The following is a 71688-nucleotide window of genomic DNA, read 5'->3' on the forward strand; positions in this document are numbered from 1 at the left end:
TTCCGGAAAGACTGATTCCACCATGTCGCTTCTTTCTTGCTCCCGTTTCTCTGGCTGAAATTCAGCCTCTTTTCTCCACTAATTCTCCTACTACACTATCTGTTTCTAAACTCTCTCTATATCTGTAATTAAATATGTATTTTTCCAAAGACGCCAACGCCGTCTCCACCTTCGAATTCCCTGGATCCACAGGGGCTGGACCCCGGCAAATCCATCCAGGCCATGGGTCTCAGTCCTGCTCACTAAATGTGGATGATGAAGAATTTACACTAGACTCATAAGAGGAAGAGACAAACAGCTGGAGCCTTGGGCCAGAGCAACTCCATAGGCAGGAAAATTTTAAAAGTCAATATTCTGGGTTCTACAATGTTAACTTCAAAGCAAGGATTCTGAAGGTAGCTGAGTTGAATGAGCCTCCAGACTGGTAACTCCCCGGGGTGATAGCTCTGTCCCCTTCCCTCCCGCACAAGCCCAAAAGCCCTGCCTCCCCCTGCCTCCTGGTCCAGCTCTGGGAGTCCCCTGAGGGTTGCTGTGATGAGTGATGCAGTTCCCCCAGCTCCTTCCTTGGGGTCCTTGCCATCAAGCCCTCAGTGTCCTTTCCACATTAAAGGTTTGATTCCTAATCTCTGAAGGAGAAATAAAATACAACAAACCGGGGGCAGGGAATAGTACCTTAACATACTACCTTAAGATGCTACCTTATCCCAGACATAGATCATGGTCTAGGGCAGTGATCCCCAACCTTTATGGCACCAGGGACCAGTTTCATGCAAGACAATTCTTCCACAGGTCTGGGGGGCAGAAGGGGGATGGTTCAGGCCATAATGCTCACCATCTACTGTTAGGCCCAGTTCCTAACAGGCCACAGACAGCTAATGGTCCAGTCAGCCTCCCAGAGGGTGGAGACCCCTGTCCTGGATGATGCCTGCAAATCTGACAGCCGCCTCCTCCTTCCTTCCTGAAGACGGTGGTCACCAGTCCTCTATCACAGATGCCAAGCCTTCCTACCTGTGCAGGAATGACTTCCTACTGGTGGAGTTTAGAAAGGCTCAAAGTAAATCATCTGCATTCATTCATTTGAAAGATATTTACCCACCATTTTCCAAGGGCACGTGCTAGGTCAGGCTCTGTGGGTGCAGCTGTGAACCCTCCACCTTCCAGAGCTTTACTGTCCATCAGGGAGCCACTAGTGGTCGGGGGATATTTCTACTTAAAGTAATTGAAACCAAATAGAAGTTCAAGTAGATTTCCTCACTTTCACTAGCCACCTTTCAAATACTCAAAAGCCACTTGTGGGACTTCCCTGATGGTCCAGTGGCTAAGACTCCATGCTCCCAGCGCAAGGGGCCTGGGTTCAATTCCTGGTTAGGGAACTAGATCCCACGTGCTGCAATTAAGACCCTGTGAGCCAAATAAATAAATAAACGCCACTGTGACTCTTGCCCACCACGTTGGGCAGTGGAGGTATAGAACATTGCCATCGTGGCAGAAAGAGCTATTGGATGATGCTGGTGTAGAAAAGGAAAGAGGCACTGAGCAAATACACAAAAAAAAAAAAAAAAAAAAAAAAGGATTAAATAATTGCTTCTCAGCATCTCCAGAAAGGGTGGCATCAATCTTAAAGGGCCCCTGACCCACACAGGAAAAGCTGTGCCCAGTTCTCCTCCTGGGTCTCCTTACACCACTTGGGAGCACCATTTCTTGGGAGCCCCTTCCCCTCCTGGGCTCTGGGCTCCGAGTCTCAGGACTGGGGCCGAGATACCTGCACTGATACAGCTGCCGGGGCAGAAGCTGAGAGAAGTTACACCGAGGGGAAGCTGAGCTGAAGTCTCGCAGAGCCAGGACTTGAACCTGGGTTTGACTCCAAGCCTGGGCTGCCTCCTGGCGGGGTTAAGAGCTCTCTTCCAGGAGGCAGAAGGTGCTGACAGAGAGAATCCGCAGATGGCTCCTGAATCCCAGGGCCCCGCTGCATTCAAGTGGATCCGTATTCTCACTGTTATCCCTCGGATGGTAAGGTTTCTTGGGCTTCACAGCCTCAGCTCAGTTCAGTTCAGTTGCTCAGTCGTGTCCGACTCTTTGCGACCCCATGGACTGCAGCACGCCAGGCCTCCCTGTCCATCACCAACTCCTGGAGCTTACTCAAATCCATGTCCATTGAGTCGGTGATGCCATCCAGCCATCTCAACCTCTGTCGTCCCCTTCTCCTCCTGCCCTCAATCTTTCCCAGCATCAGGGTCTTATCCAAGGAGTCAGTTCTTCACATGAGGTAGCCAAAGTATTGGAGTTTCAGCTTCAGCATCGGTCCTTCCAGTGAATATTCAGGACTGATTTCCTTTAGGATGGACTGGTTGAATCTCCTTGTAGTCCAAGGGACTCTCAAAAATTCACAGCCTAGGTGACTGCATTCCAGCCTGGGTACCACTACGTATTAACTGTAACTTGGCAATGATTTAGCCTTTCTGTCCATCAACCTTCTCACTTTTAAAATGAAAGAGAACAATAGTTCTTACCTCATGGGTCTTAAGAGGTTTTCTTTTTATAAGTATAATTGACAAATAAAATTATTCGATATTTAAAGTATAAAAGGTGATGGTTTGTATACATATATAGTGTGAAAGTAAAGCCGCACAACTCACATCTGGGATTTGAACCCACACAGCAGGACTCGAACGCAGCCTAAACCCAGACTTGGGCTTCAACCACAGTCTTTTAACTGGGATCATACCCTTGGTCTCAGGACTTTATGAAGCTCAGGTTCTCGATGTCTCATCACAGAAAGTATTCAGTGAGAGACAAAGTGATAGGTAAAGAGTGGATTTATTTACAGAGATACACTCTCCAAAGAGAGACTGTGGGTATCTAAAAGGGTGAAGTAAAATGAAGTGAAGTGAAAGTTGCTCAGTCGTGTCCCACTCTTTGTGATCCTGTGGACTACACAGTCCATGGGATTTTCCAGGCCAGAATACTGGAGTGGGTAGCCTTTCCCTTATCCAGGGGATCTTCCCAACCCAGGGATCGAACCCAGGTGGATTCAATCCACACTGCAGGTGGATTCTTTACCAGCCGAGCGGCAAGGGAAGCCCTCTAAAAGGGTGAGAGGCCCCAAAACACAGTGTGAATAGTTTTTTGTTTATTTTTAAAATGAATCATTTATTTACCGAACCTGGGGCAGATCAGATACACATTCAATTTTACATTTACATCTTTTAGCTCAGTTATGGAGTGTTTACACACACACGCACACACGCGCACAAACTGGCATGCTACAGTTGTCCTAAGGTAAAACACAGTCACCTTAAACTGTTGCAAGTATTTTCCTCCTAGCTTGAAGAACTGTTTATCCTGCACATGAAAACTTGTAACAAATTTAAAGTAACTATAGAAAACTCGTTACTTGTAGTTTTTCCCTTGCAAAGATTCAAAAAAAAAATGTACAGATAACCAATGTATCTATCAGTCACACCATAATCCTGGATCATCCCCACACCAAAACCAGATGCTTCTTGAATTTTAAACCCATCATCAGAGATCCAGAGAAAGTCATTTTGTGACTAGTGTGAATAGGTTTTATGAGCTGAGTAATTTCATAGGCTGACAACTGGGAGGATTAAGGATTGGACCACTGCCCACATTTTTAGCTTTTCTGGTTAGCCTCAGAACAGTCGTGGTGCTGGTGGGTGGGTCATTTAGCACCTGCTAATATATTACAGTGAGAATATAAAGAGGCTCAGTGGTCTACTGGAAGTTGAACCTTCCACCGTCTTGGACCAAGTTGGTTCTAACGGGCTTTTGTCATGTCCTACGGCTCCATCAGTCTTTTAAAGGCTGTGCCCTGCCCCCTCCATCCTGTTTCAAAAGGACTCCCACAACTGAGGTATGGATCATCCACATTCATCATCTCACGTGTGTGTGTGTGTGTGTGTGTGTGTATACACTATGAGTTTCAAATGAAGCAGACTTTATGAACCACTTACCAGTGTCTGGCACAAGGCTGGCACTCACTTGCGTCATTATGGATGACTGGGGAGACAGGAGAATGGGCAGAGGTTATAAGGGAACAAAACTTGCCACCCCAAAACGCGTCTTTTCGGCTTGAGAATTAATTTAGACTGAAGCAAAGGCTCAGGATGAAATTTTACCTTCTCCCCATAGCTGTTCAAAAGAATTTAGATAAAGAGCCTGTTTTAGGAAAAACTATTCCCACAGATACAGTATAACGAGAGCCAGGTGTGGTAGTCGGGCAGGTTAGCAAGGCTGCTGGATCCAAGTCCTCTCTGCCTCGTGGTTTCTTCACGGCCCAGCAAACATCTCTTTACCAAATGTTTGCTCTTGCTCATTTTCCTGTAAATGGCCCTCCTTTCCTTGTCAGTCCTAACCTCTACCCCCTTCTCCTCCTCTTGGATGACATAGAAGCTTCAATTGACTCACTTGTTCTTAGGACCCATATTCTTATGAAGCTCCTGCTTGTATGTAATTAAATTTGATTTTCTCCTGTTAACCTGTCTCATGTCAATAGACCAGCCAGAAGAACCTAGAAAGGGAAGTTTTATTCCCTCCCTGACAAGCTCAAAAGTGTAAATTGGATGACCTGGTTTAAATCCTGCTTTGACCCAGCCAGCACTAGCTTTGTTTCCTGGGCAAGTTATGTATTGTCATTGGTAAATTAAGGATAACAAAGTCTACCTTAAAGAGCCCTGGTAAGGAGTTAATGAGATGATTTCCATAAAGCACGAGGTATAGTAACTTACTAGGCACACAGTACCTTCTCATTAAAACCAGAGCAGGACCCTGTGGAGGAACTCCAGGACATAAAAGTTTTTCCGGGTCCCCCATTTCTTGTTTGTAGGAAAAAAAAAACTTTCAAGCACCTAGACCTTCACTGAGTTCTAAAGGGCAGATTCAAGCAGTTACTAATTAGGAGAGTGAGGGAATACAGAAAGAAAGAATATGCAGGTTGGAACGGGGGCATGCCTGGTTCCTCCTCAAGGGCTGAACCTAATAATTTGATACTTACCTCTGAATTCCTCAACAGGATGGTAACTTCAGGCTGAGCAGCCAGACCTCAGACTGGTTGGTAATAGAAATTCCTGGTGCACCACCCTGTTACTTCACCACCGACCTATCAGAGGAGGTTTACAAGCGCTGCAGCCCGCCCCACAGATTTTGCCTATAAAACCTCCCTGAAACCTGTTATGGAGAGTTCGTGTCTTTTGAGCACGAGCCACCTGTTCTCTTTGTATGTTGCTGTGCATGCTGAGTCTCTTCAGTCATGCATGCACTATATCCAGGCTCCTCTGTCCAAGGGATTCTCCAGGCAAGAACACTGGAGTGGGTTGACATGCTCTCTTCCAGGGGATCTTTCCTACCCAGGGATTAAACCCACGTCTCTTTACGTCTCCTGCACTGGCAGCAAATTCCTTATCACTAGCACCACCTGGGAAGCCCTGTATCCCTTGTAGTAATCCTTGCAATAAATCTTTCACTGCTCCAAACCCCGACGTTTCAGTTTGGCTAAGATCTGCACTGGGTACATGAATGTCACTGTTAGCCATTGATAAGGCTACTACAGTCCAGAGAGGAAGATGATCACGCTCCTGGCAGACAGGTTTCAGGAATAGAGGATGAGCGCCATCTAGTGGTCTACAGCTGAAGGTCAAATACAACAAATAGCACAGCCGAAAGCACCAGAAATGTAATTCAATATTCCCATGAAAGAAGATCTAGCCGCCTCCTGCCCACTTCTTAATGTCAAGGCTTTAGAGGTTGATATAGAAGAAGAAAAGGAGGAAAAAGGCAAATCAGACAGGTAGTTTTCTAAAGCCTTCTTGACTAGCCCTAGTAAAATGCTCAAAATCCATAAGCTATACCATCAGGAATTGTCTTGAAAGCCCTTGAAACATTATGGATGAAGTTAACGGAGTTCAGAGAAGTTAAGTTTCATCTGAGCTGCCTTTTTCCCCCACCAAGTCATGGTCTTTCTCCTCTCTCCCAGTGTGCAAGTTGATGCCTGAGAAAGACCATCTCATATCTGAATTCAAGCCCCAATTCTGCCCACCTCTAGCTCTGATCTTCAGGAAAGTCCTTTAATCTCATTAAGCCCCAACATCCCCATCTGTAAAGTGGGTCTGTACTTCCCAGTGGGAGGAGAAACCAGCTTGACGTGAGAGAGCTGGACTCACATCTGAGCGTCAATTTGGCTTCTCTAAACTACTTTTCTCTTCCACCAGGTGCAACAAGTAATTCCAGCCTTGATGGATTGTTAAGAAAATGACAGGAACGAAAATTTTCAAACCACCTGGCATTTAGAAGTCATTAAACATACGATAGCTTTCCTCCTTAGTTATTCTGCAGGTTTGTTGTGAAGTTTGAATGGCACAGTGGACATGAAAGCTCCTTGCATTTTGCCTGGTCCATAAGTAGAAGTTGTGTGTTATGGATGCTGTGGGTTGCCACCCAGATCCCCTCAAAACCATCAGCACGGAGTGGTGATAACTGAGAGCTCACAGCTGAGTCTCCCTCTGGAAATTGTTCTAGACTAAAGACAGCAGCCTTGACCAAGGTCATATTCCTTACCAGGGTGGTTCACACCCAAAGAATGCTCAGTGTGTGGGTTAAAGTGGCCTTTAAAAGGCCCAACCCATTTGCCTCACTTAAGTCAACTCTGCAGGTTTATTCCAACTTCAGAGCTCCCCGTGGGATGACTGAGGCTTTGTTGCAGCTGAATCACACCCCTTCTTCCCGCTCTGCCCATTTCTGCTTTCTTCACTTCCCCACAGCTGTCATTCAAAGAGCACTTCCCAGTGAACTTGCTTCATGCAAACCTTCTCAGAGTCAGCTTCCTGGTGAATTGCCCTGCAACACTTCAGTGTGGGTTCTTTCTTAAAGCCCCAACTCCCTGCCTCTTTCTTCCCCGCCTGCAAACTGAGGACCTGGAACACACACATTTGTCTCTTACCAGTTTCACTGGATGAGAATAAAGATAACTGGGGCAAAAAGAAAAAAACCTAATACCTCCATCTCACTTTCCTCTCCTTTAAATTGAGATTATTACTGTGCTATGTCTTTCCAGAATGTTTTAGGCAAATCAATAAGATGTGGAAGTGAGAACACTTTGGGTAAAAAGATAAATAATCTATAAAAATCGAAGGAATTAGGAAATGCTGCAGAATTGACTGACAGGCAATAATTATAATAGCGACAATTTACTGAATAGTAAGTGCCAGGCACTGTGACACTTTACATGGTCTGTGTCATTCATTTGTCACAAAAATCGTAAAGGTGAATGCTAATATTACCATCACTTTATAACTGAAGAAACTTAGGCATAGAGGATTACACGACTTGCCCAAGGTCATGGAGGGATTGAGCAGTTGGGAGGCAGGCTTGATTCCAGAACCGACACCCTTCTCCACAGGTACACAGTCAACTAGAACTGAAATAGTAACAGGGCAAGACTCTATTTCCTTGATGAGTATGCAGTCATTCTGAGTTTTGAAAACCATTATTTAGAGTTCTAGCAATTCCAGGAGAAATTCCAGGAAATCCGAGACTTCTGGGCAAAATGTGGATGGGTGGGTCAGAAGCCACTGTTTTATGGGGACAACTGAGCCTCTCTGATGAGATAATGAGACTACCCAGCTAGGAGCCTTCCATTACATCAACTTCACTGCCCACTTACACAGCACGCAGTCATCCTGCTCAGACTGCATGGAGCCTCAGGGTCCCTGAGCAGGGGGAGAGGGTGCCGCCCTCCACTCATCGGGAACTTAGGGGTCGGCGGCTTCCACTCCCGGTGAAAGGAACACTTCCACGACCATTTCTTTCTGGCTTTTCTGGAACCTTTTGATGGGAAGCTCAAAGCACACGCCGCTGACTTTCCACTTCTCCGAGGGCCAGGACTGAGAAAGGAGGGCATTCCACTCTAGGGAGCCATCTGGGATGAAGGCACACGGCGGACAGTCTCAGGAACGGGGACACCCGGGACGAGCCGGAGACTATAGCTGGTTGTCTCCCTTATTTACTGCAGCAAAGCAAACCATCCCCAAACTCACTGGCCTAAAACAGGGCCAGGAAACCACAGCCCGTGGACCAGTTCAGCTCGCCACCTGTTTTTGAAAACATTGTTTGGAAGACAGCCACACCTATTTTGTTTCCATGTCATCCTATGGTGGCTTTCACACTATAATGGCAGAGCTGAGTCACTGTGACAGAAATTGCATGACCCCCAAAAAACTAAAATATTTACTATGTGGCCCTTTCCAGAAGAAAAGGTTGATGACCCTGGCTTGGCGACAATTTTTTATGTCTCACAATGTTGCGGTTTGACTATGCTGATTTCTCCCAAGCTCCCTCTAGCAACCACATTCAGCTGAAGGGTGAACTGGGTGAGGGGTTCAGCTGAGATTGCTGGGATCACTGAGCCTCTGCCTCCGGGGGTCTCCTTCTTCAAGGAGATTAGACCGCATCTCCCCACGTGGTGGTGGCAGAGCGCCAGCACTCGAGTGCTTATCAGGCCTCCGCCTGCATCACGCTTGTTGACGTTCCATCAGACAAAGCAAGTCACACGAGCCAGCCCAGGCTTCAAGTGAAAGGGTATGAATACTGGGAGGGTTGGTTCACTGGGGGGCCACCACGGCAACCATGTATCACATTGGCTTTCAATATTTTTTTGGTTGAATAAATAAGTGCAAAAGATCTGGCTGGAAGTAGTGTTCATTCATTCACTCATTCAGCAGAGATTTAATGAGCCCCTACCATATGCTGGGTCTGATCTGAATGATTGTGTTTGTCCAAGGATTTATCTGAAAGTGAGTTGGTGATGTATGTTTCACAAAAGCTACATGTGTACTGATTCTCTTGCAGTGAAGACGTATTGTGCTTTGAGGTTTTACCTAGTACGTAAGCATTTTAATGTAGCCTAAGAGTATTCCGTTCAATGCAGATGACACACCTCCCCAAAAGGAACCCAGAGTCATTGTATCTTTACTGTGGCCAGTTGATGAAATGAAACCACACCTGTGGGAATGAAGCGGGGAATGAATCATTTGCTACCATGATGTATAGTCTGGGTGGCACTGATTTTAGGTTTGCTTCAGACATCAAGCTCTTAACAGATACTTCTTTTTCCTTATCAGAGTGCTACCTCCTGAGAGAAAGGTCCAAGAGTAGAGAGCAGGAGTTCTAGATCCCCATCCTGGCTCTACCAGTACCTCATTTCATGTCAACGTAATGAAGCCAAGATCAATTTTTCACCAGATATGAATATATTTTGCCAGCATCCTCTTTCTCTCTCCTTTAGGGCACAAGGAAAGTTTGCACTTCTCTGCCACTTGCAGTTAAGTGTAGCCATGCAACTTGCTCTGGCACACTGCACGTGAGTGGAAGAGACCAGGAGAAAGTATGAAATCGCCAGGGCTCAACTCTCCTCACTCTTCACTTTCGACAGCACACACAGATAAAAAAAAAAAAAATGCAGTACTGAGTCATCGCACGCAGGATGGCTGTCCCAAAAAGTTACCCAAACCTACAAGAAACACAGTACCTGCAAGAAATCAACCTTTTTTGTGTTGATCTGCTGAGATTTCTGAGATGTTTGTTATGCAGCATAACAAAACTCAACCTAACAAAAGCAGATTTCTTGGAGGCAGCACCACATCTGTCTGGGAAAGACGCTCTGATGTGTTCTCAGTGCAGAGAAGGAGCATTTCTGACACAATCAACGAACAAAAGATGAACTAAACAGCTATGTGTGAGATGGGAAAAGAAAGTTCAGAGAAGGAGATGCAGAAAGGAAAGGGAAGGAGAAACCCACAGGACACAAACCTATGCCTGCTAATGGGACTCCTCCTCCTTGTGGCCTCTCTAAGTCGTCCATAAACTGGACTTAAACACTTTTGAATGCTGAGTAAGAATGGCAAATCTTGATCATTTATCAATGTGCTTCTGTTTTTTGTTCACTTGTTTGCTGTGGATTTGTGGGGCGGCAGGCCAGGGGTTGGAGGGGGGGAGTGGTTAACATTTTGTTTGTTTTGGTGGAAGCTGGGAAAAGGCTGAATTTCGTTTAAGAATTTTTATTTCTTTATCTAGGCCACACCGTGCAGCCGGCAGGATTTTTTGTTCCCTGATGAGGGGTGGAATCCATGCCCCTGCATTGGAAGTGGGGTGTCTTAACCACTGGACCACCGGGGAAGTCCCAAGAGGCTGAATTTCAAGACACCAGGAAATTAACACAAGAAGGAGCAGAGATAGCCTGCACCACCAACTCACAAGAACGGGAGGCAGAAAGTGCCAGAAAGCAGAACTGCAAGTCCCTGGGGATTCACAGAACTCACCAGCACCAGCAGACCACAATAGCTAACACACCCTGCGCCAGGCAATGATCTAAGCACTTTATACTACATGCACTTTATGTAACCACTTTATATGAGTTCCTTAAATCCTCGTAACATTGCCGGGAAGTTCAGTCCGCTTGTTATCCTCATCTTACAGGTGAAGACTCAGGCCTTGAGAAGTTAAATGTTGGCCATGCAAACAGCTCCCCCTGGTGGACCCCTCTCCAAATGACCGGCTCCCTTTCACCCTTCAGGTCTTAAAGCAAACGTTTCCCTGGTGGCTCAGATGGTAAAGCGTCTGCCTGCAAAGCAGGAGATGTGGGTTCGATCCCTGGGTCGGGAAGATCCCCTGCAGAAGGAAATGGCAACCCACTCCAGTACTCTTGCCTGGAAAATTCCATGGATGGAGGAGCCTGCTGGGGTCGCAAAGAGTCAGACACGACGGAGCGACTTCCTTTTCACTTTGTCCTCAAAGAGACTTTCCCCAGGCACTGTATGCACCTCTGCCATCCTCTGTCACAACACCTATCACCATGCGTGGCAAGATTTTAATATGTTTAATCTCTGTTTTCCTCAGTTAATTTGACAGTAAGCTCCATGACCACAAGGAGCAGGGCCTGCCGTGTCTGCCGTTCTATACCACCAGCACCTCGCGCAGCCTGAATGAGGCAACGTGAGGACCCAGAACCGATTCATCAGGAAGGAAATCAGAACGCTTTCAGACGCCAGTCACAAACTACCTGATTAAATGGCTTTTTAAAAATACAATGTTTTTTTTTCTTTTCATGTAACCAAAAATACCCAGTATCTTACATAAACTAGAATTTGTATTTTTCTCTATAAATAGGGGGGAAATTTTTTCAGCCAACGTACCAAAATGTTAGAGTTTGTTTCAGCAAACATACCAAAATGTTAACAGCATAGGAGACTTATTTCCTTCTTTATGCTTTTCTTTGTTGTTCCAACTTTCTTTAGTGAATATCTATTATGTTTGCAATAAAAAATAAACAGGGACTTCCCTGGCAGTCCAGTGGTTAAGCCTCCAATGAAGGGGCACAGGTTCGATTCCTGGTTGGGGAAATAAGATTCTGCATTAAGTATGGCGCAGCCAAAAGAAAAAGAGAGAAAGAAAAGAAAAATGAACATAAAGACTGTTGGTACTTTTTTTGAACATCTCTGCCCTCGAGTTTGTGAATGAATTCTGGGGTCAGTCTCTTCCAAGGCTTCTCTTTCTCTGGGTAAAATTAAGCCAATGCCAATTGCATCACTTTGCACACAGTAGGCATTTCTTCCTGTTTTGATGAATGAATGGGGAACATGGAAGGAATTTTTTAAAAAGAACAGAATCTGCTCATTCTCCATGAAGGGAAAGCAAACGGAGGGAAGACTTCTCAACTGGCTTCATTTCGTTGCTGCCATGGAGGATGGTGGAAGAGACATAAAGCTGTGGACTCCAAGAGCTCAGGATTTGAAGTCAGATGGATCTGGGTTCAAATCCCACTTCTGTCTCCAATCAAGCTGAGCAACCCTGGGAAATGTATGTAACCTCCTGACTTCTCTGATGTGGCACAGAATTAAGCCTTTTCTTCACAAACCAGAAGGGATCGAGGGAGATTCCTACAAGGAAAAGCAGAGAGAAATTGATCAATATGTTAGCTATCACTTTTTTAAATTGATTTTTATTGGAGTAGAGTTGCTTCACAATGCTGTGTTAGTGTCTGCTGTACAGAAAAGTGAATCAGCCATAGGTATGCGTATATCCCCTCCCTTTTGGCCTTCCTTCCCGACCAGGGCACCACAGTGCATTAAGGAGGGTTCCCTGTGCTACACACTCTATGCTCATTAGTTATCTGTTAAATATGTGTCAACCCCAATCTCCCAATTGCTCCCACCCTCCTTTCCCCTTTGGTATCCATATGTTTATTCTCTACATTTGTGTCTCTATTTCTGCTTTGCCAGTAAGATCGTCTATACCATTTTTCTAAATTCCATATATATATATGTTAATATGCCATATTTGTTTTCTCTTTCTTCCTTCACTCTGTGTGACACTCTGTAGGTCCTTCCATTTCTCTCCAAATGACTCAATTTTGTTCCTTTCTGTGGCTGAGCGATATTTCACTGCACACCCCACCACGTTGGGGGGGGGGGGATCTTCTTTATCCGTTCCTCTGCCTTTGGATATTTAAGTTGCTTTCATGTCCTGGCTGGGCTTCCCAGGTGGTGCTAGTGGTAAAGAATCCACCTGCCGGTGCAGGAGATGTGAGAGATGCAGGTTCGACCCCTGGGTTGGGAAGATCCCCTGGAGGAGGAAATAGCAACCTGCTCAAGTATTCCTGCCTGAACAAGTCCATGGACAGAGGAGCCCGGCAGGCTGCGGTCCACGGGGTTGCCAAGAGTCAGACACGAGTGAGCACACACACTTGTCCTGGCTATTGTAAACAGTGCTGCTGTGAACTCGGGGGTACATGTATCTTTCTGAACTGGGTATATGCCCAGTAGTGGGATTGCTGGGTCATGTGGTGACTCTGTTTTTAGTCTTTTAAGTAACCTCTATACTGTTCTCCATAGTAGCTGTACCAGTTTACACTCCCATCCACAGTGCATGAGGGCTCCTTAGCAATCACTTTTGTGCCTGTCATTACCATTATTATCAGGGGCAAATGCTACATCATCTCAGCTGCTCTCCCTTCCTTCCTGCCTCCCTCCTGCATTCTCCACCCACCAAAACCCTAAAGGTTATCAATCAGTACAAGCTGGGAGGGTCCTCCAAAATCACTGCAGATGGTGACTGCAACCATGAAATTAAAAGACGCTTACTCCTTGAAAGGAAAGTTATGACCAACTTAGATAGCATATTAAAAAGCAGAGACATTACTTTGCCATCAAAGTCCATCTAGTCAAGGCTATGGTTTTTCCAGTGGTCATGTGTGGATGTGAGAGTTGGACTATAAAGAAAGTTGAGCACTGAAGAATTGATGCTTTTGAATTGTGGTGTTGAAGGAGACTCTTGAGAGTCCCTTGGACTGCAAGGAAATCCAACCAGTCCATCCTAAAGGAGATCAGTCCTGAGCGTTCATTGGAAGGACTGATGTTGAAGCTGAAACTCCAATACTTTGGCCACCTCACGTGAAGAGCTGACTCATTTGAAAAGACCCTGATGCTGGGAAAGATTGAAGGCGAGAGGCAAAGGGGACAAGAGAGGATGAGATGGTTAGATGGCATGACCAATTCAATGGACATGAGTTTGGGTAAACTCTGGGAGCTGATGATGGACAGTGAGGCCTGGCATGCTGCAGTCCACGCAAAGAGTCAGACAGGACTGAGCGACTGAACTGAACTGAACTGGGAGGGTGGGAGCTGGTCCAGCCTCCATTGCACTTCTCTCTGTGTTATTTACAAATTCTCAAATGTCCTGATGACCGTGAGCAGACTATATTTATGAAACATCTTGTACCATATAGAGCACATGCAAAGCTTTTTGAAGAAGATGCCACCCTTCAGAAAAAATAGGCTTTCTTTAGAGACTCACTCTCAATGATTCCTTTCAGTTCTATGAACTCTCTAGTTTGTCAAGAAATCTAGAGTAAATTTCCAGAGCTTTAAGCACTTTGCAAAATGAAGTGGCTCTACACATGTAAGGCTTTTTCAAGTGCATGAAATAAGTGGTGCCAGCTGTTAATAACTTGTAAGTGAAGTCTCTCAGTCGTGTCTAATTCTTTGCGATCCCATGGACTGTAGCCCACCAGCCTCCTCCATCCATGGGATTCTCCAGGCAACAGTACTGCAGTGGGTTGCCATTTCCTTCTCCAGGAGATCTTCCCGACCCAGGGATTGAACCCAGGTCTCCCGCATTGTAGGCAGATGCTTTTACCGTCTGAGCCACAAAGCTTACTGGGCCCAAATTCCTTCAGATAAAACAAGTTGATCACCTTCAGTGTACTTTTCACTTACATCCTTTATATCTTCGTAACACATTAATGTGTAAATTACTCTTTTCTGCAAATAGAAAAGGCGATTGCGGGGAAGTAAAATTTTGAGTCACTAGCAAAGAAGCCTGAACAATAATTGCTGCTATGAACCTCTCGGGGTCTTACTTAACCCGAGCCTCAGTTGTTTCATCTTAAAAATGGGGACAACCCAGGGGCATGTCACCGAGAAGCACTCAAATCTTGGTAGCTATTATTATTATTATTATTGGCTAGTCACTTTGTGATAGGCTCAGGGCAATGTGCTCTCTTTTTAAACCCCACAACAGGCCTTTGATGGGGCACTGTTGTTATTCCCATTTTGAGATGGGATTACTGAGGTTTGGAGCAGTTTAGCAACTTGCTCAGGGTCACAAAAATTTAGCTGGCCCCCTCTGTCAGGTTTCCAATCGAGCGCTCTTGTGTAGCCGGGACTGTATTGACCAACATCTGGGGCTACTGCATTCCCCTGGGCAGCAGATAGTGGAAGGGTTTTCCTTAAACAGGTGGTCCACCTGGAGCTTGTTTCCAGGAAAACAATTCATCTTTCCTGTGGATCTTATCCCACCCTAAATTAATGCTTAGGAACCCAGTCTGGGTTATTGGGCTTTGTGATACATCCTCAACCAAAGTTTGCAGGATCAAATGGTTATACTTTTAAAAAAAAAAATTTTTTTGGCCATGTCATGTGGCTGTGGGATCTAGTTCCCTGACCAAGGGTCGAACCTACATCCCCTGCACTGGAGGCTTGGAGTCCTAACCACTGGACTGCCAGGGAAGTCCCAGGTTAAACTTTATTCTAGGCATTTCTGCAAGGATGTTTTTGAATTAGATTTACATTTTAATGGGTAGAATAAGGCAGATTGCCCTCCATAATGTGGATGGGCCTCATCCAATCAGTTGAAGTCTTGAATAGAACAACAACAACAGAAAAACAATCCTAAAAATTTCTCCAGGGGACTGCCTTCAACTGAAACTGCACAGTCAGCTGTCTCAAGTCCCCACCTGTCAGCTCACATTTCAGATTTGGACTTGCCAGCCTCCAAATATATCTATTTTCTGTTGATGCTGTTTCTCTGGAGAACCCTGGCTAATACAAGCCCATTGCAGTCTGAGGGGAAGGGGGTCAGCATCAGGACACAGAGAAGAGGAACCACTATCCTTGATAAACAGGAGGAAGAAGCACTTTTACAGACTATCGTCCGGAAAATCTATTCCTCCCTGCTTCACAGCCAGAACCAGAGCTGACTGGCTCCAAGCATCTGTTCTTAACCCCTCAGAGTGGGTCGAATGGCGGTCCCCAACATGTTACATTCACTTCCTAATCCCTAGGACCTGTGAATATAACCTTAGTAGAGAAAAGGATCTTTGAAGATGTAATTAACTTAAGGACCTCTGATGAGATCATCCTGGATTTTCTTGTGCCATGCTTAGTCATTCAGTCATGTCTGACTCTTTGCAACCCCATGAACTGCAGCCCGCCAGGTTCCTCTGTCCATGGGGATTCTCCAGGCAAGAATCCTGGAGTGAGTTACCATGCTCTGCTCTAGGGAATCTTCCCAACCCAGGCAGGGATCAAACCCAGGTCTCCCGCATTGCAGGCGGATTCTATTATCATCTGAGCCACCAGGGAAGCCCTTGGTGGTCCCTAAATCCCATGATACATGTCCTTACAAGAGACACATGGGAGAGATTTGATAGACAAGAGAAAGTGATGTAAAGGCAGAGACAGAGATTAGAATGAGCAACCACAAGCCCAGGAATGCCAACAGCCATGAGAAACTGGAAGAGACAAGGAATAAAATCCCTGCTAGAGCCTCTGGAGGGACCATGGTCCTGCAAACACCTTGATTCGAGACTTCTGACTTCTGATCTCCAGAACTAGGAGAGCAAAAGTCTCTATTTTTAGCCAGCAAGTTTTTCATAATTTGTCATGACAGCTCCAGGAAACTAATACACCCCTATTTCCAATAACTGGGATACAATAGAGGAAGCAAACTGACATCCACTGAGCAACTTACAGTAACCAAGACCATCCATTCTTGAAATATAAATGAGTGAGATCTTCGAATGGTACAAGGGAAGGAAACCAATGTTGACCGAGGGCTTACTGTGACCCAGGCACCGTCCTAGGCACTTGGTTCTATTATTTCATTTAATTCTCATAGCAACTTTATAAAGCAGGCACCATTAATGAACATGTGAGGCTCCGCTGGCAAGATCTAAGTTGGGTTAGGAGGTCAACTATTCCTTGATAAAGAACTGTGAGACTCCAGACATGACATAACCCATCTAAGAAATCACTGCATTAGCCAAGAGGTAATCAGGTATATCCATCAGAACAGAGTACCAGAGCAGTGTAGAAACCCCAAAATTCCCACTCACCAGCTGTGTGACCCTGGGCAGGTCCTTAACATCTCTGTGTCTTGGTTTCTCCATCTCTTTATACTGGAATCTGCCCTACCTCAGGTCTTTGTGAGTTAAAGCGTGTAAGATATGTAGGACCAATCCTGGCTGACAGGGGCCACTCCATAAGGGTTAGCAAGCATTTTACATAAGGGTTAGATAGCATTTTACCATGCTATCAAGCACATGGTAAACACTCAAAGGATATTGACTATTATTATCATCATTAGTTCAGGTAAGACCCAGCTCGACCTTAATCTTTCCCTCTTTCTTCTAGAGAGTCACAATCTTGATTCTGTTAGACTTTTAAAAAGCCCTCTTTAAAAAAGTTGGATTAAAATAAAAGTTCTCAGAATGTAAGGACTCAGACTGATGCAAAGCACACAGCATATGAAGTAATGGCAGGAGAGGGGGCGTTTCTTTAAGCCTTTCAACACATATTTAGTAGAGAATCAAGCTTAATTTCAAAATTATAACAAAAATAGATTCAAAGATAGTCACAGTGCTTGAAATGCCACAATTTACTAGGGCAAAAGCCACTGACTGTTGGGTGGGTGGAGGGAGGAGAGGCAAGGAAAAAAGACAGAATGGTTTTCCTAAAAATACAACTGTAAAAGTAAAAACAAAGTGAAAAATTCCTTCCAAGAAATCCTCAGGATCTTTGACCATACTGTAATTAAACTGGGGACAGAACAGTTTGACTGTTTGCTTATTCCTGAGTTCATTCTTTTACTTATTTAACATTTATTCCACATTAATAAGTGGTTCCAAGTTTTATTACCCAGGGCACTGTCTTTAAACAACTTCAGTTCAGGCTAGAAAGAACTGAGGGTTACAGAGGAACAATAGAAGGGAAGAAGTGTTCACTGCAGATTTCAACGGTAAGTACTCAACCAGATGACTGCCCAGATCACTTCCTGTCCCTGTAAAGCTAATTTCAGACCATGTGATCAGTCACATATCACAGTATCAGTACATACAATCTGCCTATTGGCTGAGTACACTACGGTGATGTCATCAATAGACTTTTGTAAATCAAATATATTTTACTTCTGCATTTGTTTACTGTTCCTCTCTAGCAGCAGGTACGTTTCAAGCCTAGTTGTTTGCATTCTTAAACAGTGTCTGGGGACTTCCCTGGTGGTTCAGTGGCTTAAGACTCTGTGCTCCCAAAGCAGGGGGCCCGGGTTCAATCCCTGGTCGGGGAAACTAGATCCCACATGCTTCAACTAAGAACTCAGATGCCACAACTAAAAAGAGAGAGAGAGAGAAATCCTGCGTGCCTCAACCAAGACCTGGCACAACCAAATAAATGATTTTTTAATAAAATAAAACAATGCCTGGCTCACAGAAGGTGTTCGATAAATACTTGCTGAGTGATGAGGCAAAACACAGCCTCTATTCAAGCACTGAGACTGGCAAAACGGAATCCAGATGGCCTTTAGGCATCCCCATTGATAGAGGTGTGTGTCCAAAGTCACTTCTGTTGTGTCCAACTCTGTGCGACCCTGAGGACTGCAGCCCACCAGGCTCCTCTAACCATGGGGATTCTCCAGGCAAGAATACTGGAGTGCGTTGCCATGCCCTCCTCCAGGGGATCTTCCCGACGCAGGGATCAAACCCACGTCTCTTATGTCTCCTGCACTGGCAGGCGGGTTCTTTACCAGTAGTGCCGCCTGGAAGCCCTGTGATAGAGGGTGCCATAGCAACACGCTCCCAGCTCTCCTTTCTCCGGGAACAGGCCCTCCTTCATCTGAACACGTGGCCCCCGTGATCTCACCTTCTTGTTCCTAACTGACTGGACCAAAGCAGGACACATGCCTTGCTGCTGCTAAGTCGCTTCAGTCGTGTCCAACTCTGTGCGACCCCATAGACGGCAGCCCACCAGGCTCCCCCGTCCCTGGGATTCTCCAGGCAAGAACATTGGAGTGGGTTGCCATTTCCTTCTCCAATGCATGAAAGTGAAAAGTGAAAGTGACGTCGCTCAGTCCTGTCTGACTCTTCGCGACCCCATGGACTGCAGCCTACCAGGTTCCTCCGTCCATGGGATGCCCTAACCTGAGCCAAACCAATTCTCTTTTCTGGGACTTAATTCCGCCTTTGTAAGCATAGAGGGATTTTGACAAAATTGACCTGTGAACTCATTCACAGATCCAGTGGCCAGGAGAAACAAAACTACAAAAATAGAAGAGAGGCTGGACAATACCAAAAGCACAGAGAAGGAAATTTAAAAATCACCCGTTTATCAGACTTTGTAGTAATAAAAAGTGGGAACAACATCCCCTTACAAAAGGAAATGTATAAATGAACTATGGTACATCAATACTAGTCAGCGCTGTCATGGAAATATTTTTAAAACATATTGCTAAGTAACCAAAGCAAGGCACCAACAAAATGTGCTGTGTTACTACATATACTGGGTTGACCAAAAAATTTGTTCCGCTCTTTCATACCATCTTACCAAAAAACCCAAACAAACTTTTTGACCAACCCAACAGTTATGTATTTTCTTAAACGACATATTGTGTATAAAGGTCTCTAAGACTGTAAACTATACTGATAGCCATAGTTACCTCTGGGAAAGATAGATGTGACGAAGAACTTTTAGGTTTTATACAAAATAATTTTATAGTACTTGACTATGTTAATATGATACTGTATTCCTATGCTAACTTGCTTAAAGGAAAAAAATCAAAATGATGAAAAGATCTGGGCTTCCCTGGTGGCTCAGACGGTAAAGAATCTGCCTGCAATGTAGGAGAACCAGGTCCAATCCTTGGGTCGGAAAGATCCCCTGGAGAAGGGAATGTCAATCCCCTCCAGTATTCTGGCCTGGAGAATTCTATGGACAGAGGAGCCTGGCAGGCTCCAGTCCACGGGGTCACAAAGAGTCGGACACGACTGAGCGATTAACACACACTAAGAAGGAGAGTCCACTGAGATCAGAGACAAAGAAATCATTTAGGAAGCTGTGGGCATTGCTCACATGTGAGGGTATTGGCCTGAACCACTGAAGAAGGGATGATGAGAAAGAGATAAACGTGTGATAGGTTTAGGGTGTAGAGTTGAGACCCATGATTGATTGGATGTAACACTGGGGGCCGGTGAGGGGGTGTGTTGGGGGTGAGTGACACTTTCAGAGTAAAGAGCATGGGCTTTGGAATTCATCTGCCAAGACTCAAAAGCCCAACCTAGCTCTTACCTGCTGAGGGATATTAGGCAAGTCAGTTCACATCCCATCTCTGTCTGCTCATTTGTCAGTGAAGATGGAAATATCATTTCCTAGCTCACAGAGCTTTTAGGAATGAATTTGTGTAAAATGCTTAGAATTTTGTCATTGCTCTGGATATATGTTGGTTATTATTAGAAGGACTCCTCTTATTATTACCATCACAATCATTGTCATCAAAATTATCATCACTAGGGCCAAATTTAGTCCCTGAGCCTAGATGACCAGTCGGAAATAGAGGGGAAAAAATATAATTTGAACTGAAGCAGGACTGGGGGTCAGAGAAGAGTAAGGAAGCCAAGAAGAGTCCATAAGGCTGATTACTGTGGTTAGGTAAAGGGCAGCAATGGAGAAAGAAGGGTGAGTGTTGAGGGGAACTGCCTAGCAAGTTAGTTAAGGATTAGGTTTGAAGGAAATTGTATGAGTATGTATATTTTAAAACAGAAAAACACTGGCTGAGTCATTCATCTTTTTTGAAGTTTATGCTTAAAAAATCAGGTATATAAAATTATAGAGAGCTTATATATTTATATATTATACTTGAGCTTCCCAAGGGGACTTGTTGGTGGCTCAGACGGTAAAGCATCTGCCTGCAGCGCAGGAGATTCAGGTTCGATTCCTGGGTCAGGAAGATCCCCTGGAGAAGGAAATGGCAACCCACTCCAGTATTTTTGCCCAGAAAATCCCATGGATGGAGGAGCCTGGTAGGCTACAGTCCATGGGGCTGCAAAGAGCTGGAAATGACTGAGCAACTTCAGTTCCCAATGGGCACTAGTGGTAAAAAAAAAAAAAAAAAAAAAAAAAATCTGCCTGCCAGTGCAGGAGATGTAAAAGGTGAGGGATCGATCCCCGGGTCCATAAGATCCCCTGGAGGAGGGGATGGCAAGCCACGCCAGTATTCTTGCCTGGAGAATCCCAGGGACAGAGGAACCTGGCGGGCTACAGTCCACGGGGCCACAAAGAGTCAGACAGGACTGAGTGACTTGGCACGCATGCACATTATATTATATGTATCTAATAATTTTTTCTTACTGTAGTGAATTAAAATATTAAGCCAAAGCAACAGTCCCCTTGAAAACGCAGCCTCACTTCCTGCCCCAGCTCACTTCCCTATTTTTACACAAACACTTAACACTATATTGAGTACCTAATGCAGTAGATGTGATCAACATACACCTTTGTTATTGCCTTTCACTATCTCTTTAAAATTTATTAAGGTAGAGAAATCTTGTTCGGACACTAGAGAAAAATTCTGGCAGAGCCATAACTTTTTCTACTTGCTTTTAGTTAAAAGATAGTCCTCAATTCAGAAATTAAATTGTCCATTCCCACATGTGAACACAAACACTAAACTCAATTTTCAACCTGATCTCTGCTCCACATGGAACCTGCTTCCCATCCTGCCTTTCTGCTCTTCATTCCCCACCCCATTTGGTTGTTCAGTGGCTAAGTCATGTCCGACTGTTTGCAACCCCGACTGTAGCCCCACAGGCTCGTCGGTCTATGGCATTTCCCAGGTGAGAATGCTGGAGCGGGTTGCCATTTCCTCCTCCAGGGGATCTTCCCGACCCAGGGATCAAACCTGAGTCTGTTGTGCCTCCTGCACTGACAGGTGGATTCTTTACCACTGAGCCCACCTGGAAAGTCCAAGATTTCTCTTTCAAAAAACCCTCACCAACTCCTCCTCTCCTACTTCCTAATATTTTAAAATATCCTTAATCTAAATGAGCGATACAAGGTCCCAGGAACTGTTTTGTAACCATTGTCTGTGTACGTTCTGCACAAGTGAATCTGGGTTTACCATCTATTATATAGCTTGATGTTTCAATCTTGACTGTTCAATATGAATACATGTAACTTTGTTTTGTATGCTTTTTGTAATAAAAATGTGATCATTTTATAGCTGTTTTGCAACTTCCTTTCTTTTTTTTAGTTTAAACTTGTATTTTACAGACTCTTATCAATAAGGATACATGGTTTCAGTTAGTTATTACCCTCTTGACTATTAAACACAATCAGGTGGTCCTAACTCTACTCCGGCAGCAAGCAAAGATAAACAAACCTTCCCAGCAAGCCAAAATTCACTCCTAGACTTGTTTAGCTTGATGGACAAATTCTTTTGTTTTGTTTTTTGGGTTTTTCTGTTTTGTTTTGTTTGAAATTAGAGTCCTTTTTTTTTTTTTTTTTTTTGAGGACACCTGAGTGATTTTTGCTCAAAAAAAAAAATCCCAAATTAAAAAAGAATAAAACCAAAACTGAATCCCCTGCCACAGATTTGTGTTATCTTCCTTGAATCCGTTGTAAATAGTTTATGACTTCCCATAGAAGAGCTTGCACTCTCATTCACCATTCTATTTTTCTCCCTGTAAAATCACTTTTCTGGCCAACTTGAGATCCTTTAAGGGCAGAAACTCAGTCATCTTTGTATTTCCCTCCAAACCGCAACCAAGAGCTCCTAGCCAGGCACACTTCAGTTCAGTCGCTCAGTCTTTGCGACCCCATGGACTTCATTCAGCACGCCAGGCTTCCCTGTCCATCACCAATTCCCGGAGCTGACTCAAACTCATGTCCATCGAGTCAGTGATGCCATCCAACCATCTCATCCTCTATTGTCCCCTTCTCCTCCCGCCTTTGCCAGCATCAGGGTCTTGTTCCAGGCACAAGCCTTCCAAAAAAAAAAAAAAAGGACGAGCTTCTTTAATCGTCCTTGCGGCTTTTTGCACCTCCCTGCGCTAGAGGGCGATCAAAGCCCATACGGCGCGTTGGCCGGTAACTAAGGCCGCTCCCGACGCGCACGTCCTTACGTAACGTTGGGGGAGGAGCCGCCCTGTGCGCGGTGACTGGCGGCGGCACTGGCGGCAGCTGGAGGCGGAGTAGTGCGGGTCGCAGGCTTGGAGAACTTCGGAGGCGGCGGGGGCGCCGTTGACGACGACGACGACGAGGACAGCAGGAGCGGGCCCCGGGCTTGTCGTTCACCATGCCGACCGTGGAGGAGCTTTACCGCAACTACGGCATATTAGCCGATGCCACGGAGCAAGTGGGCCAAGTGAGTAACCCAGCGGCCTGCGGGCCCGGCGTTCCGCGGCCTCGAAAGCGCTCCCCGGGCCCGGCAGGGGCTGCCGCTTCGCCCGCCCGCGAGCTCCTGGCCGCCCGGGCTCTTTTCGTCGGGGTGGGCCCCTCCCGGGAGTGCAGATCCGGGCTTCACCAGCCAGAGTGCGGTGCCCGCGTCCCAGGCTCCTCTGCCTCCCGTGGTCGGCCTTTTCTCACCGTTTCCTAATTCAGCTTTTTCAGCACCACCCCCCCACCCCCAATTGAGTCTCTTCCCTGATCCTTGTCCTCCAGGGTTCCTTTGAAGTCCTCCTTTTCGTTGGCTCTCAATCCCTTGGAAGATTAAATTGAGAGTTCAGAAACGCCTTTCTCGAGGCAAAAATCTGTAGTTAATTTAGGAAGAGCGCTTGGGAGACAGAAGTTTGTGAAATACCGAAGGGGCCGTTACGTCTAGACTTTAATGAGAGCTTATGATTTCGTTATTTAGCCCATTAGATGAGCGCCTGCCAGGAACCAGGTTCTGCCGCCGGGCCCTGCAAGTACGAGAAAGACAGACCCGTGCTCTCCCAGGACGCATCTTTAGTGAGGAAGAGCAGTGATAAATAAGAAAGTTAGATGCTTCCCTCCCGCCCCACCCACCACACACACACACACACTCACACACCCCGTGGAAAGTGTGAAGAAAATATAACAGGGCCATGCACGGGGGGAAAGGGGGGGTGGTGTGCAGCTTTAAATAGAGTTGTCTGGCAAGAGTTTCCTAAAGTGTTTGCCCAGACACAACTTCAGCAGTGCTGAATCGGCCCTCCGAGCCGCTGCTGCTTTGTGAGGCTTCGAGTGCAGAGTCCATTGAACTTGAGGAGTTGATAAAGTGGTGGTGTGTTTTCTTGGTAAAAGAACCAGCCTCTCCCCGACATAATCTCCATCATTGTTAGAAATCCCATGCTGTATCTTTTCAGTGCTTAAAACGTCATTTGATTCTCCTGCTTACCCATACCAAAGGAGTAGGAAGTGGGAAATCCTAGAGACTGATAACATTAGCAAAGCTATGGCTATGCATCTCCCATCCTTTTTTTCCGAACATGTGTAATTCAGTTCAGTTCAGATGCTCAGTCGTGTCTGACTCTTTGCAACCCATGGACTGCAGCACTCCATGCTTCCCTGTCGTCACCAACTCTCAGAGCTTACTCAAACTCATGTCCATCCAGTCGATGATGCCATCTCATCCTCTGTCATCCCTTTCTCCTCCCGCCTTCAGTCTTTCCCAGCATCAGGGGCTTTTCCAGTGAGTCAGTTCTTCACATCAGGTGGCCAAAGTATTGGAGCTTCAACTTCAGCATCAGTCCTTCCAATGAATATTCAAGACTGATTTCCTTTAGGCTGGACTGGTTAGATCGCCTTGCAGTCCAAGAGACTCTCAAGGGTCTTCTCCAACACCACAGTTCAAAAGCATCAGTTCTTCTGCGCTTAGCTTTCTTTATGGTCCAACTCTCACATCCATACGTGACTACTGGAAAAACCATAGCTTTGACTAGATGGACCTTTGTTGGCTAAGTAAGGTCTCTGCTTTTTAATATGCTGTGTAGGTTGGTCATAGCTTTCCTTCCAAGGAGCAAGCGTCTTAATTTCATGGCTGCAGTCACCATCTGCAGGGATTTTGGAGCCCAAGAAAATAAAGTCTGTCACTGTTTCCCCATCTACTTGCCATGAAGTGATGGGAACAGATGCCATTATCTTAGTTTTTTGAATGTTGAGTATTAAGCCAGCTTTTTCACTCTTCTCTTTCACTTTCATCAAGGGGCTCTTTAGTTCCTCTTCACTTTCCGCCATAAGGGTGATGTCCTCTGCATATCTGAGGTTTCTGATATTTCTCCTGGCAATCTTGATTTCAGCTTGTGCTTCATCCAGCCCAGCATTTCACATGATATACTCTGCATATAGGTTAAATCATCAGGGTGACAATACACAGCCTTGACATACTCCTTTCCCAATTTAGAACCAGTCCATTGTTCCATGTGCGGTTCTGACTGTTGCTTCCTGACCAGAAGGCAGGTAAGGTGGTCTGGTATTCCTGTCTCTTTAAGAGAAAGAGTAAAGAGATGTATAATTCAGGTTGAATCGTTACGAGCTGAACAAAAAACTTATTTTGGGACCATATTTAGCTTAATCTAGAATTGTGAATGTAGCGGTTTCAAGTATCACATGATTTTTCTTTCCTACACATTTCCACTTCAGTAGAGAATTTTGATGTCATCGATGATAAATATTTACTGATAGTCTGTTGTGGATGTTTATAGGGGGTGTGTGTAAGTCAGCTGTGAAGGAAACATTTTCTGCCCATTGAGGCAGGGTGGGAAGAACTTTACATGGTCTCTTAGTTTGAGCTTCTGTCGTCCTTGTTCCTTAAGAGAACCAGTAAGTGAAGATGTTCTTGTTCATTATGACTGAGTTAGGGAAGAGTGTAGCAAATTGTTCTGCCTAAAATTGACTTCATTGCAGAGAGGATGGGGGACAAAAGATAGAACAGTGATTCTCAAGTCAGTTGTATACGTTGCTCTCCCAAAGAAGTGATTCACGACTCTTCCCGAGAACCTAGTGCTGTCCCGTACCCCAACCCTCATTTTTTGCTCGACAGTCACCTACTTAGAGTATGTTAGAGAAAACAGAAGCCAAACTGGAGTTTTCCTATTCTATGAATTTGAGAGTTGTTCAGATTTTCCTCTTATGTCATCTTTAGTTATAAATCTACCAGCTTAGGTTGAGAGTTCTTCCTCAAGAGGTCAGTAATGTTTCTCAGAAGAAATCTGCTTTTAATTTAGGAAGAGTGCTTAGGAGACAGAAGTTTGTGAAAAACAAGAGGGCCGCCTTTCACGCAGATTTGAATGAGGACCTGCGATTTCATTTATTTAGTATCTTTTTTGAGTGCCTATCATGTAGCAGACACGGTTGTTGATTTAGTCGCTAAGTCACCGCCAACTCTTTGTGACCCTGTGGACTGTAGCCCCCCCCAGGCTCCTCTGTCCGAAGGATTTCTCAGGGAAGAACACTGGAGTCGGTTGCCATTTCCTTCTCCAGAGGTGCTTCCTGACCCATGAATGGAACCCACACCTCCTGCTTGGCAGGTGATTCTTTACTGCTGAGCCACCTGGAGAGCCCACCAGACACTCTGCTGGACAGTAAAGTTTTAGCATAGTTCTTTTAAGTGATGGGACATCAGTACCTTCATGACACTGTAATGTCAAGTGTCAAACAACTAAATAAGATAAAAAGACCTCTGTGTAATAAAGTGTCATGATTTGCTGAGCCTCAGACAGTAAATTCTGGTAGAACTGAAGCTGGCCTAAACCGTAATGCCAACTTAATTCTGCTCTATTGTGTAATAATGCTTCCCTTTTAGAGAAAATTCCTAAAACTGCTCACTAAAGAAAAGTGGTTTGGGCTTCAAGATACTGCTTATAAATTTTAATTGAAAGCAGCAGCCAACTTAACAGAAGGGACACCATTCATGTTTTTTTAAGAAGAGGAAAAAATAGGAACATTCTTAATGTACCTAAGCCAGATATTTCATGTTACCTTAGAAGATTTACAGTAGAGATTTTGAATTTCCTGGCAGGCACCTCTCTGGACTTCCTGGTGGCTCAGACGGTAGAGAATCCGTCTGCAATGCAGGAGACCTGGGTTCAGTCCTTGGGTCTGGAAGATTCTCTGGAGAAGGGAATGGCAACCCACTCCAGTGTTCCTGCCTGGAAAACTCCATGGACAGATTATGTGGTCACAAAAAGTCTGACACGACTGAGCATCTAACACACACTTCTCTGGACACTTTTGAAACCATGTTTGAGTTTCTTAGTCTAGAACTTCCTTCTAACTTTATTTTTATTTTCACCCTTTTTTAAAGAGGTGAGTTCCACAGTTGCTCAGGGAGCTGCCACTGAGGGGACTACCCAGGGTTAAATTCTTTTATTTTTTTGTTTCTCTCCTTGCCTTGTCCCATGCCCTTCAGTAGAACATTTGACGAAAAACAGTCAAGGAAGGAACAGGTGCATATTTACCACATAACCCTTGTTTCCAAGGAGTCTGTCTTAATGCAGAAGGGAACTTTAAACACACATACTCAGACATATTTAAACCATGACCATGTATGTTCTAAGGAGCAAACTGCAGGTCATAAATTCTCAGTGAAGCATTATTTAATACCTCAGAACTTCAGTCCTCCTGTCATCTCTCCTTTCGTGACTCGTGTTGTCCGCCTCCTTATCCAGCCCCCTTTCTCCCGCTCTGCCTCTGCCACTCCTTAGGCAGGTCTCCTTCCTCTGCTGTGTTTCTTATTCCTCTCTAAGCCCTTTTCCTGGTCCCCAACAGGCCATAAAGAACATGCTGTGGCCCATCGTTAAATTTTGTCTCAGCTTTTTATGAATGTACTTAATTTTAAGATGTAAATATTTAATTTTATGTTATGTAGTTGAGAAAACTTAAAAGAAAAACCAAACAACTATTAAGGGATTTTGGCAGTTAGACAGAGGTAAGACCTGACCAATATAATACCTAAACTCTGAATTCTCTTGTGTTCTCTTACGAGGAGTGTATTGGCTCTAAAGGTAGGCGAGTATAAACTTTACTGATTTATGTTTCATGAAATAGCATTCTTTCGGTACTTTTTTCTGGCATGCTTAAGCTAAAATCAGAGACCAACCAAGTTCATAATCCCTCAAAAATATGTAGAAGTGTTAACAGTTTAACATACAATCTAAGTTTAATTGAGTCTAAGGAAGGAAGTAATATAGCTTAGTTTATCCATCTTCTTTATATGTCATTCTTGAGAAATTTGCTGAAACTGCATCCTTTTTTCTGTAAAGTAATGGCTTTACTTTGCACATCACTGCTAATTATTAGTTGTGATTTCACAGTCATAATTAGAAGGTTTTTCTTTTAGAATATGTCTACGGAATGTGAGTCAAATTGTAACTTTTTTATTTGAATATATCTTAGTGATTTCTTTTGCATTTGCTCTTTTTATTAGATACTAAAATCACAGATAAATATAGTTTTAGAAATGTATTAAAAATGTTTACAGTTAAAGCCTCTTATTAGGATCATAAATCATCTATCTAGCTAAAATATGCAACTGTTGGAAAAGGAAAATGCACAGTGCTGTGTAGGATGTGAAACATTTTATTGTGTTTACACACCTACCTGTTACCGAATCACTGTGGTCACTGAAAATATCACTTATATCTTGTTTCTTCTTTGAAAACCAGAAGTAGTAACTACTTGAGGGAGATTTCTGTTCAAAAGTCTTGTCCGTATACTTCAGTTGAAAAACAGATAATTTAAAAAGCTGGCAAAGAAGAATATAATTTTATTTTGCATTTCATAAAGGATAATTAAAGTCTGTTAATAATGTCTGTGAAATTATTTGATAAAACTGATGACTATTAATGGTAGTTTAATGATGTTAAAATGTCTTAACTTTCCAAAGGTCTTGCTGTTTAGGATAATACATTCCAATTTACATGCTTGTGTGAAGCCTGTATTTAGGACTCAAATTACCTGTGACAACCCTGGATCTGGCAAGCTTTTCTTTCTCTCCTCTTGTTAATTAAGATCTCAGGATACTAATTTGAAAGATTCCAATTAAAGAAACTTGGTATTAGACACAGATCATGACTTAAAAACCCATCAGAACTATGTTTGGGTCCTGGATCTGCTACTTAACTAACTGTGTGGTTCTGGACAAATTATTTCACTTTTCTGAGCCTTGGTGGTTTTCTCATCTGAAAACTAGGGATAGTAGTAACACCTAACTCAGGATTACTGTGAGGCATCCCACAGCCCCTTGTAGGCCTTCAGCAAATGTTGCTGGTGATCCCTTTCAGTTCTATTCCAGATTTTTTTTCCTTGGTAGAGGGATGGGTTGTTTCAAGCAGGAATTCTTCATCTACTTTTAGACAGTGAATTTTAGACAATTCAAAGGTCTTTCTAAGTAAAGCTTGAAATTCAAGATAAAGGAAATTGGATTGATAACTCTGCAAAAAATAAGGATGTCAGATGGCTCCAGACTTTGATTTTATGACATCTACTGAGGGCTTCCCTAGTGGGAAGCCTTTACTTTCAAACAGTAAAGAATCCGACTGCAGTGCAGGAGACCTGGATGGATCCCTGGGTCAGGAAGATCCCCTGGAGAAGGGAATAACAACCCACTCCAGTATTCTTGCCTGGGAAACCCCATACACAGAGGAGCCTGGCAGTCCACGCAGTGTCAAAGAGTTGGACATGACTGAGCACCTAACACTTTCACTTTAACACTGAGCGACTAACATTTTCACTTTTCAGAAGCTATGGAGCAAGCTACAGGAGTGTAATGTGGCAGAGAAGTCAGCCATGATTTTTTTTGAACCTTTGCACGAAAAAGTGGGTAATATACTTTTGAAGTAGTAATTCCTGAAGACTGATTTTGTGTCTGCATTTCATGAGGAAGCTATCCTTTTTCACAGAAATTTCTGTTATTTAGGGGTTGGTATTAATGTTTAAGATAGGAGGAGTTGTCATTAATTTAGTAAATACGTATATATTAAAATCTGTACCGTTCAAAGATCTAATTGTGACTGTAGCCTTTTGATACATAAAACACTTTATTTTTGATTATTTTTTTAAAAAATAGTGTCCTTTGTTGAGATTCCAATGAACCTAAATAACTTTGCACCCTGCCTTTTTTTTTCCTTGAGTCTGCAATGTACTGGATGTTCTTTAGCCATCCACTTACTTATCTAAAGCATTTAGAGGATTGCCTTTTACAGAGTAAATCCGATGCTGTGTACAAATTTGGTTTAGTGGTATGTTTAAGGTTTTCCAGTAATTAAAAGTTTTCTGTAGTCACGATGTGTATTGCTTTGTTTCCCAACTTGGTCCATTAATAAAAGGGCTAGTTTGGAGGCAGGTGTGGAGTGGGGACTGGGAATTTGTTGACTCTTCATATTAGGAGTATCTGAGGACAAGCACTTCTGAAAATTTCTTTTTAAAGGAAACAAATGAACTTTGAATGTATTATTTTAATGAAAAATTAAGTATGTGACATTGGGCATGCAGAAAAAAATACCATTTTTATATTCTAAAACAGGCAAAATAAAGCTTCCTAACTTTCCTCTTATTGCTTAATTTCAGGAATATATTCTACCTTGTGCAGTGTGCCCATTGAAAATAGATCGGTATATCTAAATGTAACACAATTATTTGAGAACTGTGTTTCTTCAGTCTGTTCACTTGCTCAATCATGTCAGACTCTTTGCAACCCATGGACTGCAGCACTCCATGCTTTCCCTGTCCATCATGAACTCCCAGAGATTACTCAAACTCATGTCCATCCAGTCGATGATGCCATCCAACTGTCTCATCCTCTGTCATCCCCTTCTCTTCCTGCCTTCAGTCTTTCCCAACATCAGGGTCTTTTCCGGTGAGTCAGTTCTTCACATCAGGCGGCCAAAGTATTGGAGCTTCAGCTTCAGCTCCCAGTGAATATTCAGGACTGATTTCCTTTAGGCTGGACTGGTTAGATCGCCTTGCAGGCCAAGAGACTCTCAAGGGTCTTCTCCAACACCACAGTTCAAAAGCATCAGTTCTGCTGCACTTAGCTTTCTTTATGGTCCAACTCTCACATCCATACGTGACTACTGGGAAAACCATAGCTTTGACTAGGCAGACCTTTGTCGGCAAAGTAAATGTCTCTGTTTTTTAAATATGCCATCTAGGTTGGTCATAGCTTTTCTACCAAGGAGTAAGTGTCTTTTAATTTCATGGCTGCAGTCACCATCTGCAGTGATTTGGGAGCCCAAAAAAATATAAAGTCTATCACTGTTTCCATTGTTTCCCCATCTATTTGCCATGAAGTGATGGGACCAAATGCCATGATCTTAGTTTTTTGAATGTTGAGTGCTAAGCCAGCTTTTTCGCTCTCCTCTTTCACTTTCATCAGGAGGCTCTTTAGTTCCTCTTCACTTTCTGCCATAAGGGTGGTGTCATCTCCCTATCTGAGGTTATTGATATTTCTCCTGGCAATCTTTATTCCAGCTTGTGCTTCATCCAGCCCAGGATTTCACATAATGTACTCTGCATAAGTTAAACAGGGTTACAGTATACAGCATTGACGTACTCCTTTTCCTATTTGGAGCCAGTCTGTTGTTCCATGTCCAGTTCTAACTGTTGCTTCCTGACCTGCATCCAGGTTTCTCAGACAGGTCAGGTGGTCTGGTATTCCCATCTCTTAAAGAATTTTCCACAGTTTGTTACAATCCACACAGTCAGAGGCTTTAGTGTAGTCAGTGAAGCAGAGGTAGATGTTTTTCTGGATTTCTCTTGCATTTTCTATGATCCAACAGATGTCGGCAATTTGATCTCTGGTTCTTCTGCCTTTTCTAAATCCAGCTTGAACATGTGGAATTTTCTCGGTTCACATACTGTTGAAGCCTAGCTTGGAGAATTTTGAGCATTACTTTGCTAGCATGTGAGATGAGTACAGCTGTGTTTAATCTGTTTATTACAAAATTTTAAAGCATGATAACAGTCACAAGACTTAAGAACAGTTAATCACTAAATGAAGAAGTGTTAGTACATAACAAACCTGTTTTTTCCACATAAAATTAGAATCATTCTTCTCTCTTTTCCAAATCACAAAGAAAATGTGAAGGGCAGGGAGCAGATAGTAGGAAGGTAGGTGTTAAATTTAAGCAGTAAAACTCCCAAAATAAGCCCTATTTCTTAGCCTGTGTGAAATTTTACTAATTTAAAGCAAACTCAAAGAAGTTTGTTTAGCTTCCCATTCTTCAAAATTGTATTTCTTTTCTGCTTTATTCTTTTGTTTCAGCATAAAGATGCTTATCAAGTGATACTGGATGGTGTCAAAGGTGGTACCAAGGAAAAAAGATTAGCAGCTCAGTTTATTCCAAAATTCTTTAAGCATTTTCCAGAATTGGCTGATTCTGCTATCAATGCACAATTAGACCTCTGTGAAGATGAAGACGTATCGGTACGTTTATGGTTGATACTTTCAACAAGTTTTCAGATGTTGCTTTTGCCACTTTGAGACATTTTCTGTGTGTAGCTAATGTAACTGAAATAGCAGTCATATTAGTGCACGATAAAATACTGCCGTCGGGTTTGGTCTGGTGGGACAACATCCCAAGGCTTCAATCTACATGTGAGAAAATGTATCAGCTCTTTCACCACCTTTCAGTTGTGAAAAATGCGTACTAAATACTTCATTTTGCTTATTTATTATCCACTGTTGAAAACAGTTGTGGCTCACATCTTTTTCGTAGATTGTTAGGCAAAGTGCATATGAAATCAGACTAGATTTAGCTTCTAGTCAATTTATGCTTTCTTGGATATTTAAAATAATAATAGCATTGCAGCATAAAATATAGTTTCAACACCCCTAAATATTTTTCATATCAGAAAAATAATTGAACTGTGAAATAATAATTATATGTCATTTCTGGAATAAAAAGGAGTAGTTTTTCCTTGGAACAGAATTAACCATTAGCATTTCTAGCTGCTGATACAAGTTCCTAAGAATTTTCAACTATTAGCCCCTGGCTTTTCAAATGAAATTAGTAAATCATCAACATTTCGTGCATAATTTGAATTTTTATATTAAACTAGATAAGCCAAGATCCTGTATTTGGAATTAAGTACACAGATTATATCCACAAATTTGCATACTGAAAATCCTAAAGGAAGTCGTTACTAGCCATGACCTTGGCCTCTGCAGCCATTCTTGGGGGATCCTGTATGGTATGCCCACAGGTAGTAGTAAAAACCCAACAATTGTATGTAGTCAACATATAGACTGTTTATGATCTCCAGTCTGTCTACTCGAGTCAGAGAATTGTATTTAATGTCCCTTTCCACCACATTTTGTTTTAGTATTCTGTGAAGCTTGAATATTAAAGTGGAGCAAATTATCTCTAAAACCGAAAATCTCATGTTTTATATTGTTGTGGCTTATATGCCGGTAATTACGGTTTCTCCTGTGCTTTTTGTCCTCTTTAAAGGTTGAGGTTGTTGTTTTTATTCATGATAGTATTTGGTTAATTTTTTATTTGAAATTATGTTCAGATTCGACGGCAAGCAATTAAAGAGCTGCCTCAGTTTGCCACTGGAGAAAACCTCCCCCGAGTGGCAGATATACTAACCCAACTTTTGCAAACAGGTGAGGAATTTTATTATTACCCTTTTATCTAAACGTAACTTCTCTGAAATAATGATTCTTTTCTTTTTTCCCCTGAAGATTTGCCTCTGATAGAAATTTAAATTCTTTTTTCATTCAGTTAGTTTGCAGCTTAATGACTTCTGGCTGTCTGGTTTCTAGTTCTGTTGTGATTCTGTTTGTGAAGGTGTAATGACTGGACTCTCCGGGGCATTGTGATGCGTCGCGGTTTCACCCCCAGTTCCCTGTAGTTTCTTAACTGTGCCCTCTTACCATCTTAGCATAAGCGCTGGTCAGGCACAGGAGATCAGGGTCTCTACCCTTAGAGAGAGATCACTAGATCAGGGTCTCTACCCTTAGAGGAGAGATCACTAGATCAAGGGTCTCTACCCTTAGAGGAGAGATGTATTTTCTTGGTACCTGAGGTAAACGCTTAGTTTCTGTCTGCTCTCAGTGTAATCTGTGACAAACTGTGTTGAGACTTAAGTTTGAAAATGAAGCAGATAATACACTGTACCTCTTTCTCTCTATCCAGATGACTCTGCAGAGTTTAACTTAGTGAACAATGCCCTCTTAAGTATATTTAAGATGGATGCAAAAGGTAAGGCCACTTCTTGTTCTGAATTGTGTTTGATGTCCTAAAAAACTGGGGAGTTTGGCATTTCTTATTAAGGGTGAAGTCTGGGATTTACCCAGACATCTGTTTCATAAAAATTCTAAGTGTTCTCAGGGGGAAAAAAAGCAGCTTAACTCAAGATGTTGAGTCAAGATGACTCAAAAAACCAGCAGAAATAAATTTTAAAACAGACCAAACTTTTCCCTTAGAAATACGTTGGAAAAACTGTTTCCCACTTGAAAGAATTCATCCAAAAATACCTGGGCTTATTTACTATTAATAATCATAGAAAAGGAATGTCGTGCTCAAGCTGATTCTGAATCCATGAACAAAGTGTATGATCACTCTTATGGTTGAGACTGTATAAATTTTAGACTGGTGTAACCAGTATCAGTGATATTCATGATGTATAGTAATTCACTTGAAAAGAGATGCTGTAATTTCAGCTAACCTGAAGGATGTCATTCCTGTATAGAATCGACTTCCCAGATCAACTATTTTGTTTTGCAGGGACTTTAGGTGGCTTGTTCAGCCAAATACTTCAAGGAGAGGACATTGTTAGAGAGCGAGCAATTAAATTCCTTTCTACAAAACTTAAGACTTTACCAGATGAAGTCTTAACAAAGGAGGTAGAGGAGCTTATTCTAACTGAATCCAAAAAGGTAAGCTTCCTTTGTCTTTTAGTGAACTTCTGTAACGCACAGGAGCGTAGTTGATTTTAGCACTGTCCATCAGTGCTCCACGCAGCTTGTTTATAAGATCACATATCCCGTAAGAACCATTGCAGACCTTCAAGGTTGTCCTCTGTTGTATTTTACACTTTGGTCACTTTAATGGCGAGTGGAAAAGACAAAAGGAGAAGGGGGCGGTAGAGGATGAGGTGGTTGGATGGTATCACCGATCATCGGACATGAACTTGGGCAAACTCCGGGAGATGGTGAGGGACACAGAGGCCTGGCATGCTGTAGTCCATGAGGTTGCACAGAGTCAGACACGACTTAGTGACGGAACAACAGCAGCAGCACTTGTAGTGATGAATTATTGTGTTACTTTAAAGGGTTTGATCATATCTAAATCCTTTGTGGTATTATCCTCAAAATCTATGCATTCGTCAGGTCTCTGAATGAATCATTTCCTTCAGGAAATTTTACTTATTTCCCACCTGTCTCCCTAATTTTAACTTCCCTGGCGGCTCAGAGGTTAAAGCATCTGCCTCCAATGCGGGAGACCGGGGTTTAATCCCTGGGTCGAGAAGATCCCCTGGAGAAGGAAATGGCAATCCACTCCAGTATTCTTGCCTGGAGAATCCTGTGGACGGAGAAGCCTAGTAGGTTACAGTCCACGGGGTCACAAAGAGTCGGACACAACTGAGCGACTTCACCTTACCTTACCTTACCTTACCTCCCTAATTTTAGGATATTCAGCCATAGGGTTCTGAATCATTTCAAAATGGAAATGAAATCACCTTGAAATGACCTGTGGTTTTATACTGTTCCATGACATTATAAGCTCAGGAGACCACGCTTATTTGTCTGTGCACCCAGCACTAGCAGAGTTACGGCTGCTCAGATTTGAAAGGTGTGCCACAATTACCTTTTCGTTCAAACAGCACCAGAGTTTGGGAATAGTTTATTTTTATATGTTCAGGAAAAGTCAGCGTTGTCTCTAATGGCACCACTCACTTGCTTATTGGTAAGGTTTCTTCAGTGAGAGAGAAAGGAGCTGTGTATTTCACTTTTGTGTCTGGTGGGATATGTCTTGCTTGCTTGCTCCTTTGGTCAGTGAACAGAAAGGTTCAGACCCACCAATACAGAGGACTGAAAATTTGCATGGTCTCCTGTTTTGTTTGTGTTCCCTTGTGGCTCAGCTGGTAAAGAATCCACCTGCAATGCGGGAGACCCGGGTTTGATCCCTGGGTTGGGAAGATCCCCTGGAGAAGGGAAAGGCTACCCACTCCAGTATTCTGGCCTGGAGAATTCCACACTGTAAAGTCCATGGGGTGGCAAAGAGTCGGACATAACTGAGAGACTTTCACTTTTCCTGTTTTGTGTGTAATTACCATGTTATGTGAATGAGGCTGCTTTTAAATATAAGGAACTGAATCTGAGTTAACAGTTTATTGCCAGATTTTCATGATTTTTTTTTTTTTTTGCTATCAGCCCCTGAAGAGCCTTTTTAGATATTTTAGATTTAAATAGTATCCTTACTATTTTGAACACCCCTGAAATTTTTAACACCGCAGATATACTGTATATCTGTTTATGTACTGTATGTACATCTGTGCTTTAGACGTAAAAAAAGAGTAAAATTTCCCAAGAACTAAGTGTTGTTCCCTTGGAAACAATATAGTGCACCACTGAGAGTGCATGGCTTGTTCTGAAGCTAAGTCAACTGAAGCTTGAAGTTGTTCTCTCTTCAGTGTTTCAGAAGTCAGCAAACTGGCTTCTGCAAAACTAATTTGCTGTGCAGTTTCAATATTGCCCTTTCCTTTCCATTCAAGTGATAAAGATACTAATAACTATTCTGAATGGTCTCTTTCCAGGTGCTAGAAGATGTGACTGGTGAAGAATTTGTCCTGTTCATGAAGATACTGTCTGGGTTAAAAAGCTTACAGACAGTGAGTGGAAGGCAGCAACTGGTAGAGTTGGTGGCTGAGCAGGCTGACCTGGAGCAAACCTTCAACCCCTCGGACCCTGACTGTGTGGACAGGCTTTTACAGTGCACTCGGCAGGCGGTACCCCTCTTCTCTGTGAGCTCTTTGTTCTGTATAGCTAGTATTTTGATTATTGGCTTGTAATTGTGTAGATATACACTTGACCATTCTCCTCAAAGCTCTGCCTAAAAGTATTAACACAGTGGAGCAGTCATTTGTTTTATGCAGGCCTAGGCGAAGAGCCCAAAGCAGCAAGGAGTTTCTTTAAAGTCTTGCCTGGAGACTTTTGAAAAGTCTTGAGAATTTTATGTCCTACTTTGTAGTGTTCACTGAGTTTTTAGAACAGTTTAGTAACCTAACTTCTTTTTCTTAAATTGTCTAGATTGTTGTTATAGGTAAGTTTGCTGTTTTCTCTCTGGCTTTGGACCTCCTCAGGCACTGAATCTTTTGAGATGTATGAAGCAAAGTTTAAAAAACACAGTTTAAAGGAGCTATCATTTTGGGGAAATGTATACTCTAAAATTCGACAATGAAGTTTTCCACACAGTTTGACCTTAGAATCAAAGAGTTCAAAGATGTATAAAAGTCCCATGCTCCAGATTACTTTGCAACTAAGTATATGCTGTCTGTTGAGGTTGCTGACGAGATGCTCTGGGATATGCTCCCCCATTGTATTTTAGCTGTAGTACTTGATGCTTTGATACTGAGCATTTATTGATTGACATTCAACTAAATTTGAGAAAATATGTATTTTTTTGACAATTCAGTATTCTTTGAATTTTTACAGAAAAATGTTCATTCCACAAGGTTTGTGACTTATTTCTGTGAGCAAGTTCTCCCTAACCTCAGTTCCTTGACTACCCCAGTGGAAGGTCTTGATATACAGTTGGAGGTAAGAGAACATTTCTGGCTTTAGCACTGAAAAAGCATTGCCATATTTCAACCTGAATGTAAACCACTAACTTGATCTGATTGCTAAGAGATTTAAGGTCTGGTGGTGGCCAGCTAACAGCCTGTCCCAGGATTAAGTTACATGGGAATGGTTTATGGATTCACTGAGAGTTTGCTGTAGTGGGAAAGCAGTGCCTATAGTTTTCATTATAGTCATTCTCTACTTTTGTAGCCTTAATGCTTCTAAATACATTGTTCAGTCTTGACAGTTCCTATCTTTATAACTGATAGAGCCAAGTTTAAATAGATTAACACAAAATGTCGTTTATCCCTTCTCCAATAGAATTGACTACCCTCTCTCCCTTCTATATCGACTGTAATGTACATACACATTTTTTCAGAGCATATAAAAATACTTACTTCTTTCTCCCTAATTTAACCTTATTCCTCTCAGAATCTCCAAAATCTAATGTAGAGCCTGATTCTGAAAAGCGCCTGATGATGTTTGTTTAGTTGAACTGAAATATGGAAATACGCCATTTCCCCATGGATCTTTAGGGGAGGGGAGGCTCACGGTGCACTTGTGGTTGCTCCACATGTCCTGGGTGTGACTTAGCAGACTGGGATTGAGTAAAGCAGAGGTGAACCTCAGGAACAGTGGCGGTTACTGACACTTTGATAGTGTCCAGAGACTGAATTTGATAGCAGAGGCGGCCCAGCCTAAATATTAGCAGTGAAGAGCCCCTGCTGGTCGTCTCTTCCTTGTACACTCTTGTCCTCTAGCAGAGAGCATCGTGTGTGTGCCTTTCCTTCCTTATCCCCACAGGCATATTGAGAGCCATGAGGTCAGGGTTTCAGGGTCTGCCCTGCCACTCACATATATCGTGACTTTGCCAAGTTATATTCTCTCTACGACCTTCAGTTTCCTCAAAGTAAAATAGAGCTGCATCTCTAAACTGTTTTTTCCAGTTCAAACATTGTGATTCTGTAAAAGCCTATTTGAAAAATAAGCAATCTTAAATAGTTATCTAGAATACTATCTTACAACCCTTGCTCATTCAAAGAAAAGAATGCTAATAACAGTAAATTGTGTGTTTTAGGTATTAAAACTCTTGGCCGAAATGAGTTCATTTTGTGGTGACATGGAAAAGCTAGAAACAAATTTAAGGAAACTATTTGATAAGTTATTGGTAAGAATTTTTTTCTTTCCTTATGGCACAGTCAGTATAGTGTCCCAAAGCTTAGTAGTATAGTATTTACAGATTATGCAGAGCCAGATTTTGAAGTGACTTAGGTAATAATCCTAACAAGTGTTCTTAGCTGCTCAGGCCACAAAATTGTCTACTTTTTTTTAAAAAAAATCTGTTTTCGTCTTTTGCATTTCTTCTGTTGTTGATGCTTTAGACAAAATATAATATAAGAATTTATATAGTAAGTTTTTCTGCTATTTCTTGATCAAAATATTGTAAATGTTTGCTCCAGAGCACAATCGCGGTTACTGCCCAGGGCCAAATAGCTTTAACAGCCTAGAAGTAAAGTCATTAAGTCATCATTGTTTTTTATTTTGTGGCTTACAATTTAGGTGTCATATCCAAAAAAATCATTATTACCATGACCCACGTCGAGGAGCTTTATTCCTATGTTTTCCTCTGGGAATTTCGTGAGAGACAAACGTCTTACAGTCTGTTTTCCTCTGACATGCTTTGCTTAGTAATGATCTCTAGGTCCGTCCCTGTGGCTGCAGGTGGCGCTGTCTCCCCACTTCTTGTGGCTGAGGAGCACTGCAGTGTGTGCAGAGATGCACCACATCCTGTCTGCTTGCCTATTGATGGGCATTAGGTTGCTTCCATATCTTGGCTATTGTAAATAGTGCTGTGAACATTGGGATGCATGTATCTTTCTGAATTAGTTTTCTCTGGATATTTCCCCAGGAGTAGAATTGCTGGATCATACTGTAACTCTCTTTTCAGTTTTTTAAGAAACTGTCTTTAAGAATACTGTTTAAGGAGCATCAGCTTTTGTTGCCAAACCTAGATTGAATCCTGACTATTCAGCTGGTTTTTCACCTAAATTCTCAGAACTTCAGTTCCTTCATCTGCCTAGTGCTGGGTTGGCTACTTTTGTCAGCAGCAGCAACAGCTATACTATAGGTTAATATGGAATGTTGACCGGTTGGGTCATTGATCCAAAATGTAAAAGGGATATCTTATGTAAATTTCTTATCTTGGTAGTTTTTAATGTTTCATGTCTTAAAAGTGTGTCCTATAATTACTTGAGTATATGTTTTATAATTAGAGTGTCTAGAGCAGATCTCATATATCTCTTGTATTTTCATTTCTTAGGAGTACATGCCTCTCCCTCCAGAAGAAGCAGAAAATGGGGAGAACGCCGGTAATGAAGAACCCAAGCTGCAGTTCAGTTATGTGGAATGTTTGTTGTATAGCTTTCACCAGTTGGGCCGAAAACTTCCAGATTTCTTAACAGCTAAGCTGAATGCAGAAAAGCTCAAAGATTTCAAAATCAGGTGATATATGATTGAAGTGCCCCAGTCCTTGTTAAAGGTGAAAGCTATCTTGAAGCTGCCTTGGTTTTGTTTTCGTTTTGCAAGCTTTTTCCCCCACCCTTTCTTATTACAATGCAAAAGAATGCAAGATCCACAAAACAGGAATGTATACAAAGATACAGCTGTGGTGGCATGACAAATGCTTGGCAGAAGATGGCCTTTTATAGAAATGGACTCTGGCTCTCCTCACTTGCTTTAGGATATTGGGCGGGTTCTCTGACCTAACGCCTTAAATTGTCCTTAGCTGTTCAATTTATACGTAACAGCACCTGTCTTATAGAGTTGTGAGAATCAAATTATCCTGAACTGTTAAATTTATAGATACTAGCATCTACCTTTGGAGAAGGCAGTGGCACCCCACTCCAGTACTCTTGCCTGGAAAATCCCATGGGTGGAGGAGCCTGGTAGGCTGCAGTCCACGGGGTCGCTAAGAGTTGGACACGACTGAGTGACTTCACTTTCACTTTTCACTTTCATGCATTGGAGAAGGAAATGGCAACCCACTCCAATATTCTTGCCTGGAGAATCCCAGGGACGGGGGACCCTGGTGGGCTGCTGTCTATGGGGTCACACAGAGTCGGACACGACTGAAGTGACTTAGCAGCTTAGCAGCAGCATCTACCTTATAGAGAATTAAATGACAGTAATGAAAAGTTCAGTGCCTGGCATATACTGGGTATTTGGTAAACTATAGCTGCTCTTAATCGGAGAAGGCAATGGCACCCCATTCCAGTACTCTTGCCTGGAAAATCCCATGGGCGGAGGAGCCTGGTAGGCTGCAGTCCATGGGGTTGCTAAGAGTTGGACACGACTGAGCGACGTCACTTTCACTTTTCACTTTCATGCATTGGAGAAGGAAATGGCAACCCACTCCAGTGTTCTTGCCTGGAGAATCCCAGGGACGGGGGAGCCTGGTGGGCTGCCATCTATGGGGTCGCACAGAGTCAGATACAACTGAAGCGACTTAGCAGCAGAAGCTGTTCTTAATATCTTACAGGGTTTTTATTATGTTATAATGTGGCTGAGGAGCAGCACTGGAGAAATCAATTTAAGTTGTTTCTCAGGAAGATACTTTGTATTAAATCATTGTTAACAAATTCTCTTCTTAAGCTACTGTATCACCTGTTGTTGTCCTCTATGCTTTGGTAAGGCAGAGGTTTATTACTTGCTGAAACATTTGACCAGAAGGAAACATCTTAGGAAATTAATCTGAAAGTGAAAAAAAAAACAGTGATGCCACATTGTTAACATGCAGAATTCCTAGAAGGCGGCAGGCTGGAGTTACAGTAGCACTTTTCCACACATACTACCTGGAAACAAATTTGAAAAAAAAGATTACTCAACATCCTTTGCAAAATTTACAATTTTGTTTTATTTTTAAACTGGACCCTAAGGTGCAAGTGGGTCAGACACCAGCCCTTGTTAGCAGATAAACACAGAGAGATTAAGTGACTTATGTCTGTCACTTGAGCTTCATTTGACTAGTGGAAGAGAAGAATCCAGGCCACCTGATTCTAACCCATGGTTCTGGGTTGTTTCTAACTTAGGTTAACCTTGCAGGTTAATGTAACAAGCTTCCTTAACCCAGTTCTAGAAGTGTTTCCATTGCCAGGTTGAGTGTGGATCTCTTCCAATTTTTGACAAAGAAAAACTACTTTTATTTGACTTATTTGTGTATCTCTTATGATCATACATTGATAATTAAAAGAAAGTCCCCCTCAAAATTTACTCTTTATTGGTAAAGGCTGTAGTTTTCTTCAAATTGAAAAACAGAGTTGAAGTGATGATTTGTTAATTAATAAATACTTCTTCATTTAGGCTGCAGTACTTTGCACGGGGCCTGCAGGTTTATATCAGACAACTTCGCTTGGCTCTCCAAGGTAAAACAGGCGAGGCCTTAAAAACAGATGAGGTAAGAATACTAGGTTATAGCTCATTAGGAAAATTTTAGAATAGCCACCATTCATTACAAATTCAGACTGAATTCATATATTGAAGTGTACCATTCAACTTTATTTGAACTGATGATTTAAGTCTAAAAGTTGAAGATAAAGTGTTAGAAGACTGCATATTTAGCTATATGCTGTTATCTAGGAAATTTCTACCATTGTTGAAATGTCTTGAATGTTTTCAACGTTTGTGAACAGTGTTTGTTACCACACTTTGATACATACTGATCTTTCACTGGGGTCTCATTAGCAGCACATTTTGTTTAAATATTTGACTAGCGATTGTGACATTTTAAAATTTTACCTTTTTGAAACCCAAACATTAGTTTACATTAAAATTAAAAGTATTAAACTACTAATTCTGTACCAAACTATATCTTGTGTTTATGTTGGGATCTTTGGTTTTCCCTGATCTCATCTGTTTTGATCAGTCTTCATCCTACTTCATCCTAGTCCTAATGAAATATTTAAAGTTTCCTTGTGCCTTTCTGTAACATAAACTAGTTTCTTTTGAACAACTGATACATGCCAATGACCTGTCCCTTACGTGGTTTTCAAGTGAACTGTAGTTAACAGTTTAATGTTCTAACCTGTTGAGGGAAGATAAAGATTATTTGCTGTCTTTGCCATCGCCACATTTGTTAATAGTCGAGAAATAGGAATAAGCATTATCTGTAGATATAAGCCAATGAATTTCCTAATTGTAGAAATGATTCTGAAAAAGAAGTGGAATTCAGGTTTTATATGGGAAAGTAATATATCATAAAAGTTACTGGCATTTTAATTTAATGTTGTTTTCCTTTTACAGAACAAGATTAAAGTCGTTGCATTGAAAATAACAAATAATATTAATGTTTTAATCAAGGTAAGTCTTCCTTTCTTACTCAGCCATCCCAACTAGCTAGAAAGTTAGTGCAAAGGATATGTCTGTAATGGTCTAGTGAAGGAGAAATGCCATTACGTTGCATACATTTGGCCTTTTAAAGCTTTATGCTTTTTGTAATACCAAGTAACATTTTTGTAGCTATAATTCATTGTTTTATTTATTTAAATGTTATTGCAGAAGATACTGTAAACAAAGGGAGGCATGCACAGTTCTGACAAACAGCATTGGAGCAGATACATTAGACTCAGAAATTTCACTGACTTAAGCTCTTGTAGTTTTAACGCTATTGGTTCCTTTTGAATGACCAATAATACCCTGCTTCACTTATACAAGAATGGACAGTCTTATGTGGTGCATGACATGTCCTATGCTCTTTTCTGTTAATTTGTCTATGTAATAAATTGAGGGTGTTCTATACTGTAGGCTAAGGTATACCTTACCATTAAACCATAAATATGGTTCAGTTCCGTTTACCCTCAAGTATCTGTTAGCCTAAACAAAAACTAATAACCTGAAAGAACAAAAGAGGAATCACAACAAAGAACCCATCATTTGATATCATAAGTTAACGGTGTTGTCACAAGTTCACAGTATTGTAGCCAGGTGGGAGAAAGAAATATTTGTCACACTTATAGCACAAAGCCTGACAGTAACAAAATCAGGGCTAGTGGTATGTCTTAAAAGTAGTCTGGTAAAAATCCCATGGAATACTTACTTTTTATCAGAAGAGAAAGGGAACTTTTCAGAGAAAACAGTGAGACATTAAGGGAAGAATTATCAGTGCCAAGAGGAAAAGGGAAAGGGCATTAAGAGGGAAGAAAACTGACACCTCAAAGAAATTTTTATAATAGGCTCCATTTATTTCAAATCTTAAATATAAATCATAGTTTGAAATGGTGAATTAATACATTAAAATGTGAGATTTTACTTTATTTGAACTGATACCATAAATCAAAGTTGAAGATAATGTTTAGAATACTTTAAGCAAATACTGTGAAAGAAACTCAGTTTACTTTTATCAGATTTTACCAAAATTAGGGTAAAATGATAAATATAAATTCATCATAGTTTTGAGGGTATAATGAGGATTAGATTATTTCACTTCTGAATTATTTCAGTATTTAAATTTAGCAAATATTTGCATTATCATATATTGATAATTTAGTATTTAAATAATGTGGGTTTTTTCATTATTGGTAATATATAGATGTTTGAGGGGAAGAAAAACATGATTACCCAGACCGTTGGTTTTGTTCTAGTATTGAACCACTTAAAAATCTGCAATAGCAAATGCAGATTGCACCATTATATTTTCCTTAAAGCACATTAGTGACTGCATCTGTGCAAAAGAAACCACTTGGAGATTTGATTGAAGTTGATAAAGATTGATATTTTGTCCTGTAACCTGAAATGACATTTGAAAAAAGTTAGCTGCAGTTTCTTAAGTGATGTGTACAAAATGACATTAATTAGGTAATGTATGTCATTTGCAAACCAAATTGTCCTTGTTTACTTTCTCATGCAGTTTTCCCTAGGTTCTTGTTTTAGTCACTAGCACAAAAGCAAGTGGATAAGTTACTCTCCTTCTAAGATTAAAGATGTGTCTTCCTGTTTCCTATCTTTACTGCCACTTGCCACACCACCAAATACTTTAGAAATCTCTTCATTTTGTTTCTTCAGGATCTCTTCCATATTCCTCCTTCTTATAAGAGCACAGTAACATTATCCTGGAAGCCTGTACAGAAGGTTGAACTTGGGTAAGAAACATATTTAAAAGGGATTAAAGTTCTAATATTTGATTTATAAATATGAAAAGTCTGAATTCAGATTATTGCATTTCCTGTACAAAATGGTACATTATTAAATGATTCTTAATAAGATGTTAAAATATAACTATTAGAAGCATGAGTTATATAGAAAATCTAATCTAGTGTTTATAAAATAAACTGGTGGAATACAACTCTGGAATTTTCAAACCATTGTTTGTATTGCTGTGGCATAAGACTTTTCTGGTAAGTCCTATGAAATGTGTCACTTGTGTAAAGTCTATGAAGCTACATATTTCAGATTGTTTTAAAGCCTTGTAAATGCCCTTCTGACGATGTCTGCATAACTGAAGCAGAGTTAATTTGATGACATCAGATGTTATTTCCTTTTTCCTGATGTGACTATCATCTTTAGGATGTCTTTTGTAACTAATAGAATAAATTTATTGCTAGCCTCTGATATAAAATCTTTTTTTCATTGCTGCTCTTCCTACCGTTATAGGCAAAAGAGAGCCAGTGAAGATACAACTTCAGGTTCACCTCCCAAGAAATCTTCAGCAGGACCAAAAAGGGATGCCAGGCAGATTTATAATCCTCCTAGTGGGAAATATAGCAGCAATTTGAGCAACTTTAATTATGGTGAGCGTTTCCGTTTGGGTACAAGAAATATGAGAGATTAGGCAGAAACTGTGTTATACTTGATTTTAAGTAATAATTGAAGAGTATCGTAGCTCTTTCAGGTTACTTTTTTTGCGTTAGCTTGGGGAACTTGAACTGCTGGGAAAACAACTTATTTGGGAAAACAACTTATTCTATTCCTTTCTAAGTCACCCTTGTGTGTTCACTGAGCTGAGCATGTAACACTAAGAACCTGAAAAATAAGCCTGCTGTATTCAGAGATGCCAACAGGGAAAAAAGGAAGGAAGATGACATGAACCATCCATTCCTGAGTTTCCCTGTTTTAGCTTCAAAGCAAGGAGTGGTGTCCATTCTCCCTCAGGAACAGATACAGCCTCTGGCAGATGTGGTATTGACGATCCTTCTTGGGCCTCGTCAGCCTCCTGCTTGTCCTCCTGTTGTCTGTGCTCCTTCAGGAGGAGAAGCCTGGAAGGCAGAGTCAGGCGGGAAAGCACCGGCTGGCACAGATGCGTCCTCTTGCATTCTCCTCCATGCCCAGTGCAGTCCTCCTGTCGACTTCCACTAGTCCAGTCTCGCCCAGGGCTGTTGAATCAGAAGTGAAGTTTGTCTCATTGGCTTATAAGGAAGAATGGACATAAATATCACTGACTCAGATCCTTAATCTTGCTTAAGAAGACAAAATTTAATATCTAGAACCAAACATACTTGTGATTGGTCTTGATTACCAATCAGAATTAATTCTACAGTAATTCCCAAAAAAAGTACATTCTGAAGCATATACTCCCTATAATTGTTTCCAGGATGAGATGATTTGACATTAAGTAAATGCCTTCTAAAATAGAAAGATTCCTCCAATATCCAAGCAAAAAGGTTATGAAAAGGCAATTTCAGATTGTGAAATGAACCCTTAAACTCCAATCAGACTCCTTGAGGAAACTTTAGTGTAGAAAAGATCACTGAACTCTTTTACTTATATAATAATAGGTAAACATGCCTCTCTTGGCTTCTTGTCTTATATGAAAAATAGGGATAGCAGAGAACTTAAAAACTTCAAAAGATATTTATGATAGCATTTTGTAAATGGAAAAGATTCTGTTACTCCATTCACTAAATATTGTCTGTCCTCTGTCGCTTGTATGATTTAATGTGGTATTTATCAAAACCTTTCTTAACATCAGCTGTTCTCTCAGATACCATCTTCATTTGATTTAGATGAATGTAATCAACTATGGAAATACATAGAGAATTGTATTTATTTTCATTTGGCAAGTCAATTACTCTGAATTTCCATGAGTCTTCTGCCCTGTGACATTCATTGCCTGCCTTAGAATCAGATGATGTAATGCATGTGGAAAACAGATGTGAAAAATGCAAAGCCTTAGGTTGTGTGTGATTTTTTTTAATTATCAATACGGAGAGGGGAAGCAGTTTTACAGAAGACAAAAATCAGGGGATTTCCTGGTCATCCTGTGGTTAGAACTTCGACCTCACCCTGAGGGCCTGGGGTTCAATCCCTGGTCAGGGAACTAAGATCCCATAAGCCACATGGCAAGGCCAAGGAAGAAATCCAGGAGTCCCTTACAGCTTCAGTTGTTCCTTAGTCAGCAAAGGAACAGAACGACAAACACGCCTGTTAACTGCCTTTTGTGTCTGGTGTTCCTGTACTTGAGTAGCAACCTTGTAATTGGAGTGCTTGTCATAGTTACAAAGCAAACTAAACTCTGATTGTTCTTTTTGGAAAGTAGGAACAAAATTTCTGCTAGTATTTTTATTTGGGGGAGTTGAGATGTATCAGGTTATAAGTATTCTCATAGAAACAATTTGAAAAGTTTTCTTGGATTTCTTTCACCCATTCAGCTGAAAACAGTTCTCAGTATTACAGATGAAAATTAGTTGACCTATCTACTTCAAATTTTTCTAGCTTTTTAATGTCCTTTCCTTAGGGAACTGACAGTGGGTCAGGAGAAAAGAGAAACAGTGTTGGATTTTTTTCCCTGGGATGTCAGTGTTGCCTCAGGACAGAGGGAGAAAAATGTTTTGTGTTGAGTCTTTAATACTTAGACTTTATTACTCATATTTAGTCATTGAAATTCTACTTCCTATGTCAGCCAAACTCAATTTTATCATATCATTGTCTTACTACAGTGACCAAGTCTGCTGCAAAGAAAATAGATTGTGCCAGTGTCTTGGGCCTAAACTAGTTCTATGCAGAGAAGGAGCCAGAATTTGTAATTTGTCTTTGAGTCCATGTAGGCATAGTTAGACTTTTTTCCTTATCAAAGTTTTTCACTTTACTAACCATCATCTCTATTATTTGCTTTATCAAAAGGTGTTTGTTCTCATAACTTGGTCCAGCTTCCTGGTGCATTTTCAATCAAAGTATTTGCACATACCCATGTTTAGCTTTCCTTCCTGTAGAACAGAGTTCCCTGGTAACCCACAAGTACTAATTCTATATTTTGTGACTTGTGTCCTTCAACTTTTACCTTTTTTGAATATTAAAATAATTTTTTAAAGTATAATTTTAGCTAGTAGCAGTATTAGTTTAAGCTTGAAACCATTAAAAAGATCATTAAAGTGATTTTTTGAATGTGATAGCTCATGATGGTGTCATTTAAATAGTTGGCATACCAGTCAATTTAGAAAAATTTATCATGACGTGAGAGGTGACTTTGAATCAGATTCCATTCTGTTGACAGGTAAATGTTGGTTAAGCTGGGGAAAGGTCTAGTTAGTTTTCTAACTCAGTTTCTGGAGGGAAAAAAATAAAGCATCACCCAAAAACAGTAACATAATTCTAGCCATAATGGCAAAAAATGGATTGCAGTACTGACTGGATAGGAATTTTTCAAGCCTCCAACATTATGGATCAAAAATGGCAACAGCAGGTTCTTTTTATTGCTCCTAACAAGATTCCTGCAATGAGGAAGTTTGAAGGTTCCATGAGGAGATTGGATCTCTGGAATTAGAAGTTTGAGACTCTTACTCATTTGTGTATGATGAAAGGTCCAGCCTTGCTGATAACGTCAGTCAGTTTTCTTCACTGGAAAGACTCCTTTGAGGAATATTTCTCTGGACCAGTGAAACAGACTGAAAAGTAAATCAAGGACTCATTCTATCATATGATCCAAGTGACTTGATTTTTCAGCAAGAGATACGCTTAATTTACATCAGTAACCCAAACACTGTAATATATACATACAACCTTTTTGGCAGCACTCTGAGCAGCTCATACGTAGCTGACAAAGCAGTGAGAAAAGCTGTCAGAATTTGTAACATTATTTTTCAGTGTGGTGACCCAAACAGATTGCCTTTTCATTGCATTTGAAAGGTACATTTTTCATTCTAGCCTAACTTTTCAGAATTGATCACTGGTAGTTTAAGATATTTTATATATATATGACAATGACTTTTGAAGGTCTATAGCTTTAATCCATATTAAATATAGACACGTTTATAGTTTCATTAGTTATCTTTGTGATAGGCACCAAAATAAAGAACTAAATGTAGTAATCGTTAACATTGTCACCTTGAAATATTTTTAATGGGATACATTGAATTGAGTACATTCTATGAATATATTTGGTACCCTGAGATAATGTGCTTTGGCATATATGATGCCCTGGTTTTATGTAAATATTTGAACTTGTAGATGTGCTCTCAGAATACCATGCTGTTTTGATAGAGCCTCCTGCTGCATTCAGAGCTTCCAGCTACATTTCTTCTGTGTGTGCTGTCCCGTGACGTCCTGAACAAGACCTAAACCCTTGTTCGCTTTTTCGTAGAGCAGAGAGGAGCCTTCAGGGGAAGTAGAGGTGGCCGAGGTTGGGGAGCACGAGGAAATCGTAGTCGGGGAAGACTCTACTGAATGAGAAGTCACATTCTTCAGCATTGTCATGAGCTTAATATACTTAATTCTACTACTCATTGGATTGCCAGGGGTGTCCCTTTAAAAAGACTGCTGCCTTCAGCTAAAAACTTACTGTTCTTTATACCTTTGTATGTATGATCTACTTTTGTAACAAACCATGGTTGTGTCCAAGGTAAAAACCACAGCGATATTTTTGGATGCTTTGTCTGCAATCTTGACTTGTTTTTGCAATATCGTCATTATTCAGACTTCACATTGTGAATCTTTTAAACATCTTGATAATTTGTTATTGAGAGCTATTCAGATCTAAACTGTAATAAAATTCAGTCCATTTCTGATAACTGGTAAAGATCAGATCAGTGCTGAAAGGTTCCTGACTTTCCTGTCCCCTGTCTCCCCGATGCCAACATATGGAGAAGAGTAATGGTCAGACTTAACATTTATTTTCATGGTTATTTAATAAAGCTGCTAGGCAATGGTACAGTATTCCTGCGTGTCAGAAAAAACAAAAATAATCAGCTTTCTTAAAATGAGGAAATGACATGACATTTTTAGGAAGAAGTAAGTTGCTTTGCACTGCTTAACTCTTCTCCATATGTTGTGATATAAACTTTTGAATATGGGATCTTACTATTTGCATAGAAATGTGTATGTATAATATACATACATACATGAGCATATATCTGTGTGTGTGTGTGTATATATATATATGCATGCTGTGAAACTTGACTATACAACATAAGTCTTTTTTTTTTTTTTTAATTCCAGGAACGGGTAGTCTTTGACACGGTGATTATCCTCTTGAGGCTGAATTCATTATTCACTTGTTATTTAGGTTTTCCTCCCCGTAGTGAGGGCTTTTGAGTCAGTTGCACTTACATGATTATTGTTATTTAAAACTAAAACAAAGGCTGCATTTTCAAAGATAAATTTGAGATCCCTGTTGGAGAGATACAGCCAAAATACTGAATCTGATGTACATACAGGTTTCTGCAGGATGAAATAGAGTAATTTAGAATTGGGGGATTTGATAACCAGGGGCAGCCCAGGAAAAGTGACTTGGTAATATACCAATAAGTAAGGGATGCTCTCTCAGTTTGCTTTTGCCACTTTCAAGATTTTAACTTCTCAGGTTATTAATCAAAATTATTGTATAAGTTAGTCAATAGAATCTTTAGGTTAAAACAACAGATGGGGGGTTTGTGGAGTGTTTAATTGTCACGGGCATTTTTAGTAGCATAGGCCCTTTGCTCTGCATTTGAATGTTTCATATATTTTTGTTCCACAGTTAATCTTCCCTCCCCAGGTTTGTTATTCAAATCTAATGCCTGAGTGACATTTTCTAGTAGTTTGACCTATTTTTTGAGGAATAGTTTGTGATTCCAATGCAGGTGTCTTCATTACTGTTACCTCTATACTGGGGGAATAGACAAAAAAACCTTTGTTAGAATTACTGCACATGTTTCTGGAGAAAATGTTTTTTGAAGACTAGAATGATACAGGTGAGCAAAAGAAGTTGGTCAGCTTGACTATGGAGTGGTGGCAATAATCTCCAAACATTCCGAAAGACTATGAGCTGAACTTAAGCTCCCTTGGTATCTGAACAGATACAGGAACATGGAATTGCCATTTGACAACTGTGACCAGGTAGTCTGGACCTTAGAGTCAGATCAGCCAGTGGCCTAAAGCCATTTCAAGTACAGAAGCTGTTTTGGGACTACATTTATATAAATTTGAACATTAAGTATAATTTTTCCTCTTTTTCTTTTTAATATTTGTAAACTCAGAGCTAAAACGTGACTTTACTTTCTCAAGTTTGATATTAAGTTGACTGTGTTCCTTCCCTTCCCACCTCACTGTTCCCCTTCCCTTTCTTAAAGCAATAGTGCACAACTTAGATTATTTTTGCTTAAAAAATTTGAATGAAAAATTTCATGCCATGGATTTTTTTCTTTGCAAGACACCTGTTTATCACTTTGTTCAAATGTAAATGTTCCCCTATGCTTTTGAAATAAATTTCCTTTTGTAATTTTGTTTTGTGTCTTGTGTTATCATTATGGTATCTTCAGTTTCTTGGATATTCATTAACATTTCTTGCTTCTCGTATGCCAAACAGTGTGTCAGACCGTGAAAATACAAAAATGGACAAAATAGTGCTCTTCATTCAAAGAATTCAGTATTGCCAGTTATCTTTAATCTTCAGCCTTTTGGATTTATTTTTAGAAGCTAATAACCTTCTGAAAAAAGAATTGGGTTGTTTCTATCAAAGCAAAACATCAGACACTTGACAGACATAATGGAATAATTTCTTCGCTCAGTATGTAAAGCAACTTCTTGATTTGACTACCAGACTTTATTAAAAAGATTTCCTTTATTAAAAAGATTTTCCAGCCTTTGTTGAAAAGCACCAAGGAGGGATCAGTACAAGCTACCTAAATTTGCTTAGTGATCACATCCAGTCCTGTGGCTCTTATACTACCATCTACGTGCTGAGGACTGCCAAATGTCTATGTCCATCCTTTCTTGCCTGGAGTTTCATGATAGCCTCCTGATTGATTTCCAAGCTATTACACTTGACTCTATAGCTTGCTCTAAACACAGCAACAAAGAAACATCCACTCTTCTACTTGAAGATGTTCCATGACTCCTTCCTCATTTTAGAATAAAAATCAAAAATTTCTGACCTCAGCTGCTACTCTTATCCTCCACCACTCTGTCCAGTATCTTCATGCAGGCTAGGCAAAGACACACGCCTACCTTGCAGTCTGCACTAGCTGTTCCCCCTAGTCACATATCTGCCTAACTCCACCGCTTCAACTCCTCAAAGGTCATCTCAAAGAATCCTGTTTAATACCACAACGCCCGCTTTGTTCCCTGCCAAGACTCCAGAATCCACTTACCTACTCTATGTGCTGTGGAGCATTTGCCAACTTCTAACAAAACTATATAATTTAAAATATACTGTATTTTTAGTGTCTCCCCCTGGTAAAATATAATATGGCTAGAAAGCCACAAAGGTTAGGGTTTTTGCGTTTTGTTAACTGATAACCGAAAGCATTGAAAACAATGGTAGTAAGCATTCAGTAAGTAGTAACTTGAAGGCAGTGTTTTATGTTGAGGATACAGTGGTGAACAAGAGAGGCAGACTCACATGGAGTTTACATCCTGTTATGCAGAGCCTGATAAGCTGATTGCAGAGAGAAGCGTCATGAGGACCCTGAAGCATTTAAGGTGAATGTCTCTAAAAGCTAGCATAGAAATGGTTAGAAAAAGTTTGTGGAATTCATTTGAGCGGAGTCCTAGATGATGATTTGGAGCCAGCCTAGTGGAGATTTCAAGGAAAGTCATTTGAAATAGAGGCAATAAAACATGCAGAACACCTGGCCTTAAGAATACCAGTGCTTAGCTTCATAATCCCAGAATCCCTAAACTCATCTGTGGTGAACTACTTTCAGTAACTCAAGGGGCTCTTTCTGATACTGGGCAGGCACCTCTGTCTGGAAAATCTTTGTTCCCTGATTCTCCCTCCTACACTCACCAGGCTAACATTCCTTTTTCAGGTCAGACTAGATTTCACTCCCCATGGGAAGCCTTTCTGCCCAAGCTGGGTACAGGGCCACCTGGGTGCTCCCTCAGCTCACTATCCTTCCTCCCCATTTTCTGTTCTGATCTATAGAAAACAGCAAGTGGGATTTAATTCTAGCAAGTGTGATGGAAGCTAAAACTTAGATAAATGAAATCTATCAAAATCCTAAGAAACTCTAGATTTATTCCTAGAAGTTGTATGTTTAAAACTAATATAGCCACAAGTAAAATCAAGTAAAATTCTGTTCATCATAGATGATAATTGAAACAAGATGACACAAAGCCAAGACAGACTACTACATACAGTTCCAATCTGTGTTCAAGAAATAATGTTAAGTAGAATTGGAACCAAGAAAAGCAAATCAAAGAGGGAATGGTATTTCTAGAAAAAACAACTAAAACTTAGTATGCTATAGTGATGGATAAGATCAAAAGACGCAAACTCACTAAATGGTTTTAATATAATTCACTTGAATTTAATCATGTGCTTAGTCATTCAGTTGTATCCGACTCTTTGCAACCCCATGGAAACAGACTGGTTCCAAATAGGAAAAGGAGTACGTCAAGGCTGTATATTGTCACCCTGCTTATTTAACTTACATGCAGAGTACATCAGGAGAAACGCTGGGCTGGAGGAAGCACAAGCTGGAATCAAGATTGCCGGGAGAAATATCAATAACCTCAGATATGCAGATGACACCACCCTTATGGCAGAAAGTGAAGAGGAACTAAAGAGCCTCTTGATGAAAGTGAAAGAGGAGAGAGAGTGAAAACGTTGGCTTAAAACTCAACATTCAGAAAACTAAGATTGTGGCATCTGGTCCCATCACTTCATGGGAAATAGATGGGGGAAAACGGTGGCTGACTTTATTTTTCTGGGCTCCAAAATCACTGCAGATGGTAACTGCAGCCATGAAATTAAAAGACGCTTACTCCTTGGCAGGAAAGTTATGACCAACCTAGACAGAATATTAAAAAGCAGAGCCATTACTTTGTCAACAAAGGTCCATCTAGTCAAGGCTATGGTTTCTCCAGTGGTCATGTATGGATGTGAGAGTTGGACTATAAAGAAAGCTGAGTGCCAAAGAACTGATGCTTTTGAACTGTGGTGTTGGAGAAGACTCTGGAGAGTCCCTTGGACTGCAAGGAGATCCAACCAGTCCATCCTAAAGGAGATCAGTCCTGGGTGTTCACTGGTAGGACTGATTTTGAAGCTGAAACTCCAATACTTTGGCCACCTGATATGAAGAGCTGACTCATTTGTAAAGACCCCTGATGCTGGGAAAGACTCAGGGCAGGAGGAGAAGGGGACGACAGAGGATGAGATGGTTAGGTGGCATCACCGACTCAATGGACATGGGTTTGGGTGGAATCCAGGAGTTCGTGATGGACAGGGAGGCCTGGTGTGCTGCGGTTCATGGGGTCGCAAAGAGTCAGACAAAACTGACTGAACTGGAACTGGACTGAAACTATATAGCCCGCCAGGCTCTTCTTTCCATGGATTCTCCAGGCAAGAATACTGAAGTGGGTTGCTATGCCCTCTTCCAGGGGATCTTCCCAACCCAGGGATGGAACCCAGGTCTCCCTCATTGCAGGCGGATTCTTTACCAGCTGAGCCACAAGGGAAGCCCAACAATACTGGAGTGGGTAGCCTATCCCTTCTCCAGGGGACCTTCCCAACCCAGGAATCGAACCTGCGCCTCCTGCATTACAGGTGGGTTCTTTACCAGCTGAGCTACCAGGGAAGCCCAGATTCAATCATAAAGTCAGGACACTGAAAGTTGGGTGTATGTGAGGGAGTAAAAACTGGGGGCAGGGGTGGATATGACCTTTAGTTACTTAGAGACTGAACAGTCACAATACAATCACTCCACAGAAACTCTCATTCCCAAATGTATTATTAACAGCTGCAAGGATTTGGATAAATTAATGGCTGGTAAGTCTGTATCAAGACAATTCTTTATTTTAAATTGTAGTTTATTTACAATGTTGTGCCTGTCTCTGCTATACAGCAAAGTGACTCAGTTATATATATATACACACTCTTTTTTTATATTCTTTTCCATTATGGTTTACCACAGGATATTGAGAATAGCTCTCTGTGCTATATATTAGGACCTTATTGTTTATCCATTCTGCATGTAATAGTTTGCATCTACCAACCCCAAACTCTCAGTCCATCCCTCTCCCTCCCTGCCACCCCTCTGGCAACTACAAGTCTGTTCTCTGTGTCTCTGTTTCTGTTTTGCATATAAGCTCTTTTGTGCCATATTTTAGATTCCATATGTAAGTAATATTGTATGGTATTTATCTTTCTCCTATTGACAACTACACTTGGTATGATAATCTCTAGTTGCATCCATGTTACTACTGCAAATGGCATCGTTTTGTTCTTTTCATGGCTGAGTAGTATTCCACTGTATATATATACCACATCTTCTTTATCCATTCATATGTTGACGGACATTTAGGTTGTTGCCATGTTTTGGCTATTGTGAACAGTGCTGCCATGGGGTGGGGAGGCATGTATCTTTTTAATTATAGTTTTGTCATGGTATATTCCCAGGAGAGGGATTGCTAGATCATAGCATTTAAAAAGTCCTGTTTTTAGTTATCTGAACCCCATAATGTTTTCCCCAGTGGCTGTACCAACTATTATTCCCACCAACAGTGTAGGAGGGTTCCCTTTTCTCCATACCCTCTCCAGCATTTGTTGTTTGTAGGCATTTTAATGGCAGCCATTCTGTTGGTGTGAGGTGGTACCCCACTGTAGTTCTGATTTGCATTTCTCTGATAATTAGTGATGTAGAGCACCTTTTCACATGCCCACTGGCCATCCATGTGTCTTCTGTGGAGAAATGTCCGTTAAGGTCTTCTGCCCATTTTTTGATTGGGTTGTTTGTTTTTTTGTTGTTTTGTTTGTATGGGTTGTTTATATATTTTGGAAATTAAGCCCTTGTCTGTCCCATCATTGTCACATCATTTGCAAATATTTTCTCCTATTCCATATGCTGTCTTTTCGGCATTTGGGGGTGCGACTTTTTATGTTTGCGTCAGGAAAATTCTTTCGAGGCTGACCATCACGATATGCTCAGAGCAGCCCTGGTGTCACTGTGAGTTAGAATCCGGAGCTGATTTGACACTTTGTCTCATCCAAAGTAGTCCTCGTGCTTCAGACTCCCTGACTATTTCTAAATGAAATTACTGTATTTCATAATTTCTAGTGAAATTACTACTTAGGTGTCCTCTGTCTCCCTGTTGAAACTCCTCTTCACTTTGCAAACAGCTGTTGGGAGATATACCTATATAGCCCTTCCTCTGTGACTAGCCTCCCTTCCTAGTATAGAAATTCACCCTTTCAACCCCCACCAATTCAAAATCACTAAAGGAATTAACTACACATAGTAGGCTGCAGTCCATGGAGTCACAAAGAGTCGGACACGACTGAGCAACTTCACTTTCACTTTTCACTTTCATGTACTGGAGAAGGAAATGGCAACCCACTCCAGTGTTCTTGCCTGGAGAATCCCAAGGACGGGGGAGCCTGGTGGGCTGCCGTCTATGGGGTCGCAGAGTCGGACACGACAAGCAACTTAGCAGCATCAGTAGCAGCCTGCCAATAGTTCCTTCTATTCCTAACCAAACATGCTGCTTCACTTATCAAGATGAGTCTATTTCCATTTCCCCTTAAATCTGGGCTAGCCTTCTTACTTTCTTTGATCAATAGAATGCAGAAGTGACCCTTTGCCAGGTCTGGGCCTGGCCCTCAAGGAGCTTCTACTTTCACTCTTTGGGAGCCTTGAGCCACCATGTAAGAAATCTCTGTAACTACTGGGATTGAGAGACAGAGGCCCGGACAACCCTAGCCATTTCAGTTATTCCAGGTGAGCACTAGACATGAGTGGAAGCATTTGGGAACATTCCAGCCCCAGCCGAGGTCCCAGCTGAATGCAGCCTAATGAGTGACCCCCAACTAACAGCAGGAGGAGCAGAACTACCAGCTGAGTCCAGCCAAAAAAACTATGAGATATAATAAATCATGGTCTAAAGCTTAAAATTTATGCCACAAAGATTTACGTTGGCTCACCATGAAGCAAAAGATAATCAGCAGAATTTAAACCAGGGTGTTATAATAACTCTTTCAGGAATATTTATATCTTAAGTATTTTCTCTAAGAAATAAAAAAGTACAGATCCTTTGCAACATTCAGATAAAGTGGCCCCAGGGAGGAAATGAATAATCCAGCAAGATCATTTTACCATTGTCCAAGTCTCAGCTTAAAAAGTCTATAATTTATGATAGTGATAAAGGGCATATTTGCTAAAATATTTTATGTTGAAAAGCCAAATTACATGCAGTTATGAGCTTTCCTATCATTTGTTCAACTAAGAACTGAATCACAATTTACAGATTATTAGAAATTTTGATAACTACCATCTTATATTTCCAAAGGTTTTATCTAACCATAAAGAACAAATATGTGCCTAAAATGAAAAAAGAAATATCAAGTCTTAGAATAAAAAAAAAGGTAGCAAGTGATCTGGGCTTCCCAGGTGGCGCTAGTAGTAAAAAATCCACCTGCCAATGCAGGAGACATGTAAGAGGAGGGTTCAGTCCCTGGGTTGGGAAGATCCCCTGGAGGTAGGCATGGCAACCCACTCTAGTATTCTTGCTTAGAGAGTCCCATAGACAGGGGAGCCTGGTGGGCTACAGTTCATGGGGTCCCAAGAGTTGGTCCCAAGGAAGGGCTTCTCAGACTTTTATGTACATACCAGTCTGGAGCAACTGAGCATGTACACAAGTGATCTATTTGGATGTCAAAAATTGGCAGCAACAGTTTTATTTGAGTTAGAATTTTTCATTGTTTTATTCACATAAAATGGGAAAGCTACCTTTTGGAGAGTATAAAAATGAAATAAACTAACCACTTAAGTATCAAGCTTTATAGAAGATAAAAATAAAAACACACTTCTTATACTGCCCTCAGATACTTCCAGTCTAGCTGGTTGAAGGAAGAACTACTCGAGAGTTTAGCTGTTCAAAATGTACAAAGTAGTATCATAAAGAAACCTGATATTGTCACATTCGTGTTACAGAATTCAGAGGAAGCAAATAGCAGTTGACAGATTTTTTTCTACAATCCAGGATTTAAGCTGCACCTTAAATAATATATTTTTTTTTCTTTTTTTTTAAAGAGCAAGGAAGGATGCTTTTTGCTCATCTTGTTTCTAAAGGCAGGGGAAAAGATGAGCAAAAGCACTTTTAAGGGTTACTGTGACACTCAAAACATAGTTCAGTAAGACTAGAGGAGTGGGACTTGGCAGGCAGCACCTGTGACAGGCAGAATTCTAAGATGACTCCCCAATGATCCTTGTTGTTGGTTGGTCAGTCACTAAATCGTGTCTGACTCTTTGCGACCCCACAGACTATAGCCCGCCAGCCTCCTCTGTCCACATGGGATTCTCCAGGCAAGAATACTGGAATCAGGGTAGTCCGCTTGGCCCACAGGTTGGTTCACCAGAAGGAAGTGCTTCTCAAACTTTTATGTACATATCAGTCATGGGGGGTTCGTGTTAAAGGGGAAAACCTGTGAAGAGGGAGGCATAGATAAGAGCCAAGACTGTGCTTTTTTAATAAGCTCCCGGGTGATGGCAGTGCTGCCAGTCTCCAGATCTACACTCATGGTGTTCAGTGAGGCAGCCACTAGACACGTGGGGCTATCAAGCTCCCCAAATCTGGCCAGTCCAAATTTAGATGAGCTGATAGGTGTCATTCAGAAAACTAAGATCATGGCATCTGGTCCATCACTTCACGGCAAATAGACAGGGAAACAGTGGCTGACTTTATTTGGGGGGGGGGCCTCCAAGATCACTGCCAGTGGTGACTGCAGCCATGAAATTTAAAGACGCTTACTCCTTGGAAGGAAAGTTATGACCAACCTAGACAGCATCTTAAAAAGCAAAGACATTACTTTACCAACAAAGGTCTGTCTAGTCAAGGCTATGGTTTTTCCAGTGGTCATGTATGGATGTGAGAGTTGGACTGTAAAGAAAGCTGAGCACGGAAGAATTGATGCTTTTGAACTGTGGTGTTGGAGAAGACTCTTGAAAGTCCCTTGGACTGCAAGGAGATCCAACCAGTCCATCGTAAAGGAGATCAGTCCTGGGTGTTCATTGGAAGGACTGATGTTGAAGATGAAACTCCAATACTTTGGCCACCTCATGTGAAGAGCTGACTCATTTGAAAAGACCCTGATGCTGGGAAAGATTGAGGGCAGGAGGAGAGGGGGACGACAGAGGATGAGATGGTTGGATGGCATCACCAACTTAATGTACATGAGTTTGGGTAAACTCTTGGAGTTGGTGATGCACAGGGAGGCCTGACGTGCTGCAGTCCATGGGGTCGCAAAGTCAGAAAGGACTGAGCGACTGAACTGAACTGATAGGTATAAAACACATACCGATTTCGAAGACAAGATACAAAAATAAATAGTTCAGTAGTTTCTATAGATTTCACAATGAACTAATAATATACTGCATATAGTGGGTTAAATAAGATGTTGGTTATCTCCATCTTAAAAAAAAAAAATTATGTTGTGGCTCACGGCTCGCATTGTTTTTACGTTTCTACTGGACAGCGCTGTCCTAGACTAACAATCCTCCCAATTGTGAAGCTCCCCCTATTGTGAAATTTTCAGAATAAAAGAGAACCTATCCCTTCCCTTAGGTGTTTCGAATGCATATCTTTTACTTCCCAACCATTCGAAACAAATAAAAATAATCTTTTTTAAAAAGTAATAATACATATATGCTCTGAGTCCTCTCATTTTTGCTGAGGCTCCAACTGGAACACTACTTTTCTCTCCCTCTGGTTCCCACACTACAAGAACGTATCGCGCACCACAAGAAAACAATAACAAAAAAGCGGTCTCGGACCTGAAGCCAAACAGGGACAGGGCCTAAGGCATCGCTTCCGCGTCGCCCAAACAGAGGCGGAGGAAGCCACTTGTCAGCCGGCGGCACCATCTCGGCTCCTCCTCCTCTAGCGTCGACCTCCCCAAGATGGCGAACGGCAAGGGCTCACTTCCGCTTCCGGTGCGAGTCGCCGGGCCGGGGGGGGGGCAAGATGGCGGTGGCAGTAGGGGTCCGCGGCCGGTGCGAGCTGCCGCCGTGCTCCAGTCCAGGCTGGTTCCTCAGCCTGTCCGCCTTGCTGAGTGTGGCAGCTCGAGGGGCCTTCGCCACCACGCACTGGGTTGTCACGGAGGACGGGAAGATCCAGCAGCAGGTAGCGGCCAGGGTGCCCCTCTCCGCCTGCCCTCGCCCGTGGGGGAAAGATTCCCCAGACCGACCCGGCCCCTGGGTATTAGGCTCCGCGCGGCTCCGCCCCCAGCTTACCTTCCCACGGTCCTGGTGTCGGGGTTCGGGCGACCCCCGCGCTCTGACCCATCCATTCCCCGCTAGTGGACTGACTCTGGCCTCTGCCGTCTGCAAGTTCTCAGGCTTCCTTCCACCCCTGGGGTCGCGCGCCGGTCGGGGAGAGTCGCCCAGCGGTGAGGGGATCGGGCCCTGGGGACCTTTTCTGGCGCTCTGGCTTTAGTAACCGGATTCATTATTTCTTCCCTGGTGCCTCTCGGGCCCACGCGTCACCAGCCCTCCCCGAGGAAGTAGAAAGCAGGTGGCAGCGCCCGGCTGTGCGCGAGTCCCAAGGAGGTGACAGCTTCGGCCCCCCAGGCAGTGTGTCAGCTAATGCTGCTTCCCCCGTCTCCTCTCCCACATGCTGGCGTTCGTGTCAGGCTCGGGTGGCTTCAGCTGGGACCGTTACCCAGGTCAGCAGGGGCTCATTACAAACCGCACGCACACTCTGTTTGCAAGCAAAGGAATGCTTGAGGATGCCTCTGGTGGCGTTGCGTGCATCTTTTCAGCCGTAAACTGCTCTGGTTTCCTAGTGTTCTTTGCCCAGTTTCTTTACCTAGTACCTTTGACCCGGCCCCGCAAGGAGGATATGTGATTTCTTAGAAGGTTGAATGAATTACTCAGAGGAGAGGCTGCTTTTCTTACGTAACTTTCTGATGGCCTGTATTTTGTGAATGCTGCTGATGCTTGAAGAATGCATGAGTGTGTATTCTGCTGCAGAAACTCGGTACATTTAATGTACCAGCACTTGAGCGCAGTCCTGTAAAGTCCAGGGAACATTTACAGAGTGACGTGCGTGCCCCATGCAATTTCATTTGGTCCGCTGGTCCGAAATGTATTAACCATTATCCTGTGAAAGTCGCGGGTTGTATGTAATGCTTGGTGATAGGAGCACAATGCCAGGCTTGCGTTTGTGTAAACTGAAGTTCCACGTTTAGAGCCACCGTGTGATGGCAGATTTTGTCTTAAATATAATGAATGAATAAAGCAGTTTAAAAGCCAGTGTTGGTTTTGGTGAGTGGCTTTCAGTGTATATCTGAGAAAAGGCTGACTTCTTTATACTGGGTGGCAGTTTCTCTATACGCAAGTTATTGCATTAGAAAAAAATTTCCTTTTCATGACCATACCAGATGAGATTTAAAATACATATGTGTGTTTCAGACACCCTAGACAACACTTACAAATTCATTTCTAACAGAAGATTGTAAATTTTTTCTGCGAGTCCTGGTTGCTTCTGTCCTTCTGTCTCCCAGTAAAGGTTTTCCCTGAGGCCCTGGTGGAGGGGGATGTGGAATTAAGTCACTCCTGCTGCTTTTGGGGGAACTCTCTCCTATTGGCTCTTTTGCAGTGTTGTTTTTGGCCACAGCTATTTTATTACACCCTGACACCTGACTTCTCCTTCTCATTTTGATGTCTTGCTGTTCGGCTGAGAAACTGGCCTATCTGAAAAGTGAAAGCTGGTACAAATGTAATATATGCTGAACATTGCAGTGGGAAAGTTGAATCTGATTCGGTTTTTGTTTCTTCAATACGGCCTTTCTTTTTGCACATCGGGTTTTGGTGGGGAAGTTACTAGAAACTTGCTTGAGAAAGGGGCAAATCTACAGAATCATCTGGGTCTCTTCCAAGTCACCCCTGCAATTTGTAGTTAGGCTTAAAGTTAGGAAAGCAAGATTTCTTTACTACATCTTTTTTTAGTGATCCTCTTCAGTGAATTGTCCAGTACTTTGCTAAATAACACTACAATGTTAAGTTCAGGCAACTGCAAAATTTTATACCAGAAGTAAAGTTGGTGACTACAGTGTAACAGTAAGAGGCCAGCGAAGGGGAAGTGAAGTGAAGTGAAGTCGCTTAGTCGTGTCCGACTCTTAGCGACCCCATGGACTACAGCCCACCAGGCTCCTCCATCCATGGGATTTTCCAAGCAAGACTGGACTGGGGTGCCATTGCCTTCTCCAAGCGAAAGGAAGTTGGATTTAATCTGAGAAGAAAGTGCATGTAAATACAGTGAGAGTTGAGCATCAGAGTCAGCCCCTGAGTTCCACTCTGATAGTTATGCGTGCCTTACCCATGCTGTCTTTTCTGGGAAGTTGGATTTAATCTGAGGGGAAAGCCCATGTAACTAAAGTGAGAGTTGAGCATCAGGGCCAGCCCCTGAGTTCCACTCTGATAGTTATGCTTGCATTACCCATGCTGTCTTTTCTGGCCATAATTTGAATGCAGAAGAATCAAAACCTTAATTTAGATTTAGATTAATTATCACATTTGGATATATTTATCAAAGAACTGAAAGATTTCTTTAGTACATGAATTTGCATATATTGCAGATGCGGAAGACCTTGGTTCAATCCCTGGGTTGGGAAGATCCCCTGCAGAAAAACAGCTGCCCACTCCAGTACTCAGGCCTGGAGAATTCCATGGCCTAGTCCATGGGGGTCACAAAGAGTTGGGACACGACTGAGCAAACTTTCACTTTTTCAGATCTGTTCATACTTTCAGAAACACAACTAATTTAGTATATATCTTGTGTCTTACCGGAAATGCCAAACTCCTTTCTATTTGTTTTTGGTTGTATTAGCTGAGAGCAGTGGTATGATTTCATTTTTATTTGTTTATTCTGGCTGTGCCACGCAGCTTCCTGGATCTCAGTTCCCTGACCAGGGATTGAACCCCAGTATGAAAGCCCAAAATCTTAAGCACAAGGCCACCAGGGAGCCCCATGATTTCATTTTTTAAGTTAGGGAAAGAGGTAAGGACAAACTGAAATAGCAGATCTTTGCAAATACCTTTTGAAACTCTTCACCCAATATTTTAAACCTATACAAATTAGGTATAATAGGTCATTGTTTTCAGAGTGAATGTGAAGTGCTTATGAATTAAAAATCTGAACTGCTCAAAATACAGACTTAGATAGGAACATTTTCCATCATTATAGTTAAAGTTTTAAGTACAGTAAGCAATATTTCCCAGAAGAAGATAACATTTATTTTGGCTTTTCTGTTTCAAGCCTTAGATGATAAAGATAGACACCCCTAAGTTGCAGAGTTGTAAACCTGCCATATATATTGGAAGGCCTGGATCTGTAGAGGGGTTGAAATGAGTCTTTCAGTCAGGGCAAGGAACCGAACATTAGACTTCCTAACAGTCAAAGCTGGGACTGCTTCTGGCAGTAGCAGATGTCTAGTCCTTGGCATGGCAACTCAGGGAATTGTTCCTTTCTACAGTCCCCACTCTGTCTAGGAAGCACTCCGTGCATGTTTTTAGGCTCTGTGTTTACTGAGCCACTGAACTCCGTTGTCCAGGGAATTACTGGAGCTGGGATGTGAAGCAAATGCTCCAGTACTAAGTCCATTTCCCACTGTAGTCAGAGGACTTCTAAGAAAAGGCCCTCCTCCCCACCTCAGCTTTTCTCCAGGCTCCAGGCTTTGGCATACTTCTGAACTCCTAATGTCCCTGCACCTGAAAATTAGTAAGATCCTCTCACTTTTTTTAAGCAGGAGTCCTTAACTTGTGATCTATGGGCTTGAGGTGTGAGATTTTATAATCTAGTTACTAGGAGGATCTCCAGTGTAATCAGGGCAGTGGATCTTTTGTATGACTTCAAGATAAATTTTTGTTTGTTTCATTTTGACAATTCTTTTTGCTTAATTACTAGTATGGAGACAACCCTATTTTCTTTTTTAATCTAAAGTGTCTAGCAATTCACCAGCATTGAAGGTGAAATAAACTTTTGTGAATTAGCCTAAGAACCTCTAGGGTTCGACCCTTGGGTCAGGAAGATCCCCTGGAGTAGGAAGTGGCAATCTACTCCAGTATTCTTGTCTAGAAAATTCGATGGACAGAGGAGCCTGGCAGGCTACTGTCCATGGGGTTGGAAAGAGTCGGACGCAACTGAATGCACACACACACACGCACCTGTCATATCACTTCTTTGGAAAAGTTTTTGCTTTGTTTTCCAAATTAGCAGCTTACAGATCAATTTTTAAAATGTTACCAGTTAGTTGTGGACTTACTGAATCAAGAATTTGAACTTCTAGCACAGGGTTTATTACCTCTGATAGTGTCTTCATAAATGGAAGTCTAAAAACTTAAAAATGTAGAGTATCAACCCTTGGCATTTTACATTTGGAAAAAATTCTTGAAGAATATATGGTACAACTCCTAGGAGAGAAAGTCACCTGAAGACACTAATGAATGGTATTTAGTGGTAGCAAGAAGTAAAGATGTATTTATTTGTGGTAGTGTGCAAGTGAGCAATTTATGCAGTTTGAAGTGGTTTGGTTTCTCTTAACCGTTGTAACACGTACAAAGGAAGGAATATAAAGAAAAATAAAACCAAATGAAGAAAAGGTCTTCTCTTTTCCAGTTTGCTTTACCTTTGCAGAATGTTTTATGATAACTTCAAATTGGGGGTGGGTGGTTGGAGAAGGTTCCTAAATAGATGTGAGTTAATTTGGGGTCACTTAATCATTCTGCCTCTTATCAAGGGGATGTCTTCAGAGTTCAGATCATTTTAACTACTCAGAACAAATAAGGCTTCCTACAAAATGCCCTGAAGCCTAGCAAACTTGGCAAAGGACAGTTGATGAGCAACTATTTCAGCAACTATAATATACCCTAAGGAAGAGCTATTATATATAGTTGGACAAACTGGCTAAATCTTTATTTACTGATCTTTACTAGCTTGTAAGTGAAGGAGTGGTTTAATTTTTGTCTCATGTTAAGTGATTTCGTTAATCTGGGAGAGAGCATCCGTACGGTACTGTGGAGCTAACAACTTCATTTCAATGCTTTTCAAAACGGAACCCATCTTTTTGGCGCAGAGCACTGTTTCTATGTTTTTACACTTCAGGGATTTACTTGGACCTAGAGGTCATGCTGGTTAGTTACTAACTAGCCAGGCACCTGCCAAATCTTTGGAATTTATCCTCAATGTTGACATCAAAGCATTTCTTAATCCATTTTTAAAGCTATTTCCCACTTATTTTTCTTCTTGTAAATTACCCAGGTGTTAACTGTGTTTATACGGGAGAGTATTTATAGCTTGGAAATACACAGATAAATTATAGCTTTAAGTTCAGTTCAGTCACTTAGTCATGTCCAACTGTTTGTGACTCCGTGGACTGAAGCACACCAGGCTTCCCTGTCCATCACCAACTCCCGGAGCTTACTTAAACTCATGTCCATCTAGTCGGTGAAGCCATCCAACCATCTCATCCTCTGTCATTCCCTTCTCCTCCCACCTTCATTCTTTCCCAGCATCAGGATCTTTTACAGTGAGTCAGTTCTTCCCATCAGGTGGCCAAAGTATTGGAGCTTCAGCATCAATCCTTCCAATGAATATTCAGGACTGATTTCCTTTAGAATGGACTGGTTGGATCTCCTTGCCGTCCAAGGGGCTTTCAAGAGTCTTCTCCAGCACCACAGTTCAAAAGCATCAGTTCTTCAGCGCTCAGCTTTATTTGTAGTCCAACTCTCACATCCATACATGACTACTGGAAAAACCATAGCTTTGGCTAGACGGATTTTTGTTGGTAAAGTAATGTCTCTGCCTTTTAATATGCTGTCTAGATTGGTCATAGTTTTAAGTATTTCTCCCAATTATTTATTGAACAAATATTTATTGATGGCTTCCTGTTTTCACCAACCCACAGTGCTTTGAAGGGTATGTTCTTTTCCACTGGCTACAATTCTCATTTTTTCCTAGGTGGTGAGCAAAGCACACCTCCTTCTTGAACCATTTTTTGGGGGACAGGGGGCTCTTCCACCTCTGCTTATCTTCTAGATCCATGGCTTTCAAACTTGACTATGCACAGAAATAATCCAAGGTGCCTGCTTAGGATGCTGATTCCCAGGTTGCTGAGAGTGTCTGATTCAGTAGGTTGATGGTGAAGCCAAGATCTTTACATTTTAATCAAACTTCTCAGGAGGTTATGGTGCAGATGGGTCACCGAACATTATGAGAAATTCAGTTTTAGATCTTGCTCTTCCTTTGCCTTTTTTTGCAAGCTTCTCTTTTACTCTTTGCATATACCTGGGCAATCTCATCCTTTCCCAGTACTTCAGTTACCATATATATGCTGGGAATATCTACCTTTCTTTCTACAACTCAGATTTTCTTCTCCAGAGTTATAAGTTCAAGACTTCTGTGTTAACTCCATGTTGAACGTCCTCTGTGCACTTCAAACTTCTTATTACCAAATCTAAACTGTTTTACACCTACCCCTGTGTGATGCTCTGTTTCCCCAAACTTAAAGAAAGACACCGCGTTCGCCATCTGCCGCTACCACTGCTACCATCGGACGAACAGGTAGTATTTGTCTAGTTGTCCTTCCCCATTTCTCCCTCCTCCTTGCCAGCATTTTTCAGTTTTACTTTCTAATTATATCCTGTTTCTTTCCGTAGCCACCACCATTGCTCTAATTCTCACTGCCTCATTAATTGCGGTAACTTCCTAACTGCGCTCTCTGCTTCTAGTCCTGTCCTGCTTCCAGTCCATTTTCTCCACAACGCAATTAGAGTAATCTTTTAAAACCTTCTTTGTTTTTTTGTTTAAAAATTCAAGTTACAAAATCGATATGTGGCATTGTAAAAATAAATGCCCGACGCTATGGGAGTATATAAAGTCACAGAATGAAGTCCTCCTACCTCTACTTATTATTACTCCCCAAGAAAAAACACCTTTAAAACAGATGAGTACATACCCCAGAATATGGTTGAGGTTCGTTAACATGTCTCGAGTTTTGGCCTTTCCTTCGCTCTGGCCTGTCTCTGCTCATCCTTGAGGGCCCCACTCTCACCTCCGAAGGCAAACACATAACACACTGAGCCATTCTTAACTTGCTTGTCAGTGTCCCCGAATATGCTCTGCTCTCACTTACTTCTGGGCCTTTGGACATGGTCTTCCCCGCAAATGTCTCAGTCCGCCTAACTCACACTCGTCACAACTTAAACATCAGTTTGTCGGGGACACCTCTCTGATGTGCAGATTGGAATAAGCTCTTCTCTCAAGGTGTTTTCAGAGCGTCCTGCATTCCCCTGTGAAAGCATTTTCCCTGCCATGTTGTGTCTTTTGCACTTTTCCACGTTTACTTTGTAAATGTCCTACTAGACGACTGGATGCTCCATGAAGGGAGTCGCTATATTCGTCTCTGCAGCTCCAGTATCTCCCACACTGTGTCATCACAGAGGCTGCAGTGGTATCTGTTGAATGGATGATGCAAGCATGAGAAGTGGTTCCTACTTTTTAGAAATTTACCATTATATGAATGAAGCCTTACAGTACTAACTAGTGTGGAAATCAGCTGGGGACTAGCCTAAAGGAAGCCTCAGGAGATCTTGAAATCTCCAAGTAACCCATCCATGCATCAGCCCCAAGGCCGTCAGAGACCTGCTGTACACAGGTGAGATCCATAATTTCAGAGATTGCTCATGCCTCTCTGTGGTGGTCAGGCTGCGTATGCAAGAGAAGTCATCCACTCATCGCTGACATACCTGAAAGGTCAGCACTTGCTCAGTCATTAAAAGTAGGAAGAAGCGACAGGAAACTGATAAACAAGAAAAGCAGAAAAAGAATCGGAAAGGGCTGAGGTGAAGTAGAAGGGAACTGGCAGCTGCACTGTTGAGGATGGATTAGATCAGCCATGGGGTTCAGCAGTTGTTGCAGCTGAAAAGCAGCGCTGGTAGAAGTGAACAGAAGGCACTCTGACAGCCAGGAATAAGAGGACTTGCCAGCAAGTCAGGTCAAAAATTAGAACAGCTTTGCACTCCGCGGTGTAGGGAGCTGGGTGTGGGCAGGGCCTGCATCTCAGCTGTGCTCCACCGGCGCAAGAGCAAGGGGAATCCCTCTGCCAGCAGACTTGTCCGCTTGCAGACTCCCTTCCTCTTCACACGGGTCTCTTTTAAACCCATTCCGATCGGTCCTTCATCCGCACCACTCTTGTCAAAATTCCCAGGGCCTTATTCGGTGCTCAGTTCAGAGGCATCTTTCTGAACCTCTTAGCAACCCAGCAGTTGTCCTCAGACTTCATCAGACTATTTTTTTTTTACGTGACTTTCAGAATGTATATTCCTGGTTTTCCTTCTGAATCCCTGCCACAAGGTCTCATTCTTTTCTGCTGAACTTGGTTTGTTAGTTTTAAATATTTAAACCTTTTTGGTTTGTTAGTCTTAAATATTGGAGTGCCCCATTTCTTCCCTCTGTGCGTGTGCCCACCAGATGATCTGATGCCATCTCATGGCATACGGTGTTGTATCTGCAGTCTCACCCTGAACTCCAGTTCGTGCAGCCAGCTGCCTACTCAGCCTCTCCACCTGACTGTCAAATAGACACCATGCGTGTATCCTGTGCTAAATTGAACTCTGGATTTCCCGCCCCACCACACCTGTTACCAGATGGTTCATGCCCCCTAATCTTGGTATTGTCCTTAACTCTTTCCTCTTACATCTCATACCCAGTCTATCGGCAACCTGTCAACTTCTGAAATGCATTCTAAATCCTGCCAGGTCATTCCACCTCTACTTTCTCAAGCCTAGTCCAGACGATCGTCTTCTCTCTTCTGAACCTCTGCAGTAACCTCCTAATAGGTCTGCTTGGTTTCTCTGTTTGCTCCATAGAGTCTGTTCTCTCTAGAGCAACCAAAGTGATCTTTTAAAAAGAAAAAGTTTTGGTCATGCCACTCCTTGAGGAGTCTTGGAGGAAGGGAAGCAAAGAGTCTCAGAAAACCTTCAGTGGTTTCCCGTCACTTAAACACTAAAACCTAGTTTTCACCAGGACCTGTAGGCCCTGCAGGATCTGGGACCTGGCTCTTGGCCACCTCTCTGCCCTGATGCTACTTTCCTTGTGTGCTGTGTTTGGTCATACTGGCCTTCAGCTGGTTTTCAGAGTACCAGGTTCACTTGTTTTGGGTTGACCGAGACCTTTGCCTTTGCTCCTTCCTCTACGTGAAACACTTTTCTGCAGACATCAACATGGCTCATCCTTTCTCTTCTTTCAGGCCTCTGTTCTCATGTCCCCCATTTCTGACCAGACTGTTTGAAACAGCATCTCTTTCCTCACTCTGTCTTCTGTATGTTTCTTCATGGTATTTATCACTGGCACTATATTGTAACATATACTTTATTGCATGTCTCTCTACAAGAACATAGTAAACTCTATGAAGGCAACAGCTTTGTTCAGTGAAGTAACCCAGTGCTTAAAACAGTGCGCTGACACATGATACACACTCAGGAAACACTGAAGAAGTGAAGGAGAGAGAAGAGGCGTGTCTGTGTGTGCAAGCAGTGATCACTCCTGTACTAGCTCCCGCATCTCATACGGGCATACTGAAGGGCCACCATTGCTTTAATAGTCTGGAGGAGGGAGGTGCATTTACTTTAAAGGAGGCAAGCTAATTCACTCATTCTCCCCATTACCAGTGCGAGGTCTGGACAGCCTAAGAATTTTTTAAGCACATGGAATCTCTAACCCAGAGTTGTAAAATGGTGCCTCAGATAATCTACTCTCCTCTTGGCTATTTTGGATATTTTACTTCTCCAACCTTATGATACACTTGAGCTCATATTTGAGATTGTAACATTTGTGTGTGTGCATAGCTGCTCAGTCGTGTCCAGGTTCTTGCAGCTTTGTGAAATGTAGCCTGCCAAGCTCCTCTGTCCATGGATTTTTCAGGCAAGAATACTGAACTGGGCTGCCATTTCCTCCTCCAGAGGATCTTCCCAGCTCAGGGGTCAAACCCGGGTCTCCTGCATTGCAGGCAGATTCTTTACTGTGCCCTGAGCCCCTGGGGAAGCCCCTGCGACATTACTTAAGTTAATTGAATATTGTATAAATTCAGGTAAGTCACTTTATATTTTGCTTTCAAGACACTATTTGGAATTCACACTATTGTGCTTCCCATGTTTGTTTAGTCAGTAGTAACTACTTCATGAGTCTAACTTGAAAAGAACTCACTTACATATTTACTAACATTTTCAGCCTTCATTTTCTCTCTGAGGAACTTAGTTATTTCAGTTAAAATCAGGTGACTGGCAAGAGGCTCTGCCCCCAAAGGTCAAGCCTTTCCACCTTCAGTCTGATTGTTTGGTGGGGAATTGAGATGGGTAGTTAATCTTTAGATAGAACCTAAGAGAGTAGTACATGACAACAGTGGTCAGGTGGAGTCAGGGATGTTTTTATGGGAGGAAGTATTTGCCGAGTGCTTTTCGTGTGTCCATCACTGCTCTTGGCACACTTGGGTCACTCATTCAATACATGCTTGGATGCTTTTTGTGTTAGGAAATTGAAATGCAGCTGTGAAGGAGATAAAGTCCCTGCCTTAATAGAGTTTGCATTTTATATAGTCATACATGGAAGTGACTCGTAATTTAGGATATCACCAGGTAACTTTCATTGTAATAAAAACCATTTAATGTCTGTAATTCACTGAACCCTTTACCAAATGTTTTCATATTCATTGTCTCATTTTATCATCATACAGACTCAGGAAAACGTGGTACTGATCTTTTATTAAAAAATTTTAGAAAGAATGTGGTTAAATTATTTGCCTGAGGCCATGCAGGTAGGAAGTGGCAGAGTGTGAACTCAAGCTCAGATCAGATTCTAAACCCTCTTCTCTTTTGTACAGCGCTAAACGTTGCTACTAACATAAAGAAAAATATTTCTATAATTTTATTTGTAAAACAAATACTCATCAAAATTAAAAATTTTTTTTTAAATTTTTTAGTTTTAAATTGAACTAAAGACTATAAAATATATGATAATTGAAAGTTTTTCACACTATTTATAAAATGAAAAGTTAGAATTTCATAACTACCCATAGTCTCTCTTCTGGAAACAACTAGAATTATTTGTGTATTCCCTAAAGTTTCTGTGCATTTGCAAACACACAGTTTTTTTGTTTTTTGTTTTTTTTTTAATACGAGACTAGGAACATTTGGTCTCACTGTTAGCTTTTATTCACTTCATAAGACTTAGACATCTGTCCATATCAGAAATAGAAGGCTACCCTTTTCTCTCTTAAGCATGCATAGTATTGGGTTATATGGATGTTCTGTAATTTATTTAAGCAGTTCCCTAGTGATGGACATTTAGATTGTTTCCATATTTTTACTACTACAGACATTCTTGCAGAGGGTAAACATGCATATGCATATATTTAATTTTCTTAGATTTGCTAAATTGTTCTCCTAGCAGACTGTGTCAACAGTGTTTGGGATGTGCAAAAATAATTTCATAATCCAGTTCTACTGAAAGACCTCTATCCACTGCCTTTAGCTAAACAGTGTTGTGACCATCAGTGGAAATAAGAACAGAAAGGGAGCTTCAGTTAAATTTTGTTTATCTTCATATCTTTGTCATTAATGTTTATTTTACAGTTGCTGGGACTGCAATAAAAGAGAATAGTCAAGCTGACTTCTTTTCCCCCATGGTTAATACTGCCACTATTTTGATGAATAATCAAGTTGAACTTTTTCCAGTTGTCTCTTGTAGACTATTGTTTTCCAGTATGAAATAGCAGAGTCATTTCCTGGCCATTGAGTTTGCCATCATCTGAATAATGATGAAGTTACTAAGGTTTATTTTCTGGCCCTGATTTTAATTTTCCAATATTTGATTGGCAAATCTGTCTTAGCTTTTTGTTGTTCAGTCATTAAGTCGTGTCAGACTCTTTGT

General features: G+C 41.8%; 2 protein-coding genes and 1 long non-coding RNA gene across 5 annotated transcripts in view; 2 read left to right on the forward strand and 1 right to left on the reverse strand.

The window, feature by feature from the left end:
- Positions 1 to 22743: 22743 nt before the first annotated feature.
- Positions 22744 to 51050, forward strand: API5 (apoptosis inhibitor 5). 2 transcript variants are annotated; one of them, XM_040259036.1, is made up of 14 exons: positions 22744 to 22980; positions 31840 to 32001; positions 33093 to 33186; positions 33719 to 33784; positions 34310 to 34461; positions 36342 to 36548; positions 37240 to 37344; positions 38444 to 38533; positions 39686 to 39867; positions 41725 to 41818; positions 42664 to 42720; positions 44422 to 44498; positions 45010 to 45146; positions 48932 to 51050. In XM_040259036.1, the coding sequence occupies exons 1-14, from the start codon at positions 22912 to 22914 to the stop codon at positions 49012 to 49014; spliced, it is 1575 nt and encodes a 524-aa protein (XP_040114970.1). In that variant the 5' UTR covers positions 22744 to 22911; the 3' UTR covers positions 49015 to 51050. The 2 variants fall into 2 exon arrangements, with proteins under 2 accessions (XP_040114970.1, XP_040114971.1); XM_040259037.1 differs by having other exon boundaries at positions 48937 to 51050.
- Positions 44255 to 49014, reverse strand: LOC120876900. The gene is made up of 2 exons (XR_005724238.1): positions 48736 to 49014; positions 44255 to 45728 (listed from the first exon to the last, which is right to left on the reverse strand). It is a non-coding gene; the product is annotated as an uncharacterized LOC120876900 (long non-coding RNA).
- An 8645-nt stretch (positions 51051 to 59695) lies between the features above and the next one.
- TTC17 (tetratricopeptide repeat domain 17) overlaps positions 59696 to 71688 on the forward strand; it is a 123547-nt gene continuing 111554 nt past the window's right edge. For both annotated transcript variants that reach the window (XM_040259038.1, XM_040259039.1), the window contains exon 1: positions 59696 to 59886. In XM_040259038.1, the coding sequence (XP_040114972.1) occupies positions 59728 to 59886 (159 nt within the window). In that variant the 5' untranslated portion in view covers positions 59696 to 59727. The remainder of the gene's footprint in view (positions 59887 to 71688) is intronic.

Source organism: Oryx dammah, unplaced genomic scaffold (genome assembly GCF_014754425.2).
Source record: "Oryx dammah isolate SB20612 unplaced genomic scaffold, SCBI_Odam_1.1 HiC_scaffold_17, whole genome shotgun sequence".
Lineage (NCBI taxonomy): Eukaryota > Metazoa > Chordata > Mammalia > Artiodactyla > Bovidae > Oryx > Oryx dammah.

What these genes read in the sequence shown, in the direction of transcription:
- API5 (XM_040259036.1), top strand. Translation starts at nt 22,912, where the DNA reads ATGCCGACCGTGGAGGAGCTTTACCGCAACTACGGCATATTAGCCGAT. An exon ending in CTCAAAGATTTCAAAATCAG is followed by an intron (nt 39,868 to 41,724) that starts GTGATATATGAT and finishes TTCTTCATTTAG; the next exon opens with GCTGCAGTACTTTGCACGGG. An exon ending in AGGCCTTAAAAACAGATGAG is followed by an intron (nt 41,819 to 42,663) that starts GTAAGAATACTA and finishes TTCCTTTTACAG; the next exon opens with AACAAGATTAAAGTCGTTGC.